Source organism: Lolium perenne, chromosome 4 (assembly GCF_019359855.2).
Source record: "Lolium perenne isolate Kyuss_39 chromosome 4, Kyuss_2.0, whole genome shotgun sequence".
NCBI classification, from domain to species: domain Eukaryota; kingdom Viridiplantae; phylum Streptophyta; class Magnoliopsida; order Poales; family Poaceae; genus Lolium; species Lolium perenne.
In genome coordinates, this window is record NC_067247.2 from 161063523 (window position 1) to 161134463 (window position 70941).

Genomic DNA, 70941 nt, shown 5'->3' on the forward strand with positions numbered 1-70941 from the left:
TACAGCAGGTCAGTCAAGGAGAGAGGACAGTAGTGGAGTATGTCTCAGAATTAAAAAGGTTGTGGAGTGACCTAGATTATTATGATCACGTTGACTTGGAGTGTGGAAAATGCCTGGAGAAGTATAATCAATGGACAGAAAGAAAGCGAGTGAGGGATTTCTTGAATGGACTTAACCAAAAATTTGAGAACAGGAGGGCAGCACTCTATGGAATCGGGAAGCTACCTAACTTGGAACAAGCAATTTCTGCAATCATAAGTGAAGAGACACGCCTACGATTAGAGGCAACTGAGCTGGGTACGCAAGGAGTGGCACATAGGTGTTCCGCTTTGTTCGCTGTAGAGAACAATGCTTATCAACGGTCAGGGACAAATGGATTTGAAAGAACATGTTTTGAGTGTGGTCAGCCTGGACATTTGAGGGCCTCTTGTCCTGAATTGAATGGAGGTGGCCGGGCTAGAGGTCAGAATTGGCGTGGTAGGGGTCGTGGCCGCATGTTTGGTGGACGTCGAGGTGGCCACGGACGAGGTATGTGGCTGGTAGGGAGAGCCAATACCTCAGCTACCACAGAGGAAGCCGCCACAAAAACAGTGACTGTGGAGATGACTGCAGAGGACCTAGAAAGATGGAGTCAGCTCAAGGGAATGAATCAAAGTGACAAACAAACAGCCGAAGCATTTACTCCTTCAACTTCCACGACTTCTGCTAATTTTGGCGGTAAAAACTCTACTGCCGAAAATTATGAATCTAGTTGCATACCCTGGTTAATAGACTCAGGTGCATCTAGGCATATGGCTGGTTCTTATTGGCAATTTTCTAGTTATAATCCTAACTTGAAAGGACAGAGTGTGAGCTTGGCAGATGGTTCGACTCGAGTTATTATGGGAACAGGGACAGTAAAATGTGACTCTAACATGTCCCTTTCATCTGTGTTACATGTTCCTTCATTCCCAATTAATCTTTTGTCAATCAGTTGTATTACAAAAGATCTAAATTGTGCTGCTATCTTCTTTCCACATTGGTGCTTATTTCAGGAACTTGGGACTGGAAGAAAGCTTGGGATGGGGAGCATGCATAATGGGCTGTACTACTTGGACAACAATACATCACCATTTGTAGCTGCTGCCCTAGCTCACAATCTATTAGAGGAATGTCTACTGCAACATCGTCGACTAGGGCATATGCCCTTTGGTATTTTGGGTCAACTCTATCCTGACCTTTTTAGTAAAGTTAGCAAGGAAAAGTTGTTGTGTGATGCTTGTCAGTATGGGAAACAAACCCGAAGTTCTTATGTATCATCAGACAATCGTAGTAGTGTGCCACTTCAAACTATCCACTCAGATGTGTGGGGCCCAAGTGGAGTAGTATCAATTAATGGTTATCGTTATTTTGTGACTTTTATTGATTGCTGCACTAGAACTACTTGGGTGTATGTTTTGAAAAACAAGAGTGATGTGTTTGAATGCTTTAGAGATTTTTATAATATGGTGGTGACACAATATAATGCTCAGGTGAAAGTACTACGTACTGACAATGGTACTGAGTATGTGAACAAAGAGTTTGATGAATATTTATCAAACATGGGAATTATTCATCAAACCACTTGTCCAAGCACCTCGGAGCAGAATGGTTTAGCTGAGAGGAAAAATAGACATCTCCTAGAGGTTACTAGGTGTTTGATGGTAACTATGAATGTTCCTAAATATTTGTGGAGTGAGGCAGTGATGACTGCCGCTGTTGCGGTCAGAAACCCACCGGCGAGCAGCGACGGGCAACACAGTAGAGCCGGGAGGCTCCCAGGACTGCGGCTGACCCTGGTCCCTCCGAGCGACGGCCCGCAAAGACTTGGCACGCACGTCCGATGCTGGTGCAAGGGCATGCCACCTGACCTATACCTGGTCAGGAAGGTGATGGATGTGCCTCGCTTAGTTTCCTGCATGGCATACACGTAAACATTAAATACGAGCCTCGATCGGCTCTCAGGTTGTCCTGTGGATCGGCTCAAAGAGCCGATCCACCCATGATCCGCACGGGGTGTACGAATATATGGTGGTCCTGCTTGATCAAAACAAAGCTAAAACGACCTACTACGATTTAGGGTTTTCACACATAATCGGAACATCCTACTCGTGATTGAGCCTGGCGGCCACGCACGGTGATCGTAAGCCGACCCTAGACAAGGCCTAAAAACCAACACGAGGTTGATCCCCGGAACATCCTGTCTAGGGCTAGCAAACTACACCCTACGCGCCACTGGATCCTTCAACCCGTTTGTAAGGCCTAACTATGCAGATATTAAACTAATCCTTGAAGAACAAGGAGCAACCGTGACGGATCGGATCTACTAAATAATGATCAAGCGGGGTGCCGCCCTTACACCTAAGATAGGTGTAAGGGCGGCTAGACGTCTCAGGGTTGCACGACGATAGCATATGATACGATGAACAATGCTAACCCTAACACATCTAAGATAACTACGTTGCTCGCCATCAAAAAGGCTTCAGTACGAGCAACGCATGGATAGCGAATAAACGTGTACTGCCTAGATCGCTAGGCAGCATGATGCTTACCCGGAAGAAACCCTCGAGACAAGGGAGTTGGCGATGCGCCTAGATTGGTTTGTGGTGAACGTGATTGTTGTTTATTTCATAAACCCTAGATACATATTTATAGTCCATAGACTTTCTAATCGTGGGAATAATCCCAACCGGGCACGAGCCAAACTCTATCTAACCGACACGTATCCTATTATGTTACAGATACACGGGCAAACTAGCCCAAACTTTGTATATAAGGCCGATTCACGTATTTCTTCCATGTATATTCTTCAAGCCCATCTTGATCGCGGCCCACCTCTGACTCGGTCAAATTCTGGTGATAACACATGCCCCCCTGGTTTTGGAATTGATAATTCCAAAATCACTCCGCTCTTTCTTTGTCGGGTCATGTCGTGGCAGAACCGTCGCAGTATCCATCATCATGGTGCCTTGCCTTCTCAACTTCTCCGCGTGACCTGGCAGTTTTTTTTTTCTTTCGTTGGGCACCACTTCCTCGGAAACTGCTGTGGCATTGAATTTCCACTATATCCCCTTTTATTTAACTGTGCCGAATGGTTCGCCACTTCATCCCCTCGCTCTGTTCCAGCCATCGGCATCTAAAAAACCCTCTTTCCTTGTAGCAATATCTTCTTCTTCCTCCATCTCCTCAGGCCTCTCCCTCCAATCTTCCTCCTCGAGCGAGCAGGAATGGAACTTTGATCACGTGCCAGATGGCCCACCCGAAGCACTCGTCGGGTCAGATGGTGACTTACCTCTGACCGATGGGGAGGACGACCTCGGGTTCCTCCTCGAAGGGGAACTGAAGAGCGAGAGCGAAGACTCCTGGGCGAACCCCACCTCCTCCGACGAGGAGGAGGAAGAAGAAGAAGTAGAGGAAGAAGAGGAGGACGATTCCTCCTCCTCCGCGGGGTATCCGCCGGCGAAGCGCTTCCGCGCTTGGGCGGACAGCGAGGATGATGATGATGACGAGGAAGAAGAGGCTCCGGTCGAGGGCTGGGGCAGCAGCGACGAGGAACTCTCTGGAAGCAGCGCCGACGGCAGCCACGATGCCGACGATGAGGCCAGCGAGGATTAGTAATGTAGGACTAGTAGTCCCTGAGCAATCGGCTCTTCTTTTGTTCTCCTTTTCTTGAGCAATCGGCTCTTCATTGTAAAAAACCCCTCTTATTAATGGAGAAGAAATTCCTCAGCCGATTCTGTCCTTTTACCAAATTTGCCGATTGCTAAAATAAGTCAACAAGTTAAGAGCCGATGGCAGCGCATCGGACCTTGCCATGAAACGCGAACAAAGCCAACTCTATTGTCCATCCAAGTGGTAATCTGTGACCTGTCCGCAAGAGCAAAACCCAAATCCTCAAAACGCCGCTTGAACAGATCCAACTCACGGCCATATGAACCTCAGATGTCAACCGCGCGGGTTCGCAACTGCAATAGGTCCATGGGCAACACCATCCAATGCCCACGCTATAGTTTCCAGCCTGAAGGTGATCCTTAACTGCCCCTTGCAGTCCGAACATAGCGCCTTGCTCTATCTTTTCGCAGCAACAGAAACGGCCCTGACCTTGTAGATGACAGCTTCCCTTTCAGGCTCCTTTCCGCCGCTCTAGTAGTCTTTTTCTGCAACATCTCACCGCTTCCGAAGAAGGTTATGATGCAGGATCAGCCGATGACACCCCAATCGGCTCCTAAAAACAGAGCATCTACCAGTGCCAGCTGCCCCCCGAGCCTCAGTCCATGCGAGAATAGCGGTGAGGATGCACAGATCAGACAAAGGGCTTTGAACTCAGGTAATTCTGAGACAGCCACCATGCAGAGTCAGCCAAACTTGGATCACCTTTCCTTCCGCTGCAAGCCGATATTGTAGACGAAACACTAACGGCTTAATGAGCAAAAGGTTGCCTTGCATGCCAAAACTGACTTCTGACAGTGCTGCTGAACTGGCGCAAAAGGGTTGGAAGTCCTCGAAGAGAAGGTTCGGACACCAAAATCGGCTCATTGCAGCTGAGGAAGCTCTCATTGTTCACTCCCTCGAGGAAGCAGAAGGCCTCACAGCTGAACCGAAGACCGACTTGGTGAAAATCCGCGTCTTGAACACGCAGCGGGTAGGCTTTGTTTCTTAGCTCTAAAGTCGATGTCCGTGCATCGGCTGTATACCATGAGAATTTTTTTTTACTGGCCGATTTTTCTCGGCCCCCAATATTTCACTGCACATGTATCGCACATGTTCATCTGATTAGGTGCCCCCCTGATACGTCTCCAACGTATCTATAATTTCCGATGTTCCATGCTTGTTTTATGACAATACCAACATGTTTTGTTCACACTTTATATCATTTTTATGCGTTTTCCGGAACTAACCTATTGACGAGATGCCGAGAGGCCAGGTTCTTTGTTTTCTGCTGTTTTTGGTTTCAGAAATCCTAGTAACGAAATATTCTCGGAATCGGACGAAATCAACGCCCAAGTTCCTATTTTCATCGGAAGCATCCAGAACACCCGGGAAGGACCAGAGGGGAGCCCTGGGGGCCCCACACCACACCCCGGCGCGGCCAGGGGGGGGCCGCGCCCCCCTATAGTGTGGGCCCCCCAGAACCCCTCCGACTCCGATTCTTCGCCTATTTAAGCCGTCGTGACCTAAAACTTCGACACCAATTGACGAAACTCCAGAAAGACTCCAGGGGCGCCGCCACCGTCGCGAAACTCCAATTCGGGGGACAGAACTCTGTTCCGGCACCCTGCCGGGACGGGGAAGTGCCCCCGGAAGGCTTCTCCATCGACACCGCTGCCATCTCCACCGCCATCTTCATCACCGCTGCTACTCCCATGAGGAGGGAGTAGTTCTCCATCGAGGCTCGGGGCTGTACCGGTAGCTATGTGGTTAATCTCTCTCCATGTACTTCAATACAATGATCTCATGAGCTGCTTTACATGATTGAGATTCATATGAGTTTTGTATCACAATTCATCTATGTGCTACTCTAGTGATGTTATTAAAGTAGTTCTATTCCTCCTGCACGTGTGTAAAGGTGACTAGTGTGTGCACCGTGTGGTTCTTGTCGTAGGCTATGATCATGATCTCTTGTAGATTGCGAAGTTAACTATTGCTATGATAATATTGATGTGATCTATTCCTCCTACATATGCATGAAGGTGACAGTGTGCATGCTATGTTAGTACTTGGTTTAGTCTATTGATCTATCTTACACTATAAGGTTACTTAAACATGAGCATTATTGTGGAGCTTGTTAACTCCGGCATTGAGGGTTCGTGTAATCCTACGCAATGTGTTCATCATCCAACAAAAGTGTAGAGTATGCATTTATCTATTCTGTTATGTGATCAATGTTGAGAGTGTCCACTAGTGAAAGTGTAATCCCTAGGCCTTGTTCTTAAATACTGCTGCGTTACTACTGCTTGTTTACTGTTTTACTGTGTTACTACTGCTGCAATACTACCACCATCAACTACACGCCAGCAAGCTATTTACTGGCACCGTTGCTACTGCTCATACTTATTTATACCACCGGTATTTCACTATCTCTTCGCCGAACTAGTGCACCTATTAGGTGTGTTGGGGACACAAGAGACTTCTTGCTTTGTGGTTGCAGGGTTGCATAAGAGGGATATCTTTGACCTCTTCCTCCCTGAGTTCGATAAACCTTGGGTATCCACTTAAGGGAAAACTTGCTGCTGTTCTACAAACCTCTGCTCTTGGAGGCCCAACACTGTCTACAGGAAAGGAGGGGGAACGTAGACATCAAGCACTTTTCTGGCGCCGTTGCCGGGGAGGAAAGGTAAAAGGTACTCACACTCCGGATCTCGGCTACCAAGCTATTTTCCGCCGTTGTAAGTACTCGAAGCTATTTCCTTTAGATCCTGCAATTGCATCTTTTTGTTTCTTGTTTTACACTAGTTAGGCATAATGGAAAACAACAAAAAAATTGGTGAGCTTTTTAATCTTTTTCCTGATTTAGAATTGTTTGATGCGAAAATTAAAAAACCTATGGAACCTTATTTGCATGTTAGTAGCGATGTTATTAGTATGAATGCAATTACTGCTAATACTATGGATAAGTCTAAGCTTGGGGAAGCTAGTTTATATAAAAATAATCTTTTTTGCTCCTCAGCTTTGGAAGAAATATTTTGCTCTGATAATGCTTTATCTCCCATATGCGATAACTCTAATGATGCTTCTGATATTTTAAATCCACCAGCCGAAAGTATTCCGTATAAAATACCTATGCAAATTATTGAACGCGTTATGGATAACCGTTATACAGGGGATGGAACTGTCCACCCTGGAGATCATTTATTGTTCTTGCATGAATTATGCGGTTTATTCAAGTGTGCAGGTATTGCTATGGATGAAGTGAGGAAGAAACTATTCTCTATATCGCTGTCTGGTAAAGCGGCGCATTGGTATAAATTACTGGATAATGGGGATTCTCTTGAATGGAATGATATTGTGCCCCGGTTTTATTCTAAATTTTATCCTCCTCATGAAGTGCATATTGATAGGAATTATATTTATAACTTTTATCCTCGTGATGGAGAGAGTATTTCTCAAGCGTGGGGGAGACTAAAGTCACTAATGCTCAAATGTCCCATTCATGAGCTCCCCCGTAATGTTATTGTTAACAATTTTTATGCGAGACTTTCAGGACAACACAAGGACTATCTGGACGCGTGTTCGGAGGGATCTTTCACAAGCAAGGAGGTTGAAGCTAGGTGGGATCTTCTTGATCGGATTGAGGACAACGCTGAAGGATGGGAGAACGACAAAGGTAAAGAGTCAGGTATAAATTATGATTATGAATGCATTGAAGCTTTTATGGATACCGATAAATTTCGAAATATGAGTGCTACTTATGGTCTTGACTCTCAAGTTGCTGCAAATCTTTATAAAGCCTTTGCTTCTCATTTTGAATTGCCTAAAAATAATTTTGATAAGTATCATGAACCTTTTAAAGAGGCTTGCATGAAGAATGAAATTATTGTTAATTATTGCAATAAGCATGCTCAAACTCCTAAAAATGCTATTTCTTATAAGCATGTTAATTTTTGTGGAATGCATAGACCTTGTGGAATTAATCAAGTCAAAGATGAATATTGCATCCATCATATTAATGAAAAAACTAGGAAGTGGCTTAGGGCTCTAGATGATCTTGGTAAAAAAGTTTGTGCCCTCTATCCTTTTATTTGTGAAGTTTGCCATGAAGTGGGTCATTTTAATTTTCAATGCTCCTCCAATGATAATTTGAACCCAATGAGTGCTGCAAATTTGTATTGTGATGATGAAATTTCTCCTAATCAGCATGATGAACTTACTTTATTTTTGGGGTGTGAAGAACTATCGAGAAAAATCTCTTTGTTACATATGAGTGATCTTGATATTGACGATGTCCTGCATGGGTGTTTTTCTTATTGCATTGATAATAGCCATACAAATACTTACATACAAAATATTTTAGAAGAAGACACCTTGCCAAAATATGATAGGACCGCTGTGTGTTTTCAACTAATTAATGAAAAGGAGGGATCCTCCCAAGTTTCTTCTATTGTTTCTGAAAGTAAATCAGGTTATGCGGACAAGCCACCCTTCAAGCCTCTTCCTCCTGAAGAAGGGAACGAGGAGAAGGAAGAGAAGAAGAAGAAGAAGAAGGGAACGAAGAAGAAGAAGAAGAAGAAGGAGAATAAAAAGAAAGAGGTAACGGCGTATCCCCGCGTGAATGAGATAACGCTAGGTAACCGTAAGTATGTTGCTCCTAATGATTATTGTGATAATGAATCTGAATATGATGATCTTCCTATGCCCTTTACATACATTAGAAATCATGATTTGAATGAGCACACTACTTTTGATATTGCAAATCTCTGGGAAATTAATTCTGAAAATGATGATGATAATAATTGCCATAGTGTCAGTGCTATCCATGCTTCCTCCCATAATGATATAGAAAGCTCTAAGCTTGGGGAAGAGGTGTTTGAAAATCCTTTACCTACTGGTCATTATGTTCTTGATACATCTCCTTCTAATAATAATGTTGGTATGGTCATAGATAAACCGATTGTGAAAGATAATTATTCTATTTCTTATGATGACATTGTGCCTCCGATCTCTGATGATTATTACAAAGAATGCTATGATATAGGTTCTAACTATCCTTATGAAACTTGTCATAGTCATGATTGGGTTACCAAAAACAATTCCCTTAATATGCAACTTGTTTACCATGTTCAAATTCTTGATAATAATCTTGCTCCAATTACTATTAATGAGAATAACTCTTCTTATGCCAAAATTAATGATACTTCTATGCATATGAACCATGATAAGAATGTTTTAAGTGATGGGTATATTGTGGATTTCATCAATGATGCTACTGAAAGTTATTATGAGAGAGGGAAATATGGTTATATGCATCTTAATAATATTAAGTTTCCCCTCTTTATGTTGAGAATCTTGAAGTTACTCGTGTTTTATCCTCTTATGCTTGTCACTTCGTTCTTCATGAATTCATTTGTGTACAAGATTCCTCTTCATAGGAAGCATGTTAGACTTAAATTTGTTTTGAATTTGCCTCTTGAAGCTCTCTTTTGCTTCAAATACTATTTCCCGCGAATGGATTATTAAAACTGCTGAGCCCATCTTAATGGCTATAAAGAAAGAACTTCTTGGGAGATAACCCATGTGTTATTTTGCTACAGTAATTTGTTTTTATTTTGTGTCTTGGAAGTTGTTTACTACTGTAGCAACCTCTCCTTATCTTAGTTTTGTGTTTTGTTGTGCCAAGTAAAGTCTCTAATCGAAGGTTGATACTAGATTTGGATTTCTGCGCAGAAACAGATTTCTATCTGTCACGAATCTGGGATTTTCTCTCTGTATAAAAATCAGAAAAATATGCCAATTTACGTGCGTGTTCCTCAGATATGTACGCAACTTTCGTTAGTTTTGAGTTTTCTGATCTGAGCAACGGAAGTATTTATTAGAAATTCGTCTTTACGGACTGTTCTGTTTTGACAGATTCTGCTTTTTATTTCGCATTGCTTCTTTCGCTGTGTTGGGTGGATTTCTTTGTTCCATTACCTTCCAGTAGCTTTGAGCAATGTCCAGAAGTGTTAAGAATGATTGTGTCACCTCTGAACATGTGAGTTTTTGATTATGTACTAACCCCTCTAATGAAGTTTATGAGAAGTTTGGTGTGAAGGAAGTTTTCAAGGGTCAAGAGAGGAGGATGATATACTATGATCAAGAAGAGTGAAAGCTCTAAGCTTGGGGATGCCCCGGTGGTTCACCCCTGCATATTCTAAGAAGACTCAAGCGTCTAAGCTTGGGGATGCCCAAGACATCCCCTTCTTCATCGACAACATTATCAGGTTCCTCCCCTGAAACTATATTTTTATTCCGTCACATCTTATGCACTTTACTTGGAGCGTCTGTATGTTTCTTGTTTTTGTTTTTGTTTGAATAAATGCTTGTGTGGGAGAGAGACACGCTCCGCTGGTTCGTATGAACACATGTGTTCTTAGCTTTTAATTTTCATGGCGAAGGTTGAAACTGCTTCGTTAATTGTTATATGGTTGGAATTGGAAAATGCTACATGTAGTAATTGCTATAATGTCTTGGGTAATGTGATACTTGGCAATTGTTGTGCTCTTGTTTAAGCTCTTGCATCATATACTTTGCACCTATTAGTGAGGAAATACATAGAGCTTGTTAAAATTTGGTTTGCATGAGTGGTTTCTCTAGAGTCTAGATATTTTCTAGTGAGGTGTTTGAACAACAAGGAAGACGATGTATAGTCTTATAATGCTTGTAATATGTCTTTTATGTGAGTTTTGCTGTACTAGTTCGTGCTTGTGTTTGCTTCAAACAACCTTGCTAGCCTAAACCTTGTATCGAGAGGGAATACTTCTCATGCATCCAAATCCTTGAGCCAAACAACACTATGCCATTTGTGTCCACCATACCTACCTACTACATGGTATTTCCTGCCATTCCAAAGTAAATTGCTTGAGTGCTACCTTTAAATAATTCAAAATTTATCACCTCTGATTTGTGTCAATGTTTTATAGCTCATGAGGAAGTATGTGGTGTTTAGCTTTCAACCTTGTCATTTACTTTTGACGGACTCTCATATGGACTAGTGGCACATCCGCTTATCCAATAATTTTGCAAAAAGAGCTGGCAATGGGATTCCCAGTCCCAAATTAATTAACAAAAATAGACACTCCTCCATGGTATGTGATTGTTGGACGGCACCCGAAGGATTCGGTTAGCCATGGCTTGTGTAAGCAAAGGTTGGGAGGAGTGTCATCATAATAAAACTAAAAAGGCACTCCTTCATGGTATGAGATTGTTGGCAGGCACCCGAGGATTCGGTTAGCCATGGTTTGTGAAAGAAAGGTTGGAAGGAGTGCCACCCAAAAATAAAATAATTCATGGGAGCCGCTCTTGGAAGTCCGGTTGGCGAGGTAGTTAGTGTACCCATTACCATTCGTTGACAACAACAAACACCTCTCAAAACTTTACTTTTTATGCTCTCTATATGTTTTCAAAACCAAAGCTCTAGCACAAATATAGCAATCGATGCTTTCCTCTTTGAAGGACCACTCTTTTACTTTTATTGTTGAGTCAGTTCACCTATCTCTCTCTACCTCAAGAAGCAAACATTTGTGTGAACTGTGCATTGATTCCTATATATTTGCATATTGCATTTGTTATATTGCTTTGCATTGACAACTATCTATGAGATATACATGTTACAAGTTGAAAGCAACCGCTGAAACTTAATCTTCCATTGTGTTGCTTCAATACATTTACTAAGAATTTATTGCTTTATGAGTAACTCTTATGCAAGACTTGTTGATGCTTGTCTCGAAAGTACTATTCATGAAAAGTCTTTGCTATATGATTCAATTGTTTACTCATTGCATTTACGTTGTTTGTAATCGCTGCATTCATCTCATATGCTTTACAATAGTATGATTAAGATTATGTTGGTAGCATGTCACCTCAGAAATTATCTTTTATCGTTTACCTACTCGAGGACGAGTAGGAACTAAGCTTGGGGATGCTGATACGTCTCCAACGTATCTATAATTTCCGATGTTCCATGCTTGTTTTATGACAATACCAACATGTTTTGTTCACACTTTATATCATTTTTATGCGTTTTCCGGAACTAACCTATTGACGAGATGCCGAGAGGCCAGTTGCTGTTTTCTGCTGTTTTTGGTTTCAGAAATCCTAGTAACGAAATATTCTCGGAATCGGACGAAATCAACGCCCAAGTTCCTATTTTCATCGGAAGCATCCAGAACACCCGGGAAGGACCAGAGGGGAGCCCTGGGGGCCCCACACCACACCCCGGCGCGGCCAGGGGGGGGCGCCCCCTATAGTGTGGGCCCCCCAGAACCCCTCCGACTCCAATTCTTCGCCTATTTAAGCCGTCGTGACCTAAAACTTCGACACCAATTGACGAAACTCCAGAAAGACTCCAGGGGCGCCGCCACCGTCGCGAAACTCCAATTCGGGGGACAGAACTCTGTTCCGGCACCCTGCCGGGACGGGGAAGTGCCCCCGGAAGGCTTCTCCATCGACACCGCTGCCATCTCCACCGCCATCTTCATCACCGCTGCTACTCCCATGAGGAGGGAGTAGTTCTCCATCGAGGCTCGGGGCTGTACCGGTAGCTATGTGGTTAATCTCTCTCCATGTACTTCAATACAATGATCTCATGAGCTGCTTTACATGATTGAGATTCATATGAGTTTTGTATCACAATTCATCTATGTGCTACTCTAGTGATGTTATTAAAGTAGTTCTATTCCTCCTGCACGTGTGTAAAGGTGACTAGTGTGTGCACCGTGTGGTTCTTGTCGTAGGCTATGATCATGATCTCTTGTAGATTGCGAAGTTAACTATTGCTATGATAATATTGATGTGATCTATTCCTCCTACATATGCATGAAGGTGACAGTGTGCATGCTATGTTAGTACTTGGTTTAGTCTATTGATCTATCTTACACTATAAGGTTACTTAAACATGAGCATTATTGTGGAGCTTGTTAACTCCGGCATTGAGGGTTCGTGTAATCCTACGCAATGTGTTCATCATCCAACAAAAGTGTAGAGTATGCATTTATCTATTCTGTTATGTGATCAATGTTGAGAGTGTCCACTAGTGAAAGTGTAATCCCTAGGCCTTGTTCTTAAATACTGCTGCGTTACTACTGCTTGTTTACTGTTTTACTGTGTTACTACTGCTGCAATACTACCACCATCAACTACACGCCAGCAAGCTATTTACTGGCACCGTTGCTACTGCTCATACTTATTTATACCACCGGTATTTCACTATCTCTTCGCCGAACTAGTGCACCTATTAGGTGTGTTGGGGACACAAGAGACTTCTTGCTTTGTGGTTGCAGGGTTGCATAAGAGGGATATCTTTGACCTCTTCCTCCCTGAGTTCGATAAACCTTGGGTATCCACTTAAGGGAAAACTTGCTGCTGTTCTACAAACCTCTGCTCTTGGAGGCCCAACACTGTCTACAGGAAAGGAGGGGGAACGTAGACATCACCCCCCGAGCCGAATCTGTCAGGTAACTGCAGATATCGGCTCTGTAGTTAGCCAAGGCACTGTATTTGAATGTCGGCTCCGGTAGGACTAATGTTGACTCTCATTAGCCGACGTAAAACCGCTGCCCATTAGATCGACGTTGAACACAGGCAGAATGCGTGGTGATGATAATTTTGGCCGATTGCTGGAATCGGCCTCCATGTCGATACAGCAATCGGCCTCCATGTCGATTGAATCGCTCAATGAAGGTTTTGTAATGTTCCTCCATAGATCTTTGAGGCCGATCCCAAGGATCGGCCTTGCCACGTTTGTCCATAGGTTTGTTCTTGCTACTCGGTCAGGCCGGTGGATAAAACCAGCCTAACCCCATCCTTTGTCACGTCGATGCGCTCGCAGTCGTCCAAATTGATGCCTGAGAGTGGCTCTTGGCCTGCTGTCTCCCAAGCGTTCATGCCAGCCGTTGAAATCTCGGCTGAGTCATCTGCATGGACGACCTCTACCTCATCTCCATCCCACTGTATTACACATTGGTGCATCGTGGATGGAATGCAACAGTTGGCGTGGATCCAATCTCTTCCTAGAAGGACAGCATAGGTGCTCTTGCTATCGACAATAAAGAACGTCGTAGGGATGGTTTTCCTTCCTACGGTCAGATCCACGTTCAGAACACCTTGTGCGTCAGACGCTTGGCCGTTGAAATCGCTTAGTGTCACGTTGGTCTTGATCAGATCCGAGCTAGAGCGTCCCAACCGACGTAGCATGGAGTATGGCATAATGTTGACTGCCGCTCCGGTGTCCACCAGCATCTTGTTGACAGGCTGCCCATTGATATAACCTCGCAAGTACAGGGCCTTCAGATGTCTGTAGCTTCTTTCTCGTGGCTTCTCAAAGATAACTGGTCGTGGGCCGCAGTCAAGTTGTGCCACAGGTGCTTCGTCTAATCCTGGAGCACTAAACTCCGTCGGAAGGATGAACACCATGTTTGTGCCAGCCGATGTTTCATCATCGGCTTTCTTTTGTCTGGGGCGCCACTCTTTCCTTTGTGGCCGACCTTCTTTGTCCAGGGTTCGCTGAATTTTAGCGGCCAGATCAGGCCGCGCCTTCCTCAACGTGTGCAGGTATAACCTTTCGGCTTCCTCCAAACCACGTAGTCGCTGAACCCTACGCTTTTGGGAACGGCTGAGTCCATCAGGGCACCACCTTGGCCGGTGGTACTTATCTTCTTCTTCTTCATCATCGTCTTCCAAATCCTCGAGATCTTCCTCCCGAGGGGACTCAGCGTGCTTGTTCCGAGGTGGGAGAGGCCCTAGACGTTTGAACACGGACACGTTAGCTGCATCCTTCCTCTTCTGTCTACATTCTGGGCAGTTGCCGATTGTAGGCAATCGGCTTATTCCTGAATCCCAGCAGTGTCTGAAGAAGGGACAGTCCCAGTGCCTATCCTCGTCGTCTTGCTCCCTTGACTTTTCCTTGGCACGGCGCTCGTACTTCTCCTCATCGCGATCATACCGACGATGTCTCCTGGCGTCCCTAGCCAGACGATCTCTTTCACCATCGTCGTTGGGTCGTCGGCGTTGGTCATATTGACTCACATACTTGTTGAGGAGGTGATCAGAGAGAGGTCGCTGATATCTCACATTCCTTACTTCTCCCTCTGTGATGTAGCGCTTGCCATCATGACGGAGCCGATCGCATGGAACGGCTTCCTCTGCGTCCTTGCTACGAGAGCAGCTGCCCTCGTCTCCGTCCTTACCAGAATGGTGTCCAGGTCCTACCATGTTGATGTTGAACGAGAATCCTGGCTGGCACCCTTCAGGGTAAGTGCACTCCACCATGTTAACGGCGGGGAAGGGGTGAGTGTCGACTTTCATGGCGTACTGGTTGAAAATTAGACGTCCTTGTTCTATCGCCATTTGGATCTGCTGACGCCACACCTGCGGTCGTTGGTGGTATGGGAGAACGAGTTATGCCATTTGCGGTATGGCTTTCCGTTCAGCTCCTGTACCGTGGGGATTTTGAGGCCTTCGGGTAACTTCAACTGCTTCTCCTTAAGTAAGAGGTCAAAAATTTGCTCAGTTTTAGTTACGTCGAAATCAAACCCTCTGGGCGGACCTGGTGGCTTAACCCATTTGCAGGATATGGGGGTTGCCCCCCGAGTCCATTCAGCCACTGCTACCTCTTGATCTCCCGCAGACCCTTCATCTTCTTCTGTTTCAACCAGGACTACTGCACGCTTGAATTTGTCCTGGTACAGCTCTGGGTGGCGCTGCTCATATAATGACAGTTTCTGAACCATGTGCGCCAGTGAAGGGTAGTCTGCTTGGGAAGCCATATCCTTGATCGGTGATGCGAGACCCACCACCGCCAACTCGACTGCCTCCTTTTCGGTCAAACGAGCCGAATAACATCGGTTCCTCACGGTCCTGAAGCGCTGGATGTATTCTGACACTGTTTCTCCGCGCTTCTGGCGTACTTGTGCTAAATCGGCAATGCCAGCCTCGGAAGCCTCTGAGTGATACTGCATGTGGAACTGCTCTTCCAACTGCTTCCAAGTCCGGATTGAGTCTGGTGGCAGCGATGTGTACCATCCGAAAGCCGATCTGTGAGGGATTGTGCGAAGAACCTCACACGCAGCTCATATGATGCTGAGATCGTGCCCAGCTGTGCCAAATATCGGCTCACATGCTCGATGGAGCTGGAACCATCTGATCCATTAAACTTGGAGAAATCAGGGAGCCGATATTTGGGTGGTAGCGGGATCAACTCGTACCCGTTGGGGTACGGCTTGGAATAGCCGATTGTCCTCCTTTTCGGCACCATGCCGAACTGGTCTCTCAGGATTGTACTGATCTGATCCGCGGTGCTGGCTGCAGGAGTCGAACTCTGAAGATTCACCGGAGTGGCATACTTAGCCAGCCATGCTTGCTTTTCCAGCTCTGAGCCAACTGCAGGAGCTGAGCTCTGGAGGTTTGTCGGAGTGGCATACTTAGCTAGCCACGTACGCTTCTCAAGATCTGTTCCCGAAGTTCCTCTGTTGTTCTAGAAGTCCCTGTTTGTTGCGGTCTGGTTTGTGAGTGCCCGATTCTGCCGATGCGGCACGTATGTGCACGTGTATCCGTGAGGGATCTCCTTAGGCGCCTCATGCAAGAACTGGTAGTCGCTAGGGTCACCACCGATCTTGTAGACGACGTATGCCGGTGAATTCGGCACTTCTGGTGCTGCCAACGTGAATGGCAGCGGCGGTCGGGACTGGAGTGGCATCTCTCCCTGGTAAGTCCCTAGAACTGGTCCTGACGGAGAGTACTGATGCCTCATGATCTCCTGGATCACCCGAAGAGCGACACGCTCCAAAGTGTTCACCAGGCTCTCAGAATGGCGGTGTAGCGAATGAGCTACCATGAAGTTAATCTCCTGACGCAGAGACCTGGTGCGTTCTTCGACGGGCGGACAAGTCCACTCCATCGAGCGCGCCTTCGGTGAGAACCCTTTCCACCTGATGCCATGTGAGCGGGTTACGTGAAAAGAGCCGATGAGGTCGGCTTCGAGGATCGCTTGACCTCGTCATACTTCTTCTTGAGCTCCTCGGTCGGATCCTCGTACGTATTTGGGGGTGCCTTCCGCCATCTCAAATGTAGATGGCGATGCGGTTGATGTCGAAGATTGTCCCACCGGGCGTGCCAGAATGTGTTGCGGTCAGAAACCCACCGGCGAGCAGCGATGGGCAACACAGTAGAGCCGGGAGGCTCCCAGGACTGCGGCTGGCCCTGGTCCCTCCGAGCGACGGCCCGCAAAGACTCGGCACGCACGTCCGATGCTGGTGCAAGGGCGTGCCACCTGACCTATACCTGGTCAGGAAGGTGATGGATGTGCCTCGCTTAGTTTCCTGCATGGCATACACGTAAACATTAAATACGAGCCTCGATCGGCTCTCAGGTTGTCCTGTGGATCGGCTCAAAGAGCCGATCCACCCATGATCCGCACGGGGTGTACGAATATATGGTGGTCTGGCAGATCAAAACAAAGCTAAAACGACCTACTACGATTTAGGGTTTTCACCACATAATCGGAACATCCTACTCGTGATTGAGCCTGGCGGCCACGCACGGTGATCGTAAGCCGACCCTAGACAAGGCCTAAAAACCAACACGAGGTTGATCCCCGGAACATCCTGTCTAGGGCTAGCAAACTACACCCTACGCGCCACTGGATCCTTCAACCCGTTTGTAAGGCCTAACTATGCAGATATTAAACTAATCCTTGAAGAACAAGGAGCAACCGTGACGGATCGGATCTACTAAATAATGATCAAGCGGGGTGCCGCCCTTACACCTAAGATAGGTGTAAGGGCGGCTAGACGTCTCAGGGTTGCACGACGATAGCATATGATACGATGAACAATGCTAACCCTAACACATCTAAGATAACTACGTTGCTCGCCATCAAAAAGGCTTCAGTACGAGCAACGCATGGATAGCGAATAAACGTGTACTGCCTAGATCGCTAGGCAGCATGATGCTTACCCGGAAGAAACCCTCGAGACAAGGGAGTTGGCGATGCGCCTAGATTGGTTTGTGGTGAACGTGATTGTTGTTTATTTCATAAACCCTAGATACATATTTATAGTCCGTAGACTTTCTAATCGTGGGAATAATCCCAACCGGGCACGAGCCAAACTCTATCTAACCGACACGTATCCTATTATGTTACAGATACACGGGCAAACTAGCCCAAACTTTGTATATATATAAGGCCGATTCACGTATTTCTTCCATGTATATTCTTCAAGCCCATCTTGATCGCGGCCCACCTCTGACTCGGTCAAATTCTGGTGATAACAGCCGCCTACTTAATAAACCGAATGCCATCAAGAGTGCTTGATCATAAGACACCTCTCGAGTGTTTAACAGGTAAAACATCATATGTGGTTCCTCCAAAAGTGTTTGGATGTGTGTGCTTTGTGAAAGATTACAGGCCATCAGTTGGGAAGTTAGATCCTAGAGCGGTAAAATGTATATTTGTCGGATATTCTGGGAAACAAAAAGGGTATAAATGTTGGTGTCCTGCTGAAAAAAGAATGTTTGTAAGCATGGATGTAGTATTCAGGGAGCATGATGCGTTTTATGGTGGACCAATTGATTTAACTGATGTGTTTCCTGATATGTTTGCTGATGATACCTCAGAAACAGATTGCGCGACAGGGGGAGATAAAGCGGAGGAAGGCAATGATGCACTCACAAATAATATGATTGTTCGAATCATGCCAACAGGTGATACACATGGTGATGAATGTGCTAGTGTATCTGAAACAGACAACGAAGATGTACAGGGGGAGTTTCAGGACAGACCAAATGAAGCACAATGGCCTAAACCGAATGAGGACCGACAGCTTCAGGTATATTCAAGGAGACACCGAACGGGAGAGGAACAGGTGCAAGTGCAGGAAATAATTCCAGATACATCCCAAACTTCACCATCCTTATCATCATCATCATCATCATCATCATCTACAAACAGTGGTACACTCTCCTCCCGGTATGATGATTTAGATGTTCCTATTGCTCATCGAAAACAACCACGGACCAATGCTGGGAAATTACCTTCAAAACTATCCCCATATTGTGTCTCGAATTATGTTTCATACTCCTCTATTGGGTCTCAATACAAGTCATTTATATCATCCTTGGATTCTGCAGTACCTGTTCCACATGATTGGCAAGAGGCAAAGAAATACCCAGAATGGAGGATGGCAATGCTAGAAGAAATGCAAGCACTAGACAAAAACAACACATGGGTACTTACTACTCTCCCTCCAAATAAGAAAGTGGTTGGTTGTAAATGGGTATTTACTATAAAACAAAATTCAGAAGGCAAGGTTGAAAGATACAAGGCTAGATTAGTAGCAAAGGGATATAGTCAAACATATGGGGTGGATTATGATGAAACCTTTGCACCTGTAGCAAAAATGAATACAATCAGGACATTAATCTCGGTAGCCGCTAACCGTAAATGGAAACTATTCCAGCTAGATGTTAAAAATGCATTCCTCCATGGAGAGTTGCAAGAAGAAGTCTATATGGAAATTCCTCCGGGTTTTAATACAAGAGAAACTGAGGGTAAGGTGTGTAAATTAAGGAAATCCCTTTATGGACTAAAACAGTCACCAAGAGCTTGGTTTGGGAGATTTAGAAAGGAAATATGCTTGATGGGTTACCAACAAAGCAATGCAGATCACACCCTTTTCTTTAAGCATTGTAGTGGTAAAATTACAATTCTTGTTGTCTACGTAGATGACATAGTCATTACAGGAGATGATGACAAGGAGATATCACATCTGAAGGAGATGTTGTCAAAATCATTTGAAGTCAAGGACTTGGGGTATCTTCACTACTTCCTTGGAATCGAGGTTGCATATGGTATTCAAGGTATTTATCTCTCACAAAGGAAATATGTACTCGATTTACTTGCGGAGACTGGAATGCTCAATTGTAGACCAGCAATCACCCCCATTGAATCAAATCATCGCACTTTAGCAGAATTTGGTGATCCAGTGGATAAACACCAATATCAAAGACTAGTGGGGCGCTTAATCTACCTATCACACACCAGACCGGACATTGCATATGCAGTTAGTGTTGTCAGTCGATATATGCATGACCCTCGCACCGGTCACTTGGATATTGTGAATCATATCTTACGGTATCTTAAAACCTGCCCTGGGAAGGGTATCTTGTTCTCCAGAAATGGGCACCTAAAGATAGAAGGTTACACAGATGCAGACTGGGCTGGGTGCCTAGATGATAGAAAATCAACCACGGGCTATTGTGTGTTTGTTGGTGGTAACTTGGTTAGTTGGAGGAGTAAGAAACAGAACGTAGTTTCCAGATCCACAGCGGAAGCAGAGTTTAGAGCTATAGCCTCGGGCTTATGTGAGTTGATGTGGCTGCGGATATTATTGATGGAACTAGGGCTCTTTGATAATACACCCCTTCAACTCTACTGTGATAATCAAGCTACAATCAGGCTTGTGAATAATCCCGTTCATCATGATAGGACAAAACATATCGAAATAGATAGACACTTCATAAAAGAGAAGATAGATGGGGGATTAATTCGAGTCCAGTTTGTTAGATCTGGAGAACAAATCGCTGATATGTTGACCAAAGGAGTGTGCAATGTATCTTTTATGAAAATCTGTAGCAAGATGGGGCTCCTAAATATATTTGCCCCATCTTGAGGGGGAGTGTTGGAGTTGTGTTAGATATTTGTATAGTAGAGGGGTTAAAGTAAAAATGCTGTAACATGTATAAGCCTAGTACAGATGAATGGATGAGTGAAGAAGCTGCCAGAAAATATCCCGTGCCTTCCACTTCTTTCCTGTCTAACCTAGAACCAGAAACTGTGAGCCTCGCCGCCGACATATAGCCTATTTATGTATTAAACAAAATGGCCTTTTGTTCCTCGTTAGTAGGTGAAATTAAGTACGGAGTACGTTATCTCTGAGCTGGTACCTGGCTAAAAGGAGGATGCAGGGGCTGGGCGCGTCGCCGGCCACGCGGAAGCGCATCAGAGCAAGTACAATAGAGTCTAGTCAGCTAACTATAAGACATTAAATAATATATTTTAGATGAATTGGAGGAGAGAGAAGAGGATAGAGAATGGAGATGGGCTACTATGCAATAGCCAACTCTTGCACGTGCTCCTAGGCACTTTGTGAGAGTGAAAGGTGGGACATATGTTAGTAAAGTGCTTCATTCTTATAGCCAACTATTATACATGTTAGCTATAAGATGACTACAAATGATATGACAACTTGTTATAGCCAACAGTTGGCTATACTATTGGAATTGCTCTCAGACTGAAAACTCCGCGGCACTAGCTAGAGGGCACTATTATCGCGACGGGATCTACGCCGCCTTGCTCTGGATGCTTGCCAATTCGGTGCGAGGGCTGTGGATTTTGGGGAGAGACGCGCAGAAGCCCAACGAGATTCCGACGGGGGCAGACTCCATAGCTGAGAGCAGGTCTAACATACCCCGTAAACGGCCCAACCCCGTAAAATAACCGCCGATATACGGGGTAGGACTCTACCCGGCCGTCTAGCAGACCCCGTAAAACAGGCCCCCGTGTCGATTTTTTACAGTTTGGACTACGGGGTGGCTTTTGGCCCCTTACTTGTACGGGGCGGGAGGCCGAATACAGGGCCAAACCCTCACTCGTGGCGCGCTGAATATTCAGAAATCGCAACTGCTTCCATGACGGCTGTTGGCGCTCGTCGGTGCCTCCGGCGTGGCGGCGGCTCGGTTCGCCGGTAAATTCGCGCCGTGGGCGCGCAGGTGGGGTTGGGGAGGCGGACGAGGCTGGCGCGGCCGTAGCGGGCGACGGCGCGGCCGGCCGGGCGGCGCGACGGAAGGCGAAGCGCGGCCAAGGCTGCGCGGCCGTAGCGGGCGCGGCCAAGGCCGGGCGCGGCCGTAGCGGGCGGCGGCCAAGGCTGGCGCGGCCCTTGGCGGGCGGGGACGGGGACGGGACGGCCGTGGGCCGGCGGCGCGGGGGCCGGCCGGGCGGCCGGCGGGCAGGGGCTAGGCAGGTGGGGGGCGGCCGGGGCAGGGGCTAGGCAGGGGCGGGCGGGAGGAGGAAGAAGAAGTGGAGAAGGGGATTTTTTTAATTTGGCATATTTCTAGAATATGCCCTTTTACAGTTTAGCGATACGGGGACTGCTAGCTCGGACGAGTTTTCGGCCGATCGAAATGGAATACGGGGCCATTTTTTCGTGTTATACGGGGCGAAAATTTAAGGGGTCTGTTAGACATGCTCTGAGGACGCCCGATCAGGGCAAGTATTCTGTTCGTGGGTGAAGCCGACCCACCGCCGCCAGGGTAAGTATTCTCCTCTTGTGCTTCGAGCTTGACCCGCCGCCACCAAATCCTAGCATATATCCGACCTTCCCTTCTCCATTCTCCAAGCCCCCTTTTCTTAAATTCAATTCCCACAGCATATCCGACCTTCTCCTTCTCACTTCTTTGAGCTCTCCCTCTGAATTCCCACAGCATATCTTGGCGCTTGTCTCTCTCGTGTAATTGCTTGCTGATGATTGGAATTTCCGAGCGTATATAAACCGTATGAACTTGCTATTAAGTATCGATGTGGGACTATTTAACAGGGAATATGAATACCTTTTTTTTGGCCGGGAACGACCCTAGTTATTTTAAGAGCCCAGATTTGAGAGCCAAATCAAAACCCAAGAGCACTCCCTATCTGCGGCTCAGGCTGCAAGTGGAGTCGGGCTGTCTGCGGCGCCCCACAGCCCACCCCACGTAACTGTCGTTGGCGGACACCCGCAGGCAGGAAGAAAAACTACTAGATTTAGATGTGCGCCTTGGCGCACGACCCCGTGGAACAAATGTCAATGTTTATTTTGTATAATTGCGATAAAAATAGCTACCAATATGATAATCCATTTCAGTACAAAGTCTTTGCTCCAAACCAAGTATGGCACGGTGCGCCTTGGCGCACTATCCCGTAGAGTTCGTGCTAATGCTTAGTCTGTATAACCTTCTATCAATAAATTCTTTTGAAAAGTTAGCTTATCTCCCGAGCTCCTGTGGTCTCCTCATATTAAGAAATTTAAAAGTTATATTTATAGGTTTCGAAAAATCGTTAACTAAACCCTAATGGTAGCTAAAATGTTGTATCCTACAAACGTGAAAAATGTCAATTCAAAATATTTTCCATTCTGAGCTACACAAAATGTCTTAATATTTTTAGAAATTTGAATCACTTTACTCGGATCCACGCTTTTATAAATTTTATGTAGCCCAAAATATACGCATTATTTCAAACTGAAAATTTGCACATTTGCGGGATACTTTACTGGCTACATCCTTTTTTCTTCAATAATCTTTGGAACTCAAAAATATGAGTTTTGATTTTTTTTATAAAAATAGGATCACTAATGTGTATGTGCACCAAATTTACTTTTAATTCTTTTGTGTTATCTCCTCGAGCGATTCAGTGGCCATGATTTCTCGGACGTGACTACCGCCACAATGCTACACCCACACGGCTGGGGTACCATGGCATTGCCACGGGTCGGAGACTCGAAGGCCACATATGTTCCCCACGTGATGGAGACTCAAAGGCTGCGGCGCTGCCCAGTTCACGGCCAGATGAGGACTTGGCTTGCTGGTATAGGATGCTCCACCGCCCCCACAGGATGGCGACTGAACTGCCAATGAAATAATAGCAATTTCCTTTTTATACGCCGTGCAAAATTTGTCTGTTGAAATTTATTCAGTTTAAATCTTTTATTAAGTTCATTATTCGGTAGTGTGAGTCAATTGCAAACATCTGCAGCTGAACTGAGCTCTTTTCATCTTTTGTAAGTGACAATTAAAGGGCATGATTGTTGGAGTATTTTACAGCTTGGTTTGGATGAAATGAAATGATGCATGGAGAAAAATAGAAACACTAAATAATAAGGTAGATACTCCATGCCATCTTGCAAACACATGATTCAAGGCAATCTGAAGTTTTTCATAGTTTCTGTTTGACAGAAGAAAAAACCATCAGCTTTCAATATTCAGAGATAGACAACAGTAATACAGCCCTCTGAAGAATTTCAATGTTGATCTTAAAAATTGCAACCTATGAACTTAATGTACCGCACCAAAACAAGCATAGTAGTTCGCTAGACTGCTGCTCAAAGGAACAACTTGAATCTGAAGCAGCTACCCAGATTGATCGGGGAGGACATATTTCCATATCATGGTGCCCTCCATCATTGCAATCACAGTTTTGCAAATCCCACTTATACGGAGGCTCCATCTTTATGGCAAAAACACAGATGTCTCGTAAGGTATAAAAATCATTGAGTACACATGTTGCATTACTCTGACTCCAAAGCAAAACAAACTCGAACTTAACAAGCCTGAACATTTTTTCTGAATGAACCTGAACATATTTGGATATTACAACGTCTAACAAAAACTCCACTAATTGAGTCAATTAAGTAGCTAATGTTTAATATTTACAGTGGAGTTACAACATGCACAAAAAATCCAGGTGACACAGTTCTTTGTGGAAGGACGTTTGGTTCGATGATTTATATCCTCCAAGATAGGTTCCCTCAGTTACTTTCTTTCTCTTGCATTAGGACTGCTTCTTCCAAGGGAACACTCTGACGGAGCTACTCATGCTGACAGCTTTCGCATACCATTTAATATGAAGGCCGATGCAGAATTGGACAAGCTACAAATTTTCCTGCTCAAATGAAGTAGTGACCCAATGTATAAACAGAGCGTATCTTGATATGGTAGTAACAATGTCCTGCTCAAATTAAGTAGTGACTCAATGAAAAACAATATCATATACAAATTAGACAGTGGTGATCGGGCTATGAAATTTCAAAGAGGACCTTTTTCCTGATGTACCAGGAATCAGCGGTAGCGCTTTTTGATGATTAGGCTAAGCTGGGCTAGTGTCCAGTTTAAGGAACATGCACAACAAAACTGCGCTACCAGTGCATTTCAGTCAGGTTCGAAAATCACATAGCAATAACATGATGTAACATTGGAGTTATACAGAAACAGGTAACCGCTAATAAGCAAAGACACGACACGATGAACATCTAAAAGACCAATTAGCTGTGAGTATGAAAAAAACATAGCACTAGCAATCAACAATACACCGCGTATTCTGAAGAGTTCTATCAATAAATCCTGTTGGGTGAACTTTCAGAATAACACAAAGTAAAATAAGAGCATAGCATCTAGGAGATGTTAATAAGTAAAAATACACAGAGTGTCCTACACAATAGATAAGGAAACAAACCACTCGAATTTTTTGTCAGTTCATATCTACATATGAAGTGGAAATAGAATAAACAAGTATATGAATTTAAATAACAACCTGATTTGCTAGGAAGAAAATGGCATGCTCTTCATTTAGGCGCAGAAAAAAGTTACTGATTTCAGTATTTACCTTTCTTTAACTAATACATATGAATGACACCTCTTCCACTTTATTCATTATAAATTAAGTAAAAGCTTTTAAATTTATGGATATATGAAATTTCCCTAACCATGATAGAAAGCCCTATATGCCCCACTATTCTAGTTCTCGTAGTAGCATCTTAAAAACCTTTAATTATTTTGAGCTAAACAAATTACCCTACAACTATGCATGGTATTCTCTCATTTGATGGTTTAATTTGGTTAAACCTGTGTTCCTTGAAACATGTGGAAACAATGTGACCAACTTATGTAAAGAAGAAGCAGGCACTACTATGCAGCTTTAACCTATTGCCTCACTACTGACAGAGAAGGCCACTGGCATATAGAGATGAAACTGAACTAAGGATATACAGTGCAGGGAACCACAAGTTCTGTAGCACAAAAGCCACACAAAGTAGTATCTATGTGCATTGATTGGAAGCAGAAAAATGAACTACAAATGGAAGATGTGAGCGGATGAAGCAAATGCAACGTATTCAGAGGAAGATAGGATAGCATGAAAATCAAATAAACCCATCAGGCTGCACAACCATCACAAAAATGTCAGCAAGCATATGATTTATGGAAACCAAGCCCTACATTCATACAATATTAACTAACCTGACAGTGTACTACTCGCCAGGCTTGATAGCACCATACTTCCTGAACTCAGCTCAAGAATTTCGACAGTTGCATCAACGTGCAGACTGTGTGCTCTCATTTTTGGGCTTGACCAATTGTCATAGAAGCCAGTAAGGAAGCATAAACATCAAATTAATTATCATTTGGTATTCAGAACTCACTCAATTCAACTAAGCAGGGAAAGTGCAGGAAAACAAGACAAAACTTACAATCGATGCATAATACTTCTTGATAGCATCCTTTAATCATACAATCGCCACCATCAACTATATGATACAATTAGCCGAAAGCAGCAATGATCCAAAGCACGATAAACTGATAATATTCAGATACATTACTTTGCTGATGAGCCGTAATTTCTTCATATATGACTTCATGGTTCATGCTGAAGTAAAATTGTAAAAACATGGAAGTCGTATAAGTAAAGTACTTATTCCAGATAACATGGATAGGTTGCCATTTCCTATTTTCCTTCGGAAAGTACCAAATATAACAAATGTAAATGTACAATCGAGCTCTGAGCAAATAAATAAATATATTTTTAATATGTGAGCGGGGCACTATCCCCAACATAAATTCCTCATCAGCAAATTATAGGTAGCAGAGTTGATGGATTTTAACACGCATTTTGCTACTTTGGATGGAGCAGCGCACCTGGTCAAATATTGGTATGCCCCATTATATTTGTTATTGCATGAACTCTTATCCATTTACAAAACTATGGTCACCGTTGCATAAAAACCATATCCACCTTATTTTGAATTAGCTTTTCTTGCAGATTCAGGAGGGAATACAAAATTAGCAAGATAGATATTTGTTTGAATTTTCAATGGACTCAAAAAGGCAAGCAGATATGTACTTTGTCTACTTTGTCTAATATGTAGTTTCTTACCTATTAGCTTATTTTTCCGCAGCAAAGCACGGTGTTTCAGCTAGTATACATAAATCTTCATCCCATTTCCGCAAGACCCTGCAAACAAATCATGTGAGTTTCCACTTTCCACCATGGCTTTACTTGAAAGCTAATTAAAATTTTGCACTGACTTAGAAAATACAAATAGGTGAATGGTAGGTGTACAAGTAGTCAGCTGACCAGTTTTTCTATTCGTCTACATTATAGGGGTAGTGTGAAGAAGCATCAGTGGATTTCCTCTTCTCCTCTTGCCCCTGCCTCCTCTTTGCTACTCCAGAAAGTCCCAAGCTCCAGTTAAGTGGAGGACTCTGTTTCCAAGCAGTAGCAGAGAGAGATCATTTTCAAGCAGTAGCAGAGAGAGACACCTAGATGTGTGGCTGCCTTCTGGACAGAAGGATGACCAAAACGGCGGCGGCCAATTGGGAACTCAAATGGCGGAGGAGGGAAATCCTCCATGACGAACCAGGGCCAGCTTCACTCTTTTTCCCCTTTAAAATACACCTGCACCTAACAAACAAAGAATAAAATCAAATAAACACCAAAAAAGCAGAAATGAAAAATATAATTGACGCCAGCCTAATTGGACTGAGGACATACATAATTTGTAGACACATGGAGTTGACCCAATTAAGTTTGAATCACTACCTCATGCAAAAAAAATTACATCTTCTGCACACTACAAGAAAAGTTACGCAAGTTAAATTATGACTCCGGTAAAGCAAATTTTACATAAGCCACATGGAAATGTGTGTTAGTACCTCAACATCATTGAGGTAGAGAAACTTCAGTCCCTTGAGATGTGCTCGGGCAACAATGTCCATGAACTCTACCGTTCTCCTCACCATCCACACACCAGCCTGATAACCCAAAACAATGCTCATTCCTTGAGACGTCATCTCCGGCAATTTAGGATCCCCATCTTTTTTCAGTCATGCCATGAGATCCTCCTAAAATGCACCCACATAAATCAATTAACCCAGAGGGAGTTATTTACATCAAAGAACCTTGAATCCAATCCTCTACAGGCTTAATAAATCACGCTGAGAAGCTAACATGTATAAATTTTGTTCTTAGGTAGCAGGTTAGGGGCATGCCATGGGAACAACCGTGCGCTGGCAGATAAACAAACTGAACTTTGTATAACTAATCCTAGTTTTTGTAATCATAAATCAAATCCTATACTGGTTTCATTGATCATACAATGCAGATATTATGTACACATTTGAGCAGAAAATTAAATACTAAAATACCCATTTTTGCAGGCCTGGCTCTGCATATATGCACCAACAACCACATGGAAATACTTAAGGACCTAGGAAATGCCAAACATATCCCACATAGCCATAAGAGATCCAAGCTATATTACATATAAAAAATCAAAGGTGATAAAAGAGAAATAGATTGTTGAACACTTCAAAATTCTAAAAAGCAAATGGATTATGGTGACAAAAGAGAAAACATATACTCGAAATTCAAAATTCATAGAAGCAAATGAATTATGATGATAGAAAAGACTTAAAGGTGATAGTATGGGAAAATATTGAATTTACCGGTGGTCATTTAGCTTCCTTTGCAGAATTAGCAACTGCATCAAATCCAACATAGGCAAATAAAACTACTGTGGATCTGGTTACAACACCTTTGAAACCATTTGACATAAATGGTGGCCAGTTTGATACATCTACCTCAAACACACCAGCAAGTACATTGACTATCCCATGAATATCTGCATCACGTAAGCAACTGCATCACTACATCAAATCGAACACAGAAAAGAGCACAAACAAGTAAATAGTCAATTGAACAAAGATACTAAATGCATCATATAAGGTGTTGGGTCTGTTATGAAAAGACACTAAATGCATAGCTGAACCACCATGAAGACATAAGTATTACTATAATTTTCAAGACTTAAACTGTGGGCATATCATGTTATTTAGACAGTATGGAATTTTCTAAATATTATTTAAGTCGAAGTTGCAAGAAGAATTGAAATTCATGAAAAGGCAAAGGGTATACCATGGCAACTCAACAACAACATTCTGATGTAAAAGCTCTTGGATTTGATGCTGCCTCAATTTCTAAATTTCTTCAAGCTTGGTACACAGGTTGCGATGTAGCATTTTGCATCTTGGTTCTCATACATTGCATGTAAAGAGAGCAACAAACAATAAATCTAAAATGTGTAGGTGTCCTACAAATAAAGAGCTGCAATTTAGATCTACAAAAAGGAGCTACTATCTCCCTGTAAGGACTTATTCACGAGAATGCTGGCTAAAATAACAACAATGACCTACAAATAATCTCTTTGCCCATACCATCGAAGAAGACCAGCCTAATATAACCAAAATCTGAAGAATACTGTATACACCCTGCTCTGGAGTAATTCATGCCAAAAAAATAATTATCCATGAAACAAAACTAACAAACCTTCAGGTCACACATCAAACATACAAGCCAAATTAAAAAGGGGGAAGTCGAGAAACATGACCAAATTGGCAGTATGGAGCCAAATGGATTGGATGCTCATGACAACCGCATCGAATCTTGAAGCATCCATCCCCTCTCCCTCTCGTCGTTGCCGAGGACCACCACCACGTGCTGCCACTTCCTGTCAACAATAATATTTGGTAGAGTTTTCATCAAGCAACTTATGAGCATACTAAAACCGATCTGCACCAACAAATAAAGTTGAGATTTTCTTTGTTCCTTGAGAGAGAGAGAGAGGAAAGAAAGAGAGGGAGAGGAGATAACATGCTGGTCTCCTTTGAAGAAGAGGAGGAGGAGGGCAGGTTCCTGGGCTGCTGACCTGCGTCCTCGGTGACAAAGTAGGCTAGGGAATCGCGTGCTCCTACTCGCAACAGCCCCCAACAACTCCGTGGTGGTGCTGGCCCGCCCCTTGCTCTTCTTCGTCATTAGTAGGTCAGGCAACCTCCTCCATGTATCTTATGTCCTGCTCCCGCCCAAGGCCTGCGCCCAGCTCGTCCTGCACGCGGCGCTCGAGCCCAAGACCGGCGCTGTACCGCCCGGCCATGGCCATGAATGGAGATCGGGCAAAGGAGGGAGTGGTGGCTGTAGCCCAAGCAGGGGGAAGAGGAGAGGGCACGAGAGAGGAGAGGCAGGAGAAAAATCGCCAGCCTCGCGCGGGGATTGGGACAAAAGCGGCTAGGGTTTCCTCCATAGGATCCTCCTTTTATACTAACGCGGTAAAAAAACGGACGGCCTAGATTTGCCTAGGTAAAATCCTATGGCCAGTCAATTCAGATTTACCTAGAGGCTCGGTGAGGGTGCGCCTATTATACCTTTAGATGCGGAATTTTGCGGGCCGCCTGCGGTACTCACAAATTCCAAATATTGACGTTGTAGGAAAGCGAAGGAGCTCCTTCATGCTCGTGAATCACGGGTGATCGTGCCTGAGGTAGTGCGGCTTCCGCGTGCGCCAGCGTAGGAAGGTGAGCGAAGGGAAGGGGATCCATCGGGAGAATAGAAAAAGGAATACGGAACCGATACAATGGCAATGTACAGTAATATGCGATTTGGTGAGAGGGTAAAATGGTCCAAAAATTGTTGGACGAAAATTTTGGCAGAAACCTTAGCTCCTTTATTCTTAGGTATAGATATAGATAATAAGAGCATGCCCAATGCACTGCCCTAGAGCTACTGCCTCACACCTTTAACTAGGTTCGGGTGGTCCAAAGTAAATTCCACAAAGAGCACCATGTCATCCTCTTTGTGGATGATGACATGCATAGCCACAGAATGTTCTACTCCTACTATTTGTTTTGTGTATAGAGAAGATCTGAGAATAAATGGCAAGGGGCTAGCATTTGTGCCTTACTGGTCCAGGATGCTGCATACCCCATAGAACAGCAGTAACTCCGAAAACAATTGACCTGGCAAGTATACGCAAATCAATCACAAGTTCGGAACACACAGTGCCACAATCTGCGACCTAACATTTAGATAAATTAGCACGACAGTAAAAAAGAACACCAATTAGCTCATAAATCACAAATCCTCACCAGCGCAAAGTCTCGTATGTTTAGCAAAAACCATGCAATCTAAAACCATTTTCATCATATCACAGCTAGCTAGTGAAATCGTCATGAAAAGAGCTACAGTGGTCTGCGATTGCCAACCTAAAAACAGTGATTGCAACAGAATGGTAGTGAGAACCAACAATGTTACTTCTAACTTCGACATGTGAGCTTATCATGCTACCAGAACAAGGAGGCTGGGCGAATCTTCAAGCGTTCAACAATTCTCCAATGGTGTCTTGGATCCACATACGTGAGAGTTGAGCAACAGAACATTAGCAACTTCCAGAGAAACTTAGTTTGCAAGACGAAATACATAGCTGTTGTGGCTTACTGACTTCCGTAGTTTGCAAACGGGTCACGAAGAGAAAAATCAGATCCTCTCTTGATGCTCCGAATGTAACCTCCTTCAGGATCTGAACAGCTAGTGACCAGCACCGAGGAGGCTTTACTGGCCCGTTTCATGGTCCTCAAACTCGCCACTTTGGAATCCACCTCTTCCATCGAAGTGACACTGGCGGCCACCAGAATCACCACCTCCTTCAGCACCAATGCACTCTCAAAGAAATATCTGAGGAAGGCAAGCTCACTTCGGTCCCCTCGGAAATCATGGAGAACCAGCAGCTTGATGCTCGACCGAATGCATTCTATGGTACCAGACTCATGCCAGAACTTAAGGTTGAGCTTGCCAGTGGATTGATCAGTGTCTCCAGACTGAAAATTCAATCAAGTGAATGTCCATGCAGTTCATCAGGTATTGATAGCAATTAGCAATGACGCAAATGAATCCCAACATAAGTGTCGGGGGCTTCACCTTGATGTGGAGCGTCTCAACATCGGGAAAGCATCTGAGAACACTGGGAATCATTTTGGCATCGTTACGGACCCCGAAACGCACCTCCAATGCCAGGATCCTCACACTTGGTACCATGGAGCTTGGGCTCACCCTTGTCCTGCCCTGCAATTGCAATCAAAATCTTGTATATACTATTTAGAGGCTCCTTACACACCACCACAATCATCCTAGGAGATGTTCTATTTGGAAAGTTGAATTTTCATTTCGAGGTTTCCATTAAAAGAGAAAAAATAGGTTGGCGCGTGTTAAATCGGACGTTTACCGCTCACCAAACTAAAACTAACCTATGTACAGTGTTATAGATACGATCACGAGATGGATGTGGTTAATTTGGACTCTTGAATCCATTCACCAGCAAAGACTTAACTAAGGGTTGCCAGTACTAGTATGTCTTTCTTTTACAGTCTCATATATCAGAAAAAAAAATTATGTCTTTCAAAATTCTGAACCTTGCAGGCGCACACTTATATTTTTTTTACTTTCTTTTTGTTCATCATTTTGACCGATAGCTAAATGTTCACTAGATACTGTCATCTAGCATCGAGGATATTATTTCGGCCAGCCGTAGACATCAATTCAACAGAAAAAAAAAGAGAATTAATGAGATAAGTTAGGAAATCTAATGCTTGATTTGTTTCTACCCTACTAGAGGGTATCTGTTCAAAATGGCAAATAGGCAAGCTTTCAAGATAGAGTTGCTCATGCAGGATGAAGAAACTGACACAAGTGACGGTCATATGTGACAGTGTGCTGAAGGCGATGGTTCAGTTATTTCCTATCTTCTCCACACAATATCTAAGCATCAGATGGTAGAAAGCTTATATTCTGTTTCGATCAACATGTCCGTATTCAGAATTTACATTTAATAGACATATTGTTTCAGTTTACACACTAAAGAGCTTTCTAATATTTATATTTGAGCTTTGCTTTGGTACACCCCTTAGAGAAGTTCATAAATTCCGATGCAGATCAAAGGTGGAGACTGAAACTTACCCCTATAATAAAAAAAGGTCGTATAGTCTTTTGCACCCAAATTAATCCATTTGATCTATTTGAATCTGCAGGCTGGTGCGGCAATAGCCATGGGTATCTTCGCCGAGGACAGATGTGCTGCAGGCCAGCAGACAGCTATAGTGCACAAAGATTCAATGTAAATCCACCAGCCGTAGCGATCTGACTTTATCCGAATGCCCTGATCTTTGAAGTCTTGTAACCTCAACTAATGGGGCCGTATAGAGTTTCTTTGCTTCAAATTCCGCATTAGGTTCTACCCTATTGGAGAATTGACTACTGAAAAGACTACACACTCCATCTAACATCATCATTAATCAAGAAAGCTCCCATGTTTCGTAAGCATGTAGAACTGCAAGATGATACATCAAGCTTTTAGTTCCACCTACTAGTAGCCAATTGAGAGCCTAATGTACAGCGTTCCTGTGGGCAACAATATATCGCCAGGTCATGGGGCAGTGTACAGAAACAAAGCTCTATCACCAATTGTTAATTCGTACCAAAATTAGCATTGATGGTCCTTCATCCTAAGATAATGTTTGTAAATTTATGCCATTAGTTCCTCCTTTGTGAATCAATAGGTGGACATTGTTTGTCATGATCTCAGAAGTGTTGATGTGTCTGCAATTATATAGTAACTGTTTGTATGCCATACTAAAAAAATTATCCATATATTAAATAAACCCAATTTCACAAAAAAAAACCATATAATGATACTATATTTTAATTAATACTTATGTGTTCTTTATAATTAGTAGTGCACCAAATAAGATAAGTAAGATCTCCAATTAACATTGATTGTTTATGAGTTTACAATGAATAAAGTAAAGATGAGGCACCTTGATAACGGTGTTGCCGACCTCTAGGACTTGCGTTCCTGGGTCCAGCTCCAAGCATCCTAACAAGTTCAGGTTGGGGGCATGGCCAATCTTGACCTTGGTGCAGCTGTCGTCAGGGGTAGAAGCTTCGGAAAGGATGATCCTCTCAAGGCGTGGGGCGTCCACCACGAAGATTTCTTCAAAGAAGCACCCAATGAGCAGAATGCACCGGAGGCTTTGACTGACAAGGCGGAGGCGAAGCTTGAACAGATTGGCTTCGACATAGAGCGTCTCCAGCACGGGGCTCCTGTCGAGGATGTAGTCCAGATCCTTGCTGTCCATGAAGATGCCGCAGAGCCCGAGCTCCAGGAGGTTGGGGAAGGAGGCGGCGCGAGGGAGGCCGGTCGTGTCAGGGAACTTCCAGAGGCCGAGGTAAAGGCGGGTGAGGGTGGCCATGTCCAAGAAGGTAGCGGGGAGCACAATGTTGAGCGGCCACCGGCGGCTGACGAGGACGAGTTCCTGGATACCGTTGGCAACGAGGAGGTCGAACCAGCGCGTGAGCGGGCCGTGGAACTCCTCCAAGTAGCTGCTGGTGAGGTGGACGCAGCGGAAGGGCCCCGGGTGCGCGGCGAGGACGCGGGAGACGGCGGAGGTGACGCGACGCGCGTCGGCACGAGCGCCTGCGGTGCTTTCGACGGGGAGGAGGTCGGCGTCGACGAGGACGAGCGGGGCGGAGCGCCAGACCCCGCGCCAGCGGCGGGAGAGCGCGGCGGTGCGGCCGGCGTCCTTGACGGGGAGACGAGAGACGATGTCTCCGAGGAGCGCGTCGGGGAGGCGGCTGACGCGGTCGACGGCGTCGTGCGAGGGGAGGGCGGAGAGGCGAGCGGCGGCGGACACGGGCGGGTCGGGGAGGATGTAGTGGATGCAGGAGAGCAAGCGGGCCAGGACGCCTTGGCGTTGGATCTCCATCGCCATCTTGGTGTCAATGGGGCCGATCGGCCCTAGGATGTCCATGGCCGCCGCCGGCGGAAGCGCCGCCGTGGGGACGAGGGTTTGGAGCGGCGTCGCTGTTCAGTGGAATGGAGCAGGAATGGGGAAATGCTGCAGATTGTTGGAAGAAGCAAAGGTGGGCCCAAATATTGGAGGCCCAAATTCCTAAATAGAAAATACTCCCTCCAGTCCAATAATTGACTAAATCTGCATCAACTATTTAAGCCGGAGGAAGTACAATTTCAAAAAAGATCGTTGCATGAAAATCAGTGTTCAAAGTATTTTTTTTCTTAGAAAAACAATGTCTCGTGTCAAAAAAGAAAAACAACATCCAAAATCTCTATGAGAAGTTGTTTCTTCAAATCGAGAAAAGTATTGCTAGCTCTTCGCATCTGCATTAATCTCAATGTTCAGATATGATGACTATTAGTACTGACTTAAAAATGATTATTGTTTAGCCATTTGAGAAATGCACTTGCTCATTAACCGCCAATCAAAAATTCAAATATCTTGCACTAATCAACTTTTTCATAGTTAAATTTATAAACAGTTGCCCCCCCCTAGGCCATCGGAGGAGGATCCCTGACTAAAAAAAGAGACGCCCCGCTCCCGTCCCCCCCCCCCCCCCCTAAGGCGGCTGGAGCGTGATACGTCCAAAACGTATCTACTTTCCCGAACACTTTTGCTATTATTTTGCCTCTAATTTGTGTATTTTGGATACAACTAACACGGACTAACGCTGTTTCAGTGAATTACAGGTGTCTCGTTTTTGTGCAGAAATCCAACTTGCGGGAAAATCCTCGGAATTTATGCAGAAGGCCCTATTTTCCCAGAATACTGACGGAGCCAGAAGGTCAAGTAAGGTGGAGGCCCGAGGGCCCCACACCATAAGGCGGCGCGGCCTAGGGGGGCCCGCGCGGCCCTATGGTGTGGCCCCCTCGGCCGGCCTCCGACGCCCTCCTTCGGACTACTTATTGGCCTCGACCTAAAAACGCACGGAGAGAAGTCGAAGTCGCCAGAAACCCTCCAGAACGCCGCCACATCGCGAAACTCCGTCGCGGGAGCCAGAAGTCTCCGTTCTGGCACTCCGTCGGGACGGGGAATTGGAGGAGATCATCGCCATCATCACCGCCAACGCCTCTACATCAACCAGCCATGTTTCCCCCATCCATGTGTGAGTAATTCCCCCGCTGTAGGCCGAAGGGGATGGTAGGGATTGGATGAGATTGGTCATGTAATAGCATAAGATTGTTAGGGCATAGTGCCTAGTGTCCGTAATTGGTACTTTGATGATATTGTTGCAACTTGTTATGCTTAATGCTTGTCACTAGGGCCCGAGTGCCATGATCTCAGATCTGAACATGTTATTGTTTCATCAAGATATTCATTGTTTATGGTCTTACCTATAAGTTGTATACACATGTCGCTGTCCGGAACCAATGGCCCCGAAGTGACAAGAATTGGGACAACCGGAGGGGATGGTAGTGATGTGAGGATCACATGTGTTCACGGAGTGTTAATGCTTTGCTCCGGTACTCTATTAAAAGGAGTACCTTAATATCCAGTAGTTTCCCTTTAGGCCCGGCTGCCACCGGCTGGTAGGACAAAAGATGTTGTGCAAGTTTCTCATTGCGAGCACGTACGACTATAATTGGAACACATGCCTATTGATTGCTTTGTACTTGGACACCGTTTTATTATTATCTGCAAATGCCCTGCTATGATTGTTACATGAGTTTCTCTCATCCATGCAACGCCAGTTCAACCGTCCCCGTGCCTACGTATTTTAATCCTGCTTTGTTTACTAAAATCACTACCGCTGTCTTTGTTACTCGTCTGTTGTTATTTCACTACTGCTACTGCTATAAAACTGTTACTACTGATAAACTCTTGCGAGCAAGTCTGTTTCCAGGTGCAGCTGAATTGACAACTCCGCTGTTAAGGCTTCCAAGTGTTCTTTGTCTCCCCTTGTGTCGAATCAACAAATTGGGTTTTACTTCCCTCGAAGACTGTTGCGATCCCCTATACTTGTGGGTCATCAAGACTATTTTCTGGCGCCGTTGCCGGGGAGCATAGCTTTATTTGTAAGTTCACTTGGATTGATATTGTTCGCTGCAAATTCTCCATCATGGGTAAACCTCACGATACTAAGGTCGCCATATTACCATCCACTACAAGAAAAGGTACAACTCTGAGTACCTCTGCTGCTCTTGATTCACCATCTGTGATTGATAAACTTGTTTCACCGCCACATGCTTCACATGCGGGTACTTCTGCTGAATCTGAAAACTCTCATAATATTGATAATATTTCTGCTATGCTTGATGATAGTGGTTCATTGGGATCCTTTCTAGATGCTACGATTGCTAGGTCTAGACAAATTGAAAATACTGAAACTCCTAATGCTACTACACCTGTTAATTCACCTGAACTTGATTATTCTAGTGATGATCCTGATGAAGATTATGTGGAGCTTAATGATGATTTTATTGAAAAATGTAATGCTACTACTGATGCAAGAAAAATTAAAAAGTTGCTTGCAGAACATGCTGTTAGATATAAATTGTCTCCTGATCCTAAGTTTGCCACATCTCCTATAAACATTAAGGATAAAGATTATGATTTTTCTCTTGATTTATCTCATATAGCTATTGTTAAGAAAACACCCTTTTGTGGTACTGAAAAAGAAAGTGCTGTTGAACACATGATTGAGCTATCTACTCTGAGTAGCTTGTTTTCTGATGATGTTAAGAAGCGTACTTACTTTGTTGCTAAAATCTTTCCATTCTCATTAAAGGATGACGCTAAAACTTGGTATAATAGTTTGCCACCTAATTCTATTAAAAGTCCAAAAGAATTGCTTGATGTTTTCTTCCGTAAATACTTTCCTGCTAGTGCTCAACATATTGCTTTGCAGAGAATCTATAATTTTGACCAGGGAGATGGAGAGAAATTGCCTGAGGCTTGGGCGAGATTTTGCTCTCTTATTAGAGCTCGGCCTGATCATGATTTGGAAAAGCATGATTTACTTGATATATTTTATAGTGGACTAACCATTGAGTCTAGGGCATACCTGGATAGTTGTGCTGGTTGTGTTTTCAGGAAAAGAACTCCAGACGACGCTGAAGAATTATTGGCTAAAATAGGCCGGAATCATGATGATTGGACTACGCCTGAACCAACTCCAACGCCGATACTAAAGAAGATGGGTTTAATTAAATTGAATGATGAAGATATGAGGGAAGCCAAGAAGTCTCTCAAGGAGAAAGGTATTAAATCTGAAGATGTGAAGAATCTTCCTCCCATAGAAGATATATGTGAGATAATTCCCCCTTCATCCATGATTGAGGTAAACTCCCTTCAACGCTTTACTAGAGAAGATATTCCGTATTCAAAACCTCCTGCGCAATGCTTAGATGAGTTTGATAATTATATTATTAAGCAAGAAAATTTTAATATGAGAGTAGAGAATCATTTAATGGAAAATTCTCGAGCTATTAGTGAATTGCATGATATTGTAGAGAGAACCTCCAATGATGTTAAGATGCTTGTTAAACATTTTCATATGGTTCAAACTCAAATTGATCAACTCACTAAAGTGCAAAATGACTTGTTGGGAAATAATTCTAAAGAAAAACATGCTTATGAAGTAACAACTAGAGGTGGTGTTTCTACTCAGGATCCTTTATATCCTGAGGGACATCCCAAAAGAGTTGAACAAGATTCTCAACGAACAAAAACTAGTGCTCCATCTAAGAAAAAGAAAAAGAAACATAAGGATGTTGTAGAATCCTCTGAACCTGTTAATGATCCTAATAGTATTTCTATTTCTGATGCTGAAACTGAAAGTGGTAATGAACATGATAAAGATAATGATAAGAATGATACTCCTGATAAAGAAGAGGTTGAAGAAGAACCTGAAAAGCATGCTAAAAATAAAAAGTATACTAAAGAAGATTTTATTGCTGAGAAACATGGTAATGAAAGAGAACCTTGGGTTCAAAAGCAAATGCCTTTTCCTGCTAAGAAACTAAAATCAAAGGAAGAAGAACACTATAATAAATTTTGTGATTGGATGAAACCTTTATTCTTGCAAATCCCTTTGACTGATGCTATTAAATTGCCTCCTTATTCAAAGTATATGAAAGATATTGTTACTAACAAAAGGAAAATCCCCAATGAGGAAATTTCCACTATGCTTGCTAATTACTCTTTCAATGGCAAAGTGCCAAAGAAGTTGGGCGACCCAGGTATACCTACTATTCCTTGTTCTATTAAGAATAATTATGTTAAAACTGCTCTATGTGACTTGGGAGCCGGTGTTAGTGTTATGCCTTTTTCTCTTTATAAGAGACTTTACTTAGATAAGTTGATACCTACTGATATATCTTTGCAAATGGCTGATAAATCTACTGCTATTCTTGTTGGTATATGTGAGGATGTTCCTGTTCAAGTTACTAATAACTGCTTGATATTAACTGATTTTGTTGTGTTGGAAATGCCTGAAGATGATAATATGTCTATTATTGTTGGGAGACCTTTTCTTAACACCGCATGGGCTGTTATTGATTGCAATAAAGGAAAGGTTACTTTCAATGTTGATGATAAGGAGCATACCGTTTATTTCCCCAAGAAGATTGATAAAGTATGTGGAGTCAATACTATTTCTAATGTGAAAACTATCAAAGTTGGAACTATTGATTATCCTATATATGAGCCTAAAGAAGAATATCAAACTCTCGTGATTGGATCCATATCAATACAATTCAAGGTAACATGATTGATTTGAGGTTTATTTCTTCTTATGCTATGTAAAATTTATTTGGTGGCAAGACTTGATCAACCTTGTTAACAAATACTTTTTATATGCATAGAGGAGGTAAACAACATCTCTTTCTTCCTCCACTTGCTCTAGTTGCTGTAGCACTTTTAATTTGCAAAGTTCCTTAGTTAATTGGGGATTTCAAAATTTTCCTGGCCAGTAATAATAAACTAAATACCCAGAAATGTGCATTTTTCAAAGTTTTCAAAAATTCACAAAAATTATACCGTTGGTCCTATTTTTCGACGAGGCACCTGGGAGCACCAGAGGATGACCTGTGGGGCACCCCAGGGTGCCACACCACAGGCCGGCGCGGCCAAGGAGGGGGGCGCGCCACCCTGTGGTGTGGGCCCCTCCTTGCCCCTCTATCTCATCTCTTTCTCCCAGCATCTTCTCTCTCCCGAAAAAACTCGAACCAGCTTTCTCTCACTCGCGTTTTTGCTCAAGAGCTCAGGATTTTTCGATCTCTTTGCTCAGCCCAGATTTCTGTCTGAAATTTGGCACATTTGCTCTCCGGTATGTGACTCCTCCACCTATCCAAGTAGAATTTTGTTTGGTTGAGTATATCTTGAATATTTTGCTGCTGTAGGTAACATGTTTAGTGAGCTTGCATGCTTGTTCTAAGTTGTATAAACTAGTTTTGATGCATGATTAGTACTCTAGCATGTTCCTATAGTAGTTCCCCTTGATTATATGTCACCAAATCAAATTTTATTTTGTTTGTTGAAAATTTCAGAAAATGGAGTGGAGTAGATATCAACTTAACCAACAAGAATTGGAGGTCCAACAAGTTATGAGAGTGAATCGTGAAGAGGGAGTATACCCCTCTTACTACCCGTGCGTGGATTTCATGAGAAGCGCGGGAATATTGGAAGATGTTCGGAGTCTAATTTCTCGAGCAGGGCTGAGTGATTTTGTTGAAGGAGAGCCAAGACAATATGCAAAATTAACTATGTCTTTTGTGCAGGACTTTAAGTTCAATTGGTCGCGATCTAACCCCATGGTTCAGTATAAAATTTACAATAAAGCTGTCAACTTGCCATTCAGTGATTTTTGTGCAGCAATTAGAGTACCGCAATGGGGATCATGCGAGAAGATAAGGGGATCGCCGCAAGAACTCTTAAGCCTCTTCAAGATGATTTGCTATGGAAGGAGTTTCTCAGAGGATAGTGGTAAAATCACTAGCATTCAGCTCCCGGCTATCCGCTACTTTGCCTATTTCATTACTAAATGCGTTCTTGCTAGAAAGATTGGTGGTAAACTTTCTATCCCGGATTTAGCTTTTCTAGCTGCGGCACTGCAAAGTAGTATGACTTATAATTTGGGGGCATTGATAGCTTATAGACTCGCTACTAACCGTGAGAAAGGTGGAATTTGTGGAGGTCTCATCGCCTCTCGTTTACTAGCTTTTCATAATGTAGAACCTCATCATTTTGATATTCCATTCTCCATAAAAAAACTTGACATAGCCTCTATGATTAAACATGAATTTGTTTCTGATTCCTCCAACTTGGGTAACCTGTTTTACAAGGTGACATTTTATAAGAAAGTCTGGAGAATAACTAAGAAAACTGAGAAACTAGTAAGATTGCCTGCGCCTGTTCTGTCTAACCTTGATTCCAGGGGAGATTGGTCGGTCACAGAAGGTGCACTGGATGCACACATAGAGGGAGGAGGCCATCATGCAAGAGACGACTCGGAGGTCGAGGATCACCTCGACTCATCATCCGATGCAGCAAGTTCCTCGCATCAACATGTTGGACATGTGGAGCCTCCACGCTTTTCTTCTGCACAGGAACTTTACTATGACTACGCCATGAATTATCCACCGGCGAGGAACAGCGATCCTCGTTGGGGTTGAACTCCACTTAGGCCAAAAGCCTAAGCTTGGGGGGAGGTATACCGGCATCACTCATTCTTTGCATATTATGATTGCTGGATACTTATACATACTTGTTTAGTCTCTTTGAGTGGTTTTCTAATGAGAGGGAGATGATATTTGGGGAAGTGCTGCCTGAAAACAGATTGTGGGCTGTTACTAGAAAAATTCGTGCACACAGCCAGAACGTTATTTTGAGCTGCCAATTTTTGTGCAGGTTCCCCAGGTTGTTATCTAACTTTCATTAGTTGAAAACTTTTCGAGCTGAGCAACGTAAGATTTTTGTAAAAATCGATTTCTGTACTGCTGTCAGGTTTTGGCAGATTTCTGCCATCTCGCTTTTCTGTGTTTCTTCTAGTTTGCTATTTCTTGTTTTTGCTTTGTTTCCTTTCCAAAACACAAAAAAACCAAAAATATTTCTGTTGTTTCTCTTCATAATTTGTTTGCTTTGGTTTCTTGCATTTGTTTCGCTTTATTTGCTATTGCTAGTTTGCTATAAGAAAACCCAAAAAGATTTTGCTTTGTTCGCTTGTTTCCTTTTGTTCTTGTTCTCAAATTCGAAAACACCAAAAATATTTGTTGTTCTTCTTTGGTTTGTAAAGTTCATCTTGAGTTCAATGGTCTTCGGTGGCTGGAGCGTGGTTTTCATTTCATATTGTCCAAGGTACACGAGTGAAAGGCAATAATGACGATCTACGACAATTGGATTGCGGTGAGAGGCTGGTATGAACTCTATTTGTTTTCATTTTTGTACATATACTCATCCATGTGAGCATGCTTAGTTGGTTCATGTGAGGTATATGTTATTTGAGAAAGTCTAGTAGTTTATGATCTCTCATGTTTAGCTCCAATCTATTAATATGAGTAGCATGTCATGGATGTTTGCTTGCATTGTTTTATTCATAAGTAAGTATGGCATTGTGGTATCCTCCTCTGAATAATTCATTTATATCGACTTGGCACATGCTCACGCATGCATATGACTGAACAAAAAGTCAATTAAGCCTTGATGATCTATATTGCTTCAGAGTTCTTGTATCATTTTTATGCCTCCGTTAATTTATTTTGCCGCAAGCATGATTATGACGATTCGCTCTCTTGATTTGTCGCTCCCTAGTCTATTGCTAGCCTTCACTTGTACTGAGCGGGAACGCTGCTCGTGCTTCCAAACACATGAAAACCAAGTTATCCCAGAGTGTCCACCATAAATACCTATGCATGGCATTTCAAACCATTCCAAGTAAATTCTCATGCGCTACCTTTAAAACCTTCAAAATGCTTCTCAGTTTGTGTTTATGTTTCATAGCTCATGAGAAAGTATGTGGTGTTTAGCTTTCAACCTTGTCATTTACTTTTGACGGACTCTCATATGGACTAGTGGCACATCCGCTTATCCAATAACTTTGCAAAAAGAGCTGGCAATGGGATTCCCAGTCCCAAATTAATTAACTTAAATAGACACTCCTCCATGGTTTGTGATTGTTGGACGGCACCCGAAGGATTCGGTTAGCCATGGCTTGTGTAAGCAAAGGTTGGGGGGAGTGTCATCATCATAATAAAACTAAAATAAAAAGGCACTCCTTCATGGTATGAGATTGTTGGCAGGCACCCGAGGATTCGGTTAGCCATGGTTTGTGTAAGAAAGGTTGGAAGGAGTGCCACATAAACATGCAAATAATTCATGGGAGCCGCTCTTGAAAGTCCGGTTGGCAAGGTAGTTAGTGTACCCATTACCATTCGTTGACAACGACAAACACCTCTCAAAATAATTTTACTCCTGATTTCGAAAATGAAAAGCTCTAGCGCATGTTAATCCCTGCTTCCCTCTGCGAAGGGTCAATCTTTTACTTTTATGTTGTGTCTCCATTCTTTCTTTGAGCACTATCTTGAGAGCACAACTGTCATTCTTAGTATAATATGCTTGTCTCAAAATATGATTGATTGTGGTATAACTTTGATGCTTTTATCTTTGACAATCACTACTTCTAGTCTTTCTATGAACTCCAGAGGTGCCCGGGCATTTATGTTTTGCCAATCAAATACAGGCAAGCGAGATACCACTTTATCATACTCTCTTATGAACATTGCAATCCTGCTTATATACATGATTCATGATGCTTATTATTAATTGTTGGTACCTCTCCATGATTGACATAGCTGTTAGATGATCTTATTTGCATGTATCTCATTATGAATTGCTTAAGTATTAGCCATAGCATGAGAATATATACATCATATGAGCAAATGAGTTCGTGAAAGTTCTTTTATCGCTCAGTTGTTAACTGAATTGCTTGAGGACAAGCAATAAGCTAAGCTTGGGGGGTTGATACGTCCAAAACGTATCTACTTTCCCGAACACTTTTGCTATTGTTTTGCCTCTAATTTGTGTATTTTGGATACAACTAACACGGACTAACGCTGTTTTCAGCAGAATCGTTACAGTGTCTCGTTTTTGTGCAGAAATCCAACTTTCGGGAAAATCCTCGGAATTTATGCAGAAGGCCCTATTTTCCCAGAATACTGACGGAGCCAGAAGGTCAAGTAAGGTGGAGGCCCGAGGGCCCCACACCATAAGGCGGCGCGGCCTAGGGGGGGCCCACGCGGCCCTATGGTGTGGCCCCCTCGGCCGGCCTCCGACGCCCTCCTTCGGACTACTTATTGGCCTCGACCTAAAAATGCACGGAGAGAAGTCGAAGTCGCCAGAAACCCTCCAGAACGCCGCCACATCGCGAAACTCCGTCGCGGGAGCCAGAAGTCTCCGTTCTGGCACTCCGCCGGGACGGGGAATTGGAGGAGATCATAGCCATCATCACCGCCAACGCCTCTACATCAACCAGCCATGTTTCCCCCATCCATGTGTGAGTAATTCCCCCGCTGTAGGCCGAAGGGGATGGTAGGGATTGGATGAGATTGGTCATGTAATAGCATAAGATTGTTAGGGCATAGTGCCTAGTGTCCGTAATTGGTACTTTGATGATATTGTTGCAACTTGTTATGCTTAATGCTTGTCACTAGGGCCCGAGTGCCATGATCTCAGATCTGAACATGTTATTGTTTCATCAAGATATTCATTGTTTATGGTCTTACCTATAAGTTGTATACACATGTCGCTGTCCGGAACCAATGGCCTCGAAGTGACAAGAATTGGGACAACCGGAGGGGATGGTAGTGATGTGAGGATCACATGTGTTCACGGAGTGTTAATGCTTTGCTCCGGTACTCTATTAAAAGGAGTACCTTAATATACAGTAGTTTCCCTTGAGGCCCGGCTGCCACCGGCTGGTAGGACAAAAGATGTTGTGCAAGTTTCTCATTGCGAGCACGTACGACTATAATTGGAACACATGCCTATTGATTGCTTTGTACTTGGACACCGTTTTATTATTATCTGCAAATGCCCTGCTATGATTGTTACATGAGTTTCTCTCATCCATGCAACGCCCGTTCATCCGTCCCCGTGCCTACAGTATTTTAATCCTGCTGTTTACTAAAATCACTACTGCTGTCTTTGTTACTCGCTGCTTTGTTATTTCACTACTGCTACTGCTATAAAACTGTTACTACCGATAAACTCTTGCGAGCAAGTCTGTTTCCAGTGCAGCTGAATTGACAACTCATTTGTTAAGGCTTCCAAGTGTTCTTTGTCTCCCCTTGTGTCGAATCAACAAATTGGGTTTTACTTCCCTCGAAGACTGTTGCGATCCCCTATACTTGTGGGTCATCAGAGCGCCCCAGCTCCGCCCCCTCCTCGAGCCCATCTCCCCTGCCGCCGCCGGCGCGAGCCACCGGGCAAAGCCCGCGCGGTGCCGGCGGCGGCGGTTCTCCTCCCCTCGCGCGGAACTTGGACCCGGCGGGGTGGCTGCCACGGACCTGGCGGTCGGCTGGGCTGGCGTCTGCAGCGGCGGAGCCTCCCGGCGCGCTGGCCGCCGGTGACTGCGGGCACGAGCGTGGTGACGGCCGGATCTGGGCTTGTGGGCCCAGATCTGGGGCTGGCAAGGCCTGGGCGAGATTCACTGGATCTGAGGGTGGTCTGGGGGGCGCTGCTTGCTGCGCCTCCTCCGTCGCCACGTTTTTTCGACGCTTTCACCCGGGCGTGTTTTGGGATTATTGGGCCCAGATCGGCCCTCGGTCATGCGCTGTCGTTCCCTTGTTGAAGGCGTCCCGATGTTGATCCCTCGCTTCGAATTGCTGGATTCCGTCCCTTCACCTCAACCTGCTAATCTTGGTGGCCTCGCTTCGGGAAAACTTCTCTTGTACTGTCTTGTGGATCTCCCTTTGAGCTCTTGCTGATGTCCCAGCCCTCTCACCTCGTCGGCTTGGCTGCTTATACACGGCCTTGCTTCGGTAGCTGATGGCTCGCCTAGTGCCTTGGGGGGCTTTGCTAGGTCGGCGTCTGGCCGTAGTCTCGGCCGATGTGCCTATCCCAATGCCATTAGAAGATGTTGTGTCTCTGGTCTGGACCTAACCCGAGCTCGGGGGGTGGTGGTTCGGGGTCTGGGTGAAAACTTTGCAGGACCTCGATCTCTGTCGACGATGATGACGCATTCGTGCGCCATGCACCTTCTTGGAGGCGTCGCCGCAAGACCCCCTCTCCTTTGGATCCTCAAGTTATGCTAGGTTGTTGGCCCACCGTCGAGCCCCCCCCCCCTGAGCTGCTGTGTTGAGGCGTAGGAGGTTTGCTAGCATGGACTAGGACGTACTCGCTCCGGTGCAACAGAAGAAAAGGCTCACTCAACCTGGCGCTTGGCGTTCTTTGTGTTGTCTTTTATTGTTAGGTTTCGGTTTGCGTTTCATGTGTGTTGTAATTCATGGTGTAACTCCTGGCCGGTTTGATGGCTTCGTTAATTCAAAGCCGGGTTCATTTCGAGCCTTCCGTCTAAAAAAAAAGTTCTCCCCCTATCAATTTTTTTAATGAAACTGTATTTGCACTAGTATTAATGTTTTCATCGGATGATTCTTATGGTTAACTGAAAACATAATTATTTCTCAGTCACCAAAGAAATAGCAATACTATACACTTGTGAATGCATGGACTGATTAACCACCAATTGAAATTAAGTTAGACCGCTTCTGGCCTCACTTAGAAAAATAAAACTACAAATATAGCATCGATCCATTCCCATTCTCAACCCCATCTCAAACAATGGAACTGTTAGGCATATTTTGACTCCAAAGCTCAAAATTTCTTTATCATCCAACTCGCAGGGTTAAACAGACATGGTTTATACATGTGATGAGTTCGAAAGCTGGTGACTCATTACCATTGACCTTACCCTTGGTAGATCATGCTTTACAAGGCTGGAGAAAATTTACCCGCAAAAAAAAAAAGGATGGACAAAATTTAAAATTGGTTTCTTGCTTTGTAACTGCCAACTTCAGAGCGTACTGAAAGTTGGCGATGGAATGCACAACACCGACAATCCGACATCAACGCCTGCTTCATTGGCATCCAGAACACCTACTACAAGAACATGGTCCAGCACTCCGACCCAGGAACTCTCCAACGCAAATAAGGTGATGCATAATGAACAAATTTGCATAATATGGATTATGCTACTAAATGCAATAACATGACTACATGAGCGATAGTAACAAACAAGGCCAGGAATGCTACTATTTGTGCTCTCTCTGGGACAATAACTACTTCATCAGTTCATCATTGTGTACAAACTAATTACGGAGTAGGAAAAGATGGCAGGGGTCTAGCATTTAAGCCTAACTGATCAAGGAAGGATGCTGCATATCATTACTAAGGAAATCTTTCACAGGTTCCATGGTCACCTGAACATTGACAACTATTCTTAGCCATGCCCATGTAGCTCAAGTTACCATCGCCATCTAAATTAGCTTGCCTCTCATGATCCAGATTTCCGAAATGAAGAACAAGGTAGGACATAAGAGCTGGGACAATAATTTACTTACCATATCAATGAAAATCAATCAGAACACAAAATGGCCCAGCCTGAAGGGATTCAAATTTTCTGCAGCTGGAAGAGAGGTAATATCCAGAGGATATTTTCTTTAACTCAAGGTTTTTGTTGTTGCTAAATGTGCAAACCGCAGATGGCACCGCCACATCAGGAGCATGGTCGCATGGTGGATATTTTCAAGGCAGTAAGTAAAACATGAAATAGCTCAGATATCATTAATACTCCATAGCATCAAGCGTGGTCTGTTTAGCAGCAATTGTGGAGTGTAACACCAATCTCATCGGATCAAACCTAACTAATGCAATCACACACAAATACAATAATCCAGAAAAACAGTATATTATACCACATACCACAAAATGGTAGTCATTTGCAGCTACTAGCTTCGACACTTAGGCTAATCATGTTTGCAGACACAAGAGCAGGGGCAGAACAACAACAGACTGAAACAGTGCATGTATAGTAGATGCCCCATAATTGCCGTCCGAGAACATGTAGTCGTTTGAATAATTGAGAACAGTACTACTAAGTTAGACACTTAAGCTAATCATGTTTGCAGAAACAAGAGCCAGGGCAGAAAATCAAAAAGCTGAAAATAGTGCATATCCATTATGCGACAACGGAACTTAAACAACTTCCAGAGCAATTTGCTTCGCAGGAAATAAATAGGCACCTTTGATTTCAGCATTCCACAAAAGGGTCGCCAAGAGAAAAATCCGATGCTCTCTTGAAGCTCCGAATGTTGCTTTGACGATTAGAACAGTGGACAAAGACTTTGGTGCCTGCACTGACCCATTTCATGGACAAGAGAGGCAACACTTTGGAACGCGCATCCTCCTTGGAAGTGAAACTTGACACTATCATCACCTCCTTCAGCACCAAAGCCCTCCCAACGAAAAACTTGAGGAAAGCAAGCTCACTTCGATCCCCTCGGAAATCATGGAAACCCAGCAGCTTGATGCGTGAGCAGATGCATTCTATGGGACCAAACTCATTCCACAACTTGAGGTTGAGCTTGCCCAAGGGCTGATCAGTTTCTCCAGACTGAAAAATTTATGAAAATCAGTGCACATGAGGTTCACCAGCTATTGACGGATCATGCAGCAACAGCAGCAATTCACAATATGATAGTACTAATGCTAGTAAATGATGGTGCAAATGAATGCCTGCCAAAAGATGCATCAGGGGCTTTACCATGATGTGGAGCGTCTCAATGTTGGGAAAGCATCTTAGGACAGTTAGGATCATCTTGACATCATTCCGGACACCAAAACACACCTCCAAAGCCAGGATCCTCACACTTGACACCATGGTGCTTGGGCTTGCCTTTACCCCAGCCTGCAATCGCAATCTCAGATTATCAATGCGCCCAATTAAAAGAACAAAGATCGTGCACACATATGCAATGATCATTCAGGTATGATGTACAATAGAGAAAATGGAAAAGATGAGAGGAACCTTGATGACGGTCTTGCCGACCTCTAGGACATGTCTTCGTGCATCCAAGTATCCCAACAAGTCCAGCTTGGGGGCATGGCCGATCTTCACCCTGGTGCAGACCGCGCCGCCGGGCAAACATGCTGAACAGATGAGTCGCTCAAGGCGTGGGGCGTCCACCACAGAGATTTCTTCAAAGGAGCACCCGGTGATCTTGATGCACCGGAGGCTTTGGCTGACAAGGCGGAGGGGAAGCTTGAACATGTTCCCTCCGACACAGAGCGTCTCCAGCACGGGGCTCCTGTCGAGCATGAAGTCCAAATCCCTGCTCTCCATGATGACGGTGCTGAACCCGAGCTCACGGAGGTTGGGGAAACAGGTGGCGCGCGGGACGCCGGCCGTGCCGGGGAACTTCCAGAGGCCGAGGTAGAGGCGGGTGAGGGTGGTCATGCTCAAGAAGGTGGCCGGGAGGACGAGGTCGAGCGGCCACGGGCGGTTGACGAGGACCAGTTCCTGGATGCCCTTGACGGCGAGGGTCTGGAGCCAGCGCGTGAGCAGGCCATGGAACTCCTCCATGTAGCTGCTGGTGAGGTGGACGCAGCGGAACGGCCCCGGGTGCGCGCCGAGGACGCAGGAGACGGCGGAGGTGACGCGCCGCGTGTCGGCGCGCCCGATCGCGGCGCCGGCAGGGAGGATGTGGGAGTCGACGAGGACGAGCGGGGCGGAGCGCCACACCCCGGTCCAGCGGCGGGAGAGCGCGGCCGTGCGCGCGGCGTCCTTGATGGGTAGGCGGGAGACGATGTTTCCAAGGAGCACGTCGGGGAGGCTGCTGACGCGGTCGACGGCGTCGTAGGGGAGGAGGGCGAAAAGGCGAGCGTCGACGGAGGTGGGCGGGTCCGGGAGGGCGCAGTGGACGTGGGTGAGCACGTCGGCGATGAGGCCGGCTACCGCGTCCGGATCATGGCCTTGGAGCCGGAGCATGGCCGCCACCGCGGGCTCCATGGGAACGGGAGGCGCCCGGGTGTCCATGGCCGCCGCCGGAAGCGCCGCGGTGGGAAGAGGGTTTGAGCGGCGCATGCTGCCCGTGCCTGCCTGGAGTGCAACGACCGAAGGAAAGGGGAAATGCTCCAGATCTGTGGGAAATCCAGGTGGGCTGAAATACTCGAGGCCCACTGATTTATCTACAAAATACTTTCTTCTTTTCTAATTACTTCGCAGCCCAACAAATGTTGAGTGCTCACAGCCAGAAAAATATTGATGTATTCAGAATTCTAATTAGAATTTCTTTTTTTATAAAACAGCAGTACACTACTGCACCCTTTATTTCATCAAATAAGACTTCGGGTGTGTTTGGTAGCCCGGTCCAACTCAGAATATATCTCTCTTATCATACAAACTCACCCTAACTAAATTGAGCTTATACTCATTACTTGTTTGGCAGCACCGTATGTGTTGAGCTATGCTCATATAGGCTACCAAACAGTCAAACACACCCTTACATTTTCAATTAACAAAGGCATAATAAAACTTGGTGGATCCTCAAGCCACACACTTGGCTGGGAACCACTCCCTAGCTAAGTTATGAGCAACACAATTTGTTTCTCTAGGACAGAAAACATACTCATATCTTCTTGTTTGGTATTTGACTTGTTATCTTTTCTGTCTAATGTGAGATAACTTTTTGTCCTGGTTTAGGTGGGTAGCAGTATTTTATCTATAGCTGGGGACTGGTTGTGAGCTCCTCTTTTCACCATAGGGTGACTCAGGGATACCCTCGGTGTTTAGTTTGGTGGGGTGTTTGTTTCTGTTTTAGGGCAGAGGCCATGACAACATGTCACTTCACCCATTGTCGAGTTTGTAAGTGTTGAGTGGTGGCTTCGAATTTTATGATGTACGATCTTGATAGATCCCTTTCGAATAAAGTTTAAATAAAAGCTATATGCATCGTTTTAGGAGGATATGTGGTTGGGTACAACTACTCTTTGAGAATAATATCCGGCTTTGTAAAATATAGTTCGACATAAGAATGATACCTTACAGAAGGTGATGGAAACTTCCCCACCCTCTATGTCGTCCAGGCATGATCTTATTGATCCTAGACTAGCTTCATGAACTGAGTTGCTACAAAGGTTAGCTTCAATCCAGCTGGTTCAGGGAGTCGATGAATTTCATTGGAGTCCTACCAAGAATGGTAAATTCTCGGTCAGATCCATGTACAAATCTTTAATTATACCCAGTCAACCGGTTGTTAATAATAAATTTATTTAGAAGATGAAGATACCTTTGAAACAAAGGTCTTTGCATGGTATCTTCGTCAGGGCGTTATTCTAACTAATAATAACCTTGTCAAACGTAACTGGCATGGTTGTATGAAATGTGTTTTCTACCATGAACAAGAGACAATAAAACACTTTTTCTTCGGTTATCGGGTTGCAAGATCTATATGGTCAATCACTCAGATAGATTCTACGGAGTACCTTATATCCACCTCGCAGCATTGCAAATATTTTGAGTAATTGGATAAATTGGGTCAAATCTAGGTATAAAACGCTTGGGTGGGAGCGATTGTCGTCGTTTGGTCGCTTTGGTTATGTAAAAATGACAAGGTTTTTAATGATAAAAAAATCTTCTCTCGTAGGTTGTGTACCGAGCTACGGTTTTGCTCCGTTCATGGTTGCCGCTCCAACGTTTGGAAGATCGTGACCTCTTTATGGAGGTTTCTGGAGAATACGGCCAAGAAATTTATTTCTCAACATGGCTGGCTGCATAATAGGCATATTGAGGCCAACGAAGCTTAGTCGTATTCTTTTTTTTTTTCGTCTTTCAGTGCAATGTTAAAGGATTTTGATAGTTGAACGTTGTGTGCATCTTAGTTATGCAGAGGCTAGGTGTAATGCTTAAACTTTTGAGTAATAAATCACCTTTTATCGAAAAATATGCATCAATTTGATGCAGAGGCTGGAGCTTCCCCATTTCAAAAAATAAAAATATATGGCTAAGGATTTGCACATACGAATTTAAATAAAATAGGAAGTTTCGAGGTAAAGAAGTTACCAGCCTTATTTTCGTGAGGCTCGGCAACCTCTACAGAATTTTATTTTTCGAAAAATTCATCCACCATTGGATCTAGATCACACAGCAGAGGTTGCGCCATTCGCCCGATATCACGGTCCAAGAAAAATGTATCAAAGCAGTTTGTAGAGTAGGTACGCATGGAGTTTACTGCAACAGGCTCATAGATTACACGCTTAAGAAAGGTAACCTAAATTCTTGCAGTTACCAATCTTAGCATCATCAGCGAAAAAAGAAGCAATCATGGCATCAGGGTACTCCTGATTTAATCTTCTCATCAGGGTCGCTCACTGAACCACTGGCACTCCAAGTCTCCAACGACATTACCAAGGTGGTTAAATCAAAATAATTGTGTAAGCATTTCAGACAACGAGGAGTTATTTTTAGAAACACAGTATAGAAGCAGCGGCTCACAAACATGCATAGTACTAGTAGCTGGAGCGCCCCATGGGGCGCTTCCTAGCCAGTAATGTGCGTCCTAATTGCTCGGCTTTACATGTGCGACTCTCCTGTAAGATTAAGCTCTCTTACGTTGAGTGCTAGGAGCACCATTAGTTAACAATAACGGATAGCAAGAGCGGACTAAAATTAACTGCTAGCTAGTACAAGAAAAATGTCACAAGGACTCAAACAATCAAACTAAAATATATTGTGTTGTTCACTAAAGGTGATTCAATAAGGAGTGCTAAACATTTACTTCACATCGGTCAGAAAGGACTACATCACAAGAAGAAATCCATCTGCCACTTCTCACGGAATTCTTTGTAAGATCATTGCGGCCACAGCCAGACGAAGCCCTCGGCTCGTGCCAAAGGGTCAGCATTGCTTGCCTGCTTCCTCTTCCGACCCTCTTTAAGATGAGGTACAAATTGCTCTCCCTCTCCATGTCCAGATGAAGCACCAACACTTCAGTCCAGTTTCTATGACTATCCAACATCGAATACAGCTGCAAAAAATATACTGTAATATTTTTCTCTTGGAGCAAATATACAGTAGTGTAGTGAGTAGTACAACTTCAGTTCAAAAATTAACACTAAAAAGATAAGAAAAGATCTGTAGTTAATCCTAAGAAGGGCTAAGGTTTTCTCTTCCTCGCCAAGTGCACAGAAGAAGTTGGGACCTTAGTGTTAATAACAGGGATCATCTTGGATCAAAAGCAAGACATCAAGATACTTACATGTAGTTATAAAATACAATTCACAGTTGCATGATACCACTCAGCTTGCACATCACCGGAACCAATCCCTGTCGTATAAAAGACAAAAAAAATGCACCTGCATGAAACAACGAACATATAATTTAGAAAACAATCCAAAGTTCCTCCAGGATTCTCACATTTATAAATGAATGGATGCAGTCATCTACATATCAGACAAAAACAAATGGATATGTGAGACAAGAGAGTCTATATCGTCAGATCCATGTACATTGTCGACACCTTTGGTTGGGCGTAATTGCAACAAATGTGGAAAGTAGAATCCTTTTGAAGATTTAGATCTTACATTTTCTGTTTCTTGATGTTGTCAAAAAATTCAAACCAACATGACTTCCGGACATTTCTTTGGTCAATTAACGGAGATGCTTCAAATGGCTGGTAGTTGTCAATTTTCCAACAGTAAGAATACGATTTCATTTTACCTTGAACATCCCTTGACAAGGAGCAAAACAAAAATAATTATATACATATATCTGATTTTTTAGAGGCCATAATCTTCAGACGCGTTTTATGAAGGAAATGTATAAGGAATTTGCACTGGAAAATGTTACATATCAAAGGGGGGCGAGTGTTGAGCATTGGCATGATTTTATAGAAGTACAGGAAGAAGCTCTTGTAAAGTAAAGTTGGAAAATGTGTATTTAGATTCAATAATAATTAGTAGAAAGAAATAACCTTACAGTGACATGAAATGTATACTTTAACTCTAATAGGGAAAAGTGAATGACTACGAAAATGCAGACAAAACTATTGTCTTTTCAACGGCATTTAATTTTAGAACACATAAAAATTTAGCTATGGAGCTGTATGTAAATTGCTTCAGAAACACACATCCCCGCCTCGCCTCAATAATAAAGAGACCGCTAAATCTTTCTAGTTCACAACATAATTACGCTAATGCACATGGAAAGCGATAAGTATATATATATCCTATAGTAACCATTATGCAAATAAAACATAGCACTTGGGGCGAAGATAAAGCATGCCTCAATAGGGAAAAACAGACCGCTGACTAAAATAGAATCAAGAAGGATTACTAAAATACCATACACCATTGTATTCCCTCCGGCTCAAAATACTTGTCTGTCTAGATACATGCATACCTAGACAAATCTGTGCCAATACAAGTAATAATTACCTTTTCAAGATCCTCGGGTATATATTTTGCAATACCGTTCTGCTAAAATAAAACTGAATATTCATTGTTGGAATTAATGTTTGAACCACCATTATCCAGATAATAAACAGCAACCTCGGTTTTAAAGGAACAATATACACGTCTGGAGATACATAATTTATCATCAATATTTAAGACTGAATATGTTGTTGTCGATCCTGCAGCATGAAGAACATATCATCAAACCATACATATCAACTGGCCAAAAAATCATCCTATACGGGAAAGGAGATACCACCAAATGATTCAGTAAGTATGCAAACAATGAAGGTGCCCCCTGAGCATTCGATGCTTTTATCTCTATGATTCGGATTAGAAGTGATTAGAGAACTAACACCCCTACAAATTTCACAAAGAGCCCAAAGAATTGGAAGATTTACATTGGTTTGAACTTCTAAAAGCTGCTAGGTCATATTAAATCTCTCAAAATATTGAAATGCATTAAAAAAGTTGTCTGTTTGAGAGTTGTTGTACCACAGGTTCACTGTCCTGCTCCTACTGTAATTTGATCAAGCAACTTGTATCTCATTTTCCGCAGGCTTCCCAGGAAGATTGACCTCACTATCATGGACCACTGAGACAGCATGCTCGATAAGCTGTTGCCCACATGGCAAGGAATCACAGCGAATCAATATAGGGCATGGACATATCAATAGCAGAAGTATCTTGATGGCAAGTAGTCCCTGCAGATAGGATTCAATGATAAAAACAATACTCCTATTGTTAATTTGGAATTAACTGAGGAATCTATTCCATATGCTTTATAACTCGGAACATGCGTAGAAAGATATAATATATCAGAAGCTTGCTGTTGTGCACAATGTCATACATCATCTAGAATAAAAGACAAAACATAAAAAAACGGAGAGATAAAATTCAGCCAACACAAACCAACACAGCAAATGGAAATCATAATCCATTTGAACCATCCTTCATAATCGTACAAGAAATGATCGACAAGATGTACTCATCTCACAAAGTGTGGCCATTAATTCCATGAGATTAATTATCTTGTGTTGACACAGAACATACGCTTCGAAGTGAAACTTTCTTTGGCATTGACGCTGAGTTGCAAAACCATCAGATGCATGCTAGCCTGAGCATTCTTTGGCTAGGTTTACTGCAACACCATGTACCTGGCAGACAGTGAATTGTGAGCATCCAACCATCATCCGAACACCTATATTTACATAACGAACATTTATGACATTGTGAAACTAACATCAAAAGCAACGACAGAGGTAATGATCAAAAGGGCATCCAACAGAAGTACCAAAGTGTACAAAAATACCATCTAACAAACTCGAAAAATTAGGCCTGGTTACACTAATATATTCCACATACTGAAAAGAACAAGCAAAATAGAAAGTGCTCTGAAAAATGGATATGGCCTGGTCCAGAAAGGGTGCGACGTGGAGCTCCAGGTGTACAACGTGGATGAGGCCGATAGAGAAAAGCCAACGGGAGGGGCACCTCGTCCACGGAAGGTATTACGGAAAAGACGGACTCCAGGCAACCATCAAGTAAATTGGTACCACACCTTTAGCAATTGGAAAAGGAGCCGTCACCTCTGTGGCATATGTACACGAATGTACGAGGTAAGATGGATATACATGAAACTATGAAAGAAACCACCCGAACAAGCAGGCAAAGCACACTCAAGCGAGTCTAGAAGACGAGTCGGTATACCTCACCGGAGATGAACCCAGGCGATGCCAAAATCTGAAGCCTACCGCTGTCGGCGGCGTGGTGCTCTAGGAAGATCAGGACCTATCCTGCGGACACCAGCTCCCCAATTCTTTGTGCCGATGAGTGCATCCCCATCCCCGCCACCTCCCTGTCTCCCCATCCAAATCTGTTGCGTCCTCCCCATCAGCCTGATCTCCTCCATGATGGGACCGGTCGAGCCGAAGAAGAGAGCCACATGTCGTAGGGAGGGGGGGGGGGGGGGGGGGGCATGGATGCAGGGGAAGCGCAGGCGGAGGGAGGGAGACGCATCTCCGGTGACGGGCGAAAAGTGAGGAGCAGGGAAGATGGGAGGGGGTCTTTCTTGCGCGTGAGATGAATAGACGTGGGGCTCGAGACGCAGTCTCCACCGACTAATGAGATAGTTTTTCTCGTTATAGCATATGCACCCAACACACAGACACGTGGGTCATCAATTAACACGGTCCACAAACAGAGACACACAAGCAATAGCGGATGCGCAAGCACATATATCAAGCCACAGGACGATAGCAGGACTGCTTTTGCAGCGACAGCGGATGGTGGGCCAGATGAGGAAAAGTTTTGCCCAACAAAAATGCGAGAAGTGGCTACCGTGGAGGGCTCCTGCATAGGGCAACCATACACGCAGTTACTTGTTCTCAATACACTCACCAGTCACCACAATAAATAACAAAACAACACACATGCAAATGCACAGCCTGATTAACCCACCAATTAAAATTGCCCACACGTTGCAATGATTAGCACTTTCCTACTTAAATTTCAAACAATAATTATTTTCTAAATCGAAGTGCTATTTCTTGTGGCCTCTCTACAGGGTGCATCTACACTTTGAAAAATAAAATTACAAACTAGCATCGGTCCATTCCCATTCTTAACCGCCATAGGTTAGAAAGCAATATTTTCCTTTTGTGAAACGAAGTTGATTACTTCCTACACTGTCAATTCTCTGTTAGCCATATTTTAACTCCAAAGCTCAAAACTTCTTAAATAAGACCTCTCACGGGATTAAACGAATGTACTTTACAGGTGATGAGTTCAAAAATTGGTGACCCATTACGATGACCTTACCTCTAGTCAGTCATGCTTTGTAAGGCTGGACAAAATAAAAAATCTGTTCCTTTCTTACTAACTTCACAACGTACTGGAAGTTGGTGATGGAATGCCTAACAACACAGACATCAACCTGAGGGCCGCTAGACCTGTACACCCGGACTATCTTCCAGAAAACCTACTACAAGCCTGCACTAAAGAATCAAAGCAGGAGGTACTCAATGGTGCCGACAACCCGCTGGTCAGGAGTACGCAGCATCCACATTGTGTACTTCAAGGAGTTCAAAGAGAAGAGGTCGTGATGGGGGGATAATGTGCCGATGACTGGGTCGAATGGACAGATCAGGAAGCCCTGCATGGGTTTTATAACTAAATAAAGACTAAAGGTTCTAGGTGCGGCGCGCATCTAGGATGTGTTTGATCGCGCCCAAGCAACTCGTAGTTCCCTCTCCTTCAATTCTGCAATTGTGGTTTGAATAACAAAAGGTTACGTGCAACCCACAAAGTAGGGCCCGGCTGTAGACTATTGGTGAATACTAGTAATAATTAAAAAAAAGACACAATCAAAGCAACGCAAACAAAGTGATGTAAAGTGAACATTTTTGCAGAATATGGAAATTATGTTACTAAATGTCATAACATGAGCAACCGTAACATGCAATGCAAGGTCAGGAATGTTAGTATTTGTGAACTCTCTGGGACGATAACTACTTCATCATTATGTACAAAAGACATGGGAGCAGATGACATGGGATGATAACTGCTCTGACATTTAAGCCTAACTGGTCATTGTTAGAGAAATCTTTGACATGATCATGGAGCCGGTGCTCCATGGTCACCTGGACATGGACAACTATTCTTACTTCTTAGCCATAGTTTGGTCAATTGGACAACTATTCTTAGCCATAGTTTGGTCAATTGGACAACTATTCTTAGCCATGCACATGTAGCTCAAGTTACTATCGCCTTGCCTTATTGCAAAATAACCAAATTGACTTAATTGAAGAACCATGTAGTAGGAGATAAAGTGTTTGACACAATAATTGACTTAGTGTATCTATGCACATCAAAAAAATTGACCTAATGGCCGCTGGACCTGTACACCCCGACTATCTTCCAGAAAACCTACTACAAGAACATCGTCCAACAAAGAGCCTGCACTCAAAAGTCAAAGCAGGAGGTACTCAATGGCGCCGACAACCCGCAGGTCAGGAGTACGCAACATCCACATTGTGTACTTCAGGGAGTTCAAAGAGAAGAGGTCATGATGGGGGGATAATGTGCCAATGACTGGGTCGAATGGACAGATAAGGAAGCCCTGCAGGTATTTTACAAAATAAAGACTAAAGATTCTAGGTGCGGCGCACATCTAGGATGTGTTTGATCGCGCCCAGGCAACTCGTAGTTCCCTCCCCTTCAATTCTAAAAAGTAGGGCTCCACTCTAGACAGAAACTATTGGTGAATAGTAATAAAAAAAAGCGCACCACACAATCAAAAGCAACCCAAACAAAGTGATGTATAGTGAACATTTTTACGGAATATGGAAATTATGTTACTAAATGTCATAACATCAGCGACAGTAACATGCAATGCAAGGCCAGGAATGTTAGTATTTGTGAACTCTCTTGGACGATAACTACTTCATCATTATGTACAAATTAAAAGACATTGGAAGGATAACTACTCTGACATTTAAGCCTAACTGGTCATTGTTAGAGAAATCTTTGACATGATCATGGAGCTGGTGCTCCATGGGCCATGGCCACCTGGACATGGACAACTATTCTTAGCCATAGTTTGGTCAACTGGACAACTATTCTTAGCCATGCCCATGTAGCTCAAGTTACCGTCTCCTTACCTCATTGCAAAATAACCAAATTAGCTTGTGTCCCATGGCCCAAATTTCGTAAATGAAGAACCATGTAGTAGGACATAAAGTGTTGCCACAATAATTGACTTAGCGTATCTATGCAAATCAATCAGAACACAAAATGGCACAACCTGCAAGTATCAAAAATTTCTGCCGGCTGGACCAAATATTGCAGGTAATATCTAGAGGAAAATGTCAAATTGTCAATGCAGTAAGTAGAACATGAATTAGCACAGATATCAGTAATGATTCGGACCGATTCTCAACCCAAACTCAAACAATGGAACTGTTGGCCATATTTTCGCTCGAAAGCTCAAAAGTTCTGTGTCAACCAACTATTGCTGAATAGTAAATGGGCGCGCGTGCACAATCAAAGCAACGCAAATAAGATGGTGCATAATGAACAATTTTGCATAATATGGATTATGCTACTAAATGCAATAACATGACTACATGAGCGATAGTAACATAAAAGGCCAGGAATGCTAGTATTATTTGTGTACTCTCTGGGACGATAACTACTTCATCAGTTCATCATTGTGTACAAACAAATTAGCAAAAGATGGCAGGGGGCTAGCGTTTAAGCCTAACTGATCAAGGAAGGACGCTGCATATCATTACTAAGGAAATCTTTCACAGGTTCCATGGTCACCTGAACATGGACAACTATTCTTAGTGATGCCCATGTAGCTCAAGTTACCATCGCCATCTAAATTAGCTTGCCTCTCATGATCCAGATTTCTGAAATGAAGAACAGGTAGGACATATAAGATCTGGGACAAGAATTTACATTCCATATCTATGAAAATCAATCAGAACACAAAATGGCCCAGCCTGAAGGGATTCAAATTTTCTGCAGCTTGAACAGAGGTAATATCCAGAAGATATTTTCTTTAACTCAAGGTTTTTGTTGTTGCTAAATGTGCAAACTGCGGATGGCACCGCCACATCAGGAGCATGCTCGCATGGTGGATATTTTCAAGGCAGTAAGTAAAACATGAAATGGCTCAGATATCATTAATACTCCATAGCATCAAGCATGATCTGTTTAGCAGCAATTGTGGAGTGCAACACCAATCTCATCGGATCAAACCTAGCTAATGCAATCACACACAAATACAATACTCCAGAAAAACAGTATATACCACATACCACAAAATGGTACTAGTTATTTGCATCTACTAGCTTCGACACTTAGGCTAATCATGTTTGCAGACACAAGAGCAGGGGCAGAACAACAACAGACTGAAACAGTGCATGTATAGTAGATGCTCCATAATTGCCGTCCGAGAACATTTAGTCGTTTGAATAATGGAAAACAGTACCACTAAGTTTGACACTTAAGCTAATCATGTTTGCTGAAAGAAGAACCAGGGCAGAAAATCAAAAAACTGAAAACAGTGCAGATCCATACTGCGACAACAGAACTTAAACAACTTCCAGAGCAATTTGCTTCCCGCAGGAAATAAATAGGCACCTTTGACTTCAGCAGTCCACAAAAGGGTCGCCAAGAGAAAAATCCGATGCTCTCTTGAAGCTCCGAATGTTGCTTTGATAATTAGAACAGTGGACCATGACTTTGGTTCCTGCACTGACCCATTTCATGGACAAGAGAGGCAACACTTTGGAACGCGCATCCTCCTTGGAAGTGAAACTTGACACTATCATCACCTGCTTGAGCACCAAAGCGCTCCCAACGAAAAACTTGAGGAAAGCAAGCTCACTTCGATCCCCTCGGAAATCATGGAAACCCAGCAGCTTGATGCGTGAGCAGATGCATTCTATGGGACCAAACTCATTCCACAACTTGAGGTTGAGCTTGCCCAAGGGCTGATCAGTTTCTCCAGACTGAAAAATTTATGAAATCAGTGCACATGAGGTGGTTCACCACCTATTGATGGATCATGCAGCAACAGCAGCAATTCACAATATGATACTAATGCTGGTAAATGATGGTGCAAATGAATGCCAAAAGATGCATCAGGGGGTTTACCATGATGTGGAGCGTCTCAACGTTGGGAAAGCATCTTAGGACAGTTAGGATCATCTTGACATCATTCCGGACACCAAAACACACCTCCAAAGCCAGGATCCTCACACTTGATACCATGGTGCTTGGGCTTGCCTTTACCCCAGCCTGCATTCGCAATCTCAAATTCTCAACGCAGACAATTAAAAGAAGAAAGATCGTGCACACATATACAATGATCATTTAGAGAAAATGGAAAAGATGAGAGGAACCTTGATGACGGTGTTGCCGACTTCTAGGACATGTCTTCGTGCATCCAAGTATCCCAACAAGTCCAGCTTGGGGGCATGGCCGATCTTCACCTTGGTGCAGACCCCGTCGCCGGTCCAACCTCCTGAATAGATGAGTCTCTCAAGGCGTGGGGCGTTCACCACAGAGATTTCTTCGAAGGAGCACCCGATGATCTTCACACAGCGGAGGCTTTGGCTGACAAGGCGGAGGGGATGCTTGAACATATTCCCTCCGACACAGAGCGTCTCCAGCACGGGGCTCCTGTCGAGCATGAAGTCCAAGTCCCTGCTCTCCATGCGGACGGTGCTGAACCCGAGATCGCGGAGGTTAGGGAAACAGGTGGCGCGCGGGACGCCGGCCGTGCCGGGGAACTTCCAGAGGCCGAGGTAGAGGCGGGTGAGGGTGGTCATGCTCAAGAAGGTGGCCGGGAGGACGAGGTCGAGCGGCCACGGGCGGTTGACGAGGACCAGTTCCTGGATGCCCTTGACGGCGAGGGTCTGGAGCCAGCGCGTGAGCAGGCCATGGAACTCCTCCATGTAGCTGCTGGTGAGGTGGACGCAGCGGAAAGGCCCCGGGTGCGCGCCGAGGACGTAGGAGACGGCGGAGGTGACGCGCCGCGTGTCGGCTCGCCCGATCGCGGCGCCGGCAGGGAGGATGTGGGAGTCGATGAGGACGAGCGGGGCGGAGCGCCACACGCCGCTCCAGCGGCGGGAGAGCGCGGCTGTGCGCGCGGCGTCCTTGATGGGTAGGCGGGAGACGATGTTTCCAAGGAGCACGTCGGGGAGGCTGCTGACGCGGTCGACGGCGTCGTGGGGGAGGAGGGAGGAAAGGCGAGCGTCGACGGAGGTGGGCGGGTCCGGGAGGGAGCAGTGGACGTGGGTGAGCACGTCGGCGATGAGGCCTGCTACCGCGTCCGGATCATGGCCTTGGAGCCGGAGCATGGCCGCCACCGCGGGCTCCATGGGAACAGGAGGAACCCGGGTGTCCATGGCCGCCGCCGGAAGCGCGGCGGTGGGAAGAGGGTTTGAGCGGCGCATGCTGCCCGTGCCCGCAATTCCTATTCTCCGCTCAACGCGGGAGCGAGCGATCGCTCCGCTCAGAGAGGGATCGAGCTGGGCCGGCCCATTAGCGATGGAATTGGATTTCCTTCGTTTTTTTTCTCAGTTTTCTCATTTACAACTGGTTTCTGTTGGGCTTTTTCCTCCAGTTTTTCTATTTTGCGATTGGTTTTTCTGAACTTTCGAAAATTTGATTTTTTTTGAATTTGAACGTTTTTTAAGTTTCAACATTTTTAGATTTGATTTTTAAAAAAAATTGAACAATTTTTAAGTTTAAACAATTTTTATTTCGAACACTTTTAGATATGAACATTTTTCGCGTTTGAACAATTTTCAGATATCATTTTTTCTTAAATTTGCATACTTTTTAATTTGAACATTTTTCAATTTGGAACTTTTTCATATCTGAATTTTTTTTAGTTTGAACATTTCCGAAATTCGAAGAAGTTTAGATTTAAAAATTGTTTTGATTTCAAAAACATCAATATTTTTAAAATTGTTCAGGTTAAAGAAATGTTCCTTTTGGAAAATCGGTAAAATTTGAAAATTGTGTAGTTTTTTTTTTAAAAAAAATCAAGAATCGTTCAAATTAAAAAGTTCAAATTAGAAAATCTTTCAAATTTAAAAATGTTCAAATTCGTAAATCGTTCAAACTTAAAATTGTTCGAATTCAAAGAATTTCCGTTCACGACATATTTCCGTTCACGACATATTTCTGGTCACGACCTTTTTTCTGTCCGTTCACGATATTTTTCTGTTCACAACTTTTTCTTTTTCACAATTTTTTTGTTCTTCGCAAATGTGTTCATGGCATTTTTCTGGGCACCTTCCTTTTCTGTTCTACATAAGTTAGTTCACGGCTTTTTCTGTTTAGGAAATTTTTCTGTTCACAACCTTTTTTTCAATTCATGGTCTTTTTTTCATGGATTCTTTTTTGTTCTTCGCAAATTTGTTTAGCGCCTTTTTCTAGTCACGACCATTTTTATGTTATTCATAAAATATTTCATGGCATTTTTCTGTTCATGGACTTTTTTCGAATTTGAACATTTTTTGTTTTGAAATTTTTTATGAAAAGTTTGAACATTTTTAATATGAACTTTTAAAATTTTGAGTATTTTTTAGTTCGGACTTTTTTGAATTTGAAATTTGTTCAATTTTGAATTGTACGTTCTTAAAAATCGTTCATTTTTCAAATTTGTTCTTATAATTTGAAAATTGTTCGTTTTTAGAAATAGTTCAATTTTGAAATTTTTTCTGTTTGAATTTTGTTCTGTTTTCGATTTTGTTCTGATTTTAAACCAAAGTAGATAAGTCACGCTGGGTTGTCATGTAGAGGTAAAAGAAAATAAAGACAGACTAAATGGGCCTGGCCCACTGGCCGTTCGTTCGAGCGGAGCTGATGATCGCTCCCGCTTAAAGCGCTGAATAGGCGCACCGGCCCGTGCCTGCGTGGAGTGGAGCAGCAAGCAACGGCCGAAGGAAAGGGGAAATGCTCCAGATCTGTGGGAAATCTAGGTGGGCTGAAATACTCGAAACCCAGGCCCAACCAGAAAAATATTGATGTATGCAGAATTCTAATTAGAAGTTTTTTTTTTTATAAAGCAGCATGACTTTACCTCCAAATAGGCTTTCCCCCCGCTATATATTAATATAGCACACCGATAAAACATAGTAGCCATTGTTGGGCAAACAGCACAAGCATGCCCAAAAGAAAACACACAAAAAAAGAGAAATTAATGCCGAAAGGGTCGGATCGACGAAAACGGGAGTGTCTCGCAACCACAATCTAGCACTCTGGAGCCCCGCGTACCAAGCAGCAGCTTCAAGAAGAGATACGATGACAACACCGCTGTTGTCCAGAGTGGTTCTAGGGTTTCCCTCGGTACGCGCAAGGATAGGGGAGCAGGGCATCACCCAACACCCTTCAAGAAGGAAGGGTGGTGCCTGCGGACGACACCGACACAGTGTCGGCAAAGCCGACAGGGATTTCTCCCAACCCTCGCAACCCCGCCTCGGACGCTCCATCGCGCTCCACCACACTAGCCACTCACCACCACGCGCTACCACGGCCTTGCAGGCACCACACGCCGTCTCACCGTGACCAACGAAGCAAGGTCAGCACGGACAGGAAGGGCCAACTGGGTGCGGGAGGCAGCACGTCAGGAACCACGTCCACCACCACCTGCAGACACCGGCTGGACGTGTCGACAGGAACAAACTAGGCCCAGCTGACCCGGCCGAGCCCAAGCGGGCCCGTGAAGTTCTGTCACCACGCTGCAGTGTACGTGCCGCTGACCTCGCCGCCCCCAACTCCAACCGCTAAGAGGAGCACCGCCCAGCAGGGAGCCGGCCCGCCTGGACCTAGATCTGAGCTAGGCGAGAGCTGCCCCGAGCCACTGCGCCGTCCCGCGGCCAAGGGCCCACGCCACCGCCTCGTCACCACCCGCCGTCACGCCGCTCGGAAGGAGGTGCCGCCGCCGGAATCCCACCGACCTGGAAGCACCACCACCTGTTGAGGAGACCCCGTGTCTCCCATACACGTGCGCGGGGAAGGGAAGCTCCGCCGTCGCCGGCACCACGCGAGCTTTGCCCTGCGGCCTGCGCTGATGGCGGCGGGGAGGGGCTCGGGCTCTAGGGTTTGTCGCCCTCCCATCGCCCGCGAAGGGCCGAAACGTTTTCTCCTCACAGCAGGACTTTACTGCACCCTTTATTTCATGAAATAACACTTGCATCGTCAATTAACAAAAAGGCATAATAAAACTTGGTGGATTCTCAAGCCACACACTTGGCTCATTGCCTGGGAAGCAACACAATTTGTTTCTCGAGGACAGAAAACATACTCATATCTTCTTGTTTGGTACTCCCTTCGTTCATAAATAGATGCCAAAAATTTATTTGAATTCGGATGTATCTATATACTAAATCAAATTTAAACAAATTTTTGACATCTATTTATGGACAGAGGTAATATTTGACTTTATCTTCTCTGTCTAATGCGAGGTACCGTTTTGAGTGGGTTTAGGTGCGTGTAGCAGCATTTTATCTATGTCTGAGGATTTTTCCCACGTATATGTGACACGATCCGTCTAACTTCAGCAGTTTGCATATACTAATTTATATATATAAAAAGAAGCTTAAGGGTAAAGAAGATGCCAGCCTTATGTTCGTGAGGCCCAGCAACCTCCACATAATTTTATTTTTCGAAAAATGCATCCACCATTGGATCTAGATCGGTCCAAGAAAAATGTATCAAAACAGTTTGTAGAGTAGGTACGCATGGAATCTACTGCAACAGACTCATAGATTACATGCTTAAGAAAGGCAACCTAAATTCTCTCACTTACCAATCTTAGCATCATCAGCGAAAAAAGAAGAAGCAATCATGGCATCAGGGTCGAGGATTCCTGATTTAATCTTCACATCAGGGTCTCTCACTGAACCACTGGCACTCCAAGTCTCCAACGACATTACCAAGGTGGTTAAATCAAAATAATTGTGTAACCATTTCAGACAACGAGGAGTTATTTTTAGAAAAATAGTAGAAGCAGCGGCTCACAAACATGCATAGTATACACTCAACCCTATAAATAGCAAAACAATACACATGCAAATGCACAGCCTGATTACCAATTAAAATTGCCCACACGTTGCGATGATTAACACTTTCCTACTTAAATGTCAAACAATAATTATTTTCTAAATCGAAGTGCTATTTCTTGTGGCCTCTCTACAGGGTGCACCTACACTTTGAAAAATAAAATTACAAACTATAGCATCGATCTATTCCCATTCTTACCACCATAAGTTAGAAAACAGTATTTTCCTTTTGTGAAACGAAGTTGATTACTTCCCACACTGCCAATTCTCTGTTAGCCATATTTTGACTCCAAAGCTCAAAACTTCTGCAATAAGACCTCTCACGGGATTAAACGAATATACTTTACAGGTGATGAGTTCAAAAATTGGTGACCCATTACGATGACCTTACCGCTAGTCAGTCATGCTTTGTAAGGCTGGACAAAATCAAAAATCTGTTCCTTTCTTACTAACTTCACAACGTACTGGAAGTTGGTGATGGAATGCCTAACAACACAGACATCAACCTGAGGGCCGCTAGACCTGTACACCCCGACTATCTTCCAGAAAACCTACTACAAGACCATCGTGCAACAAAGGGCCTGCACTAAAGAATCAAAGCAGGAGGTACTCAATGGTGCCGACAACCCGCTGGTCAGGAGTACGCAGCATCCACATTGTATACTTCAAGGAGTTCAAAGAGAAGAGGTCGTGATGGGGGGATAATGTGCCGATGACTGGGTCGAATGGACAGATCAGGAAGCCCTGCATGGGTTTTATAACAAAATAAAGACTAAAGGTTCTAGGTGCGGCGCGCATCTAGGATGTGTTTGATCGCGCCCAAGCAACTCGTAGTTCCCTCTCCTTCAATTCTGCAATTGTGGTTTGAATAACAAAAGGTTACGTGCAACCCACAAAGTAGGGCCCGGCTGTAGACTATTGGTGAATACTAGTAATAATTTAAAAAAAAAGACACAATCAAAGCAACGCAAACAAAGTGATGTAAAGTGAACATTTTTGCAGAATATGGAAATTATGTTACTAAATGTCATAACATGAGCAACCGTAACATGCAATGCAAGGTCAGGAATGTTAGTATTTGTGAACTCTCTGGGACGATAACTACTTCATCATTATGTACAAAAGACATGGGAGCAGATGACATGGGACGATAACTGCTCTGACATTTAAGCCTAATTGGTCATTGTTAGAGAAATCTTTGACATGATCATGGAGCCGGTGCTCCATGGTCACCTGGACATAGACAACTATTCTTACTTCTTAGCCATAGTTTGGTCAATTGGACAACTATTCTTAGCCATAGTTTGGTCAATTGGACAACTATTCTTAGCCATGCACATGCTCAAGTTACCGTCGCCTTGCCTTATTGCAAAATAACCAAATTGACTTAATTGAAGAACCATGTAGTAGGAGATAAAGTGTTGCCACAATAATTGACTTAGTGTATCTATGCACATCAATCAGAACAAAAAATGGCACAACCTGCAAGTATCAAAAAATTCTGCCAGCTGGACCAAATATTCCAGGTAATATCTAGAGGAAAATTTCAATGCAGTAAGTAGAACATGAATTAGCACAGATATCAGTAATTCTCCCCATCATCAAGCCTCATATGTTTAGCAGAAATTGTGCAATGTAACACCATTCTCATCAGGCCAAGCCTAGCTAATAAAATCGCACTTAACACAAGTACAATAGGTGCTCCATCATTGCCATCTGATACAACTGTACTTACCACATAATGGTAGCCATTCGAATAATGGAAAACAGTACTACTAAGTTAGACACTTAAGCTAATAATGTTTGCAGAAACAAGAGCCAGGGCAGAAAATCAATAGGCTGAAAACAGTGCATATCCATACTGCGACAACAGAACTTACACAACTTCCAGAGCAATTTGCTTCGCACATGAAATATATAGGCACCCTTGACTTCAGAAGTTCGAGAAAGGGTCGCCAAGAGAAAAATCAGATGCCCTCTTGAAGCTGGAAATGTTACCTCCGTCAGGATTTTTACGGCCAGTGACCAATGTTTTGCAGTCTGCACTAGCCTTTTTCATGGACCGCAGAGGCTCCATTTTGGAATTCAGCTCCTCCATCGAAGAGAAAACATTATTGGCCCAGACTATTGCCACCTTTTTCAGCACCAACGCGCTCCCAAGAAAAAACTTGAGGAAAGCAAGCTCACTTCGATCCCCTCGGTAACCATCCAAAACCAGCATCTTGATGCACGAGCGGATGCATTCTATGGTACCACACTCATTCCAGAACCTGAGGTTGAGCTTGCCAGAGGATTGATCCTTTCCTCGGGACTGAAATTAATGCATATGAAACTCATCAGCTATTTATGGAAAATGCAGTAACAGCAGCAGTTCGCAATATGATGCAAATGAATGTCAAAAGAAGCATCAGGGGGCTTCATCATGATGTGGAGCGTCTCAACATTGGGAAAGCATCTGAGGATAGCCGGGATCATCTTGACATCATTGGGGACTCCACAACCAAACTCCAAAGCCAGCATCCTGACACTTGGTACCATGGTGCTTGGGCTCGCCTTTGTCTCAGCCTGCAATTGCAATGTCAGTGCACCCAATTAAGAGAACAAATATCACACATAAACATTGTTCACCATATAGCAAATGGAAAATATGAGGCACCTTGATGACGGCGTTGTCAACCTCTAGGACATGGTTTCCTGCAACCAAGTATCCGAACAAGTGCAGCTTGGGGGCATGGCCGATCTTCACCTTGGTCTTGGTGCAGACCCCATCGCGGGTCCAGCCTCCTGACTGGATGAGTCGCTCAAGGCATGGGGCGTGCACCACCGCGATTTCTTGACAGGAGGAGTTGATGAACTGCACGCAGCGGATGCTTTGGCTGACAAGGCGAAGGCGAAGGTTAGAGAGATTGCCTTGGATGCAGAGCGTCTCAAGCACCGGGCTCCTGTCGAGCATGAAGTCCAAATCCTTGCTTTCCATGAGGAGGGTGCAGAGGCCGAGCTCACGGAGGTTGGGGAAACAGGTGGTGCGCGGGACGCCGGCCGTGTCGGGGAACTTCCAGAAGCCGAGGTAGAGGCGGGTGAGGGTGGTCATGCCGAGGAAGGTGGCGGGGAGAACGAGGTCGAGCGGCCAGGGGCGGTTGACGAGGACGAGTTCCTGGATGCCCTTGACGGCGAGTGTCTGGAGCCAGGTGGTGAGCAGGCCATGGAAGTCTTCCATGCAGCTGCTGGTGAGGTGGACGCAGCGGAAGGGGCCCGGGTGCGCGGCGAAGACGCCGGAGACGGCGGAGGTGATGCGGCGCGCGTCGGCGCGCGTGACCTCGGTGCCTTGGGGGAGGATCTGGGAGTCGACGAGGACGAGCGGGGCGGAGCGCCAGACCCCGCGCCAGTGGCGGGAGAGCGCGGCGGTGCGCGCGGCCTCCTTGATGGGGATGCGGGAGACGATGTTGGCGAGGAGGACGTCGGGGAGGAGGCTGAGGCGGTCGACGCTGTCGTGGGGGAGGAGGGCGGAGAGGCGAGCGTCGACGGCGGCGGGCGGGTCCGGGAGGACGTAGTGGGCGCGGGAGAGCACGCGGGCGACAAGTCCTTCTACGTCTTCGGGGTCCTGGCGCCGGCGCCGGAACTTGGCAGCCGTCGCGGGGTCCATGGGAACAGGCGGCACCCGGGTGTCCATGGCCGCCGCCGCCGGAAGCGCCGCGGTGTGGACGAAGACGAGGGTTTTGGGCGGCGCGTGCTGCCTGTGAGGCTGTGACTGGAGTGGAGCAGCAACGGCGGAATGCTTTGGAGCTGTGGAAATAAGCCTAGGTGGGCCGAAAAGCTCGTGGCCCGCTGGTTTCTCTACAAAATACTTCATTCATTTCAAATTACTTTGCGGCCCAGCTAATGTTGACTGTATTCTGGTTTCTAATTAGAGCTACATATAGGCGAATCCCCTCGCTGGCGCTCGCTCGCTCGAGCTATCGGTTTCTGTCGGCGCGGAGCGCTCGCGCGAAAGCGCGACTCAATTCCCTTTGTATCACGTAGTGTTTTAATTGTGTTCACACGTGTTCACACGTGTTCACACTAACAGTTTGTATTACTACTTTACAAATTGCATGCAGCCAAGAGCGTTCACACTGCATGCATGCACATGTACAGAGCATCTCATGGATTTGCATTTAATGAGCCAACTTTTCAGCACTCTTTCATAAGTTGTTGCATGCATACACATAGCATCTCACTCTTTTTCTTCAGCACGAGGCAGACTCCCAATTCTCTTTTTGCAATTCCCTTTTGGGTTTTTTTTCGTACGTAATTCATATTTAATGGGGTCCTTTTGCAATTCCCTTTTTCGGGCCAGTGATTTTTAAGGGGGAAAATAACGGGTGAGAAGATCCACTTGCAACTCAAATGACTGCCACTTGCTACTCAAATTAAGTACTGTTTTAAGTTGTAAGCTAACAAAAGTTGCTAAAAAAATTCCAAATGAAATTTACTTTTTAGTGTTGCTAGGTATTTATATTTACCGTTGATAAATAACGGGGCACCGGGTTGATAACTTGTAAACAAAAAAAGAGTCGCTACATATTTTAAATTAAATTAAATTTTTAGAGTTGATATTTATTTATATTTACCATTGATAAATAGCGGGTCACCGGGTTGATAGCTTCTAAATTAAAAGAGAGTCGCTAAAATATTCTAAATGAAATACTTTTTAGGATTATTATTTATTTATATTTATCGTTGATAAATAACGAGGCACCGGGTTGATAGCTTGTAAAATAAAAAAATGTTCGCTAAAATATTCTAAATGGAATACTTTTTAGGGTTGGTAGTTATTTATAATTACCATTGATAAATAACGGGGCACCGGGTTGATAACTTGTAAACTAAAAAGAGTCGCCAAAATATTCGAAATAAAATTAGATTTTTAGGGTTGGTAGTTCTTTATATTTACAGTTGATAAATAACAGGACACCGGGTTGATAGCTTCTAAACTAAAAAAAATCGCTAAACTGTTTCAAATAAAATTAATTTTGGGGTTGATAATTTTATACATTTACCGTTGATCACTCAAGTACGGAGGGGTTGATTATTCAGATAGAGAGGGTTGACCCGAAAAAAAGTTTCTCGAAACATATCAACATGGGTGCTAGTTTTGAAGATCTCGTCGAGACGGATTTATTGGTGAAAGCGAATCTTAATTTGGAGTTGTCGTTTGAAAATTAAAACGTTTTGAATTTACAAATTTGGAAAAGATTCCGCTGACATCAGCATATTCGTCTATTTGTGCATGCATGCAGAACTTTTCCTCAATAGCCTACACCAGGTTGATAATTTTATACATTTAACGTTGATCACTCAAGTACGGAGGGGTTGATTATTCAGATACAGAGGGTTGATAACTTTTAGCCCGAAAAAAAGTTTTTCGAAACATATCAACATGGGTGCTAGTTTTGAAGATCTC

The 70941-nt window shown here is 44.1% G+C and overlaps 5 protein-coding genes and 1 long non-coding RNA gene across 19 annotated transcripts in view; 1 reads left to right on the forward strand and 5 right to left on the reverse strand.

Moving 5' to 3' along the window:
• Nucleotides 1-1390, forward strand: part of LOC139830941 (uncharacterized) — a 2068-nt gene extending 678 nt beyond the window's left edge. The window contains exons 1-2 of the mRNA XM_071819682.1: nt 1-717; nt 1035-1390. The exon at nt 1-717 is cut by the window's left edge and continues 678 nt beyond it. Of these exons, the coding sequence (XP_071675783.1) occupies nt 1-717; nt 1035-1078 (761 nt within the window). The 3' untranslated portion in view covers nt 1079-1390. The remainder of the gene's footprint in view (nt 718-1034) is intronic.
• Nucleotides 1391-24059: 22669 nt separating this feature from the next.
• LOC127294340 (uncharacterized) lies at nt 24060-29835 on the reverse strand. 14 transcript variants are annotated; one of them, XR_011742965.1, is made up of 10 exons: nt 29441-29835; nt 28706-29359; nt 28237-28412; nt 27445-27633; nt 27284-27362; nt 26867-27193; nt 26666-26743; nt 26112-26539; nt 25983-26039; nt 24060-25859 (listed from the first exon to the last, which is right to left on the reverse strand). It is a non-coding gene; the product is annotated as an uncharacterized lncRNA (long non-coding RNA). The 14 variants fall into 14 exon arrangements; XR_007846562.2 differs by having other exon boundaries at nt 24060-24400; nt 25753-25859; nt 25983-26539; XR_007846564.2 differs by having other exon boundaries at nt 24060-26539; nt 28237-28271; nt 28372-28412.
• An 860-nt stretch (nt 29836-30695) lies between these two features.
• On the reverse strand, nt 30696-34589 carry LOC127294336 (F-box/FBD/LRR-repeat protein At5g22660). The gene is made up of 3 exons (XM_051324138.2): nt 33430-34589; nt 31538-31681; nt 30696-31437 (listed from the first exon to the last, which is right to left on the reverse strand). The coding sequence occupies exons 1-3, from the start codon at nt 34420-34422 to the stop codon at nt 31054-31056; spliced, it is 1521 nt and encodes a 506-aa protein (XP_051180098.1). The 5' UTR covers nt 34423-34589; the 3' UTR covers nt 30696-31053.
• A 12760-nt stretch (nt 34590-47349) lies between these two features.
• Nucleotides 47350-49533, reverse strand: LOC127294337 (F-box/FBD/LRR-repeat protein At1g13570). Its single transcript, XM_051324139.2, has 3 exons — nt 48488-49533; nt 48224-48367; nt 47350-48073 (listed from the first exon to the last, which is right to left on the reverse strand). The coding sequence occupies exons 1-3, from the start codon at nt 49493-49495 to the stop codon at nt 47711-47713; spliced, it is 1515 nt and encodes a 504-aa protein (XP_051180099.1). The 5' UTR covers nt 49496-49533; the 3' UTR covers nt 47350-47710.
• A 10441-nt stretch (nt 49534-59974) lies between these two features.
• Nucleotides 59975-61832, reverse strand: LOC127294334 (F-box/FBD/LRR-repeat protein At1g13570-like). The gene is made up of 3 exons (XM_051324133.2): nt 60825-61832; nt 60577-60720; nt 59975-60431 (listed from the first exon to the last, which is right to left on the reverse strand). The coding sequence occupies exons 1-3, from the start codon at nt 61830-61832 to the stop codon at nt 60069-60071; spliced, it is 1515 nt and encodes a 504-aa protein (XP_051180093.2). The 3' UTR covers nt 59975-60068.
• A 5252-nt stretch (nt 61833-67084) lies between these two features.
• LOC127294335 (probable FBD-associated F-box protein At1g32375) lies at nt 67085-69246 on the reverse strand. The gene is made up of 3 exons (XM_051324135.1): nt 68155-69246; nt 67920-68063; nt 67085-67809 (listed from the first exon to the last, which is right to left on the reverse strand). Exons 1-3 carry the CDS (start codon nt 69166-69168, stop codon nt 67432-67434), a joined length of 1536 nt encoding a protein of 511 aa, XP_051180095.1. The 5' UTR covers nt 69169-69246; the 3' UTR covers nt 67085-67431.
• Between the last annotated feature and the right edge of the window lie 1695 nt (nt 69247-70941).

Excerpts from the sequence above, each read along its gene's own strand:
- LOC127294334 (XM_051324133.2), bottom strand. The coding sequence starts at position 61,832 with ATGGACACCCGGGTTCCTCCTGTTCCCATGGAGCCCGCGGTGGCGGCC. Across the intron at positions 60,721-60,824 it reads TCGGCAACACCGTCATCAAG|GCTGGGGTAAAGGCAAGCCC; the intron begins GTTCCTCTCATC and ends TTGCGAATGCAG. Across the intron at positions 60,432-60,576 it reads TTGAGACGCTCCACATCATG|TCTGGAGAAACTGATCAGCC; the intron begins GTAAACCCCCTG and ends TAAATTTTTCAG.
- LOC127294335 (XM_051324135.1), bottom strand. The coding sequence starts at position 69,168 with ATGGACACCCGGGTGCCGCCTGTTCCCATGGACCCCGCGACGGCTGCC. Across the intron at positions 68,064-68,154 it reads TTGACAACGCCGTCATCAAG|GCTGAGACAAAGGCGAGCCC; the intron begins GTGCCTCATATT and ends TTGCAATTGCAG. Across the intron at positions 67,810-67,919 it reads TTGAGACGCTCCACATCATG|TCCCGAGGAAAGGATCAATC; the intron begins ATGAAGCCCCCT and ends CATTAATTTCAG.
- LOC127294336 (XM_051324138.2), bottom strand. The coding sequence starts at position 34,422 with ATGGACATCCTAGGGCCGATCGGCCCCATTGACACCAAGATGGCGATG. Across the intron at positions 31,682-33,429 it reads TCGGCAACACCGTTATCAAG|GGCAGGACAAGGGTGAGCCC; the intron begins GTGCCTCATCTT and ends TTGCAATTGCAG. Across the intron at positions 31,438-31,537 it reads TTGAGACGCTCCACATCAAG|TCTGGAGACACTGATCAATC; the intron begins GTGAAGCCCCCG and ends TTGAATTTTCAG.
- LOC127294337 (XM_051324139.2), bottom strand. The coding sequence starts at position 49,495 with ATGGACACCCGGGCGCCTCCCGTTCCCATGGAGCCCGCGGTGGCGGCC. Across the intron at positions 48,368-48,487 it reads TCGGCAAGACCGTCATCAAG|GCTGGGGTAAAGGCAAGCCC; the intron begins GTTCCTCTCATC and ends TTGCGATTGCAG. Across the intron at positions 48,074-48,223 it reads TTGAGACGCTCCACATCATG|TCTGGAGAAACTGATCAGCC; the intron begins GTAAAGCCCCTG and ends TAAATTTTTCAG.